Genomic DNA, 66,811 nt, shown 5'->3' on the forward strand with positions numbered 1-66,811 from the left:
AAAATATATTTGGGTATGTTGTTTGATTCAAATTTCTTCCTTTATAATATCTTTTTAATAATCGTTTATATATTATTAGTTTTATTTTGTACAGTAAATTATTTCAAACCCTAGCATGTATAGTTCATTTTAATTTTTTTTATTATTAATGGTTTTTGATTTGTTGCACATTATATTGACTCCTAGTGTCCGTATTGTTCTGTATATTATGTATTGTTTTTTAGTTTTCATTTCATTTCACACATAACTGCTGCATATTGTTTACTCTTCATTTGTATTATCATTTCAATTGTTATTCATCTATATTTGATAATTTGTTGTATTTCCTTCTAATATGTTTCTTTGGTGAATCATATTTTAGTTTCTTATTAATGTTTTAAATATGATATGAACTCATTGCCATGATGTGTTTATTAATTCATTTTTTATGTTTATACTATTACTTTTCGCCAAGTATAGTACTTTATTTGTGCATATTGTCCCATGTTTATAATTTCGCTTTTTGTTTATAAATGTTACTTTGTAATTTGCAACTTTTTGTTTTAAGATTAATTATTTCATTTTATTTCAAGTCAAATTAATGCGGTTTAAGTTAGTTTTACAATTATTCATTTGAAAATTCCTTAAAACGAATGCAATGTTTGATGTTTGGAAATTCAGGGAATCGTGCCCTATCGTGCTGGGTTTCGATTTCCCATTTGTTCAAAATAATCGAATATTCCTTTAGAACACTCGCATTTTCTAAATTCTAAAACAAGGCAATGTTCAATGTTTGGAAATTTGAAGAATCGTGGCCTACCGTGCTGGGTTTCGATTTTTCGTTGGACTAAATAATTAGGCATCCTTTTCTAATTTTCAACATATAAGCTTTTGGAAGTGAAAAATTGATCGTGGTTACGAGGGTTTAAAGGATCACGTCCTACTATATATCTTAGAAACAAAAGAATTTTGACGTCCGATTTGAGTCATTCAAATGTTTTAAAAGAAATCGTATTTCAAAACTTTTTTTTAGACATAAGAACATTATTTAATTAATTTTGTACCAATTTTTGCAGTAACGGGGTGCAAATCCTTCCTCGTACATAACTGACTCCTGAACCCATTTTCTCGAATTTCATAGGCCAAAATTGATTTTTTTAATAAAATGTTTTATTAGGTGATCCGATCACACCTTAAGAAAAAGATTGGTGCTGACTCCATTTTCATTTTTAAATAAGTCGATCCCCGTTTTTTTCAAATAAAAAAATAGTTTCGACAAAGTGTATAGACCTTGATGAGTTCTTATGTTCTAGCAATTAGGGGCTGTCGATCTACTAATAGAAGCATGGATCTGGAGTTTCGAGCTGTCAAATATACAAGTCATGTGAGTCCCTAAATTGACTCTTACAAATGAATTATGCATATTAGAACCTTCTGTGAAAATAAGCTAAGAATGTATGATGTGATGATTCTATGAGAAATGTATGTCTGATGAACTTGCATGAATGATTCGTATGAAAAATAGATATGATCTCTAAGGTCAATGGTTAATATGTCTAAATGACTAAAGTGTGTATATGTGTGTTTTGATGACATGAACAAGTCTGTTGTGAAAGATTTTTTCATGTGTAAGTTAGATGTGAATGAGTGTGTGCCTATATCTAGAGTTGTCTAAATAGGTTCATCGGGACTAAAAACACGAATCTCTAAAAGGAAAAGTACATGGTACTTTGAAGACCATGTAGTGTAAGGCCATGGTCTGGCCGTGGCGTCATATGAAATATGTAAAGTAAGATTGGGTGAGTACCAGCGATAAGGGGCAAACCTTACGACGGTGAGTTTAGGAAAATCCCTATTGCCAAAAACACCAATTTTCGTATAAGTGAGCATTTGTGGTTATTTCTGAAAGAAAGTCTTTATAGTGATCTCTGTTAAAAGAAAGCATTTATGGCGATCTCTGTTAAAAGAAAGCATTTGTGACGATCTCTGTTAAAAGGATCCCTTTGTGGTGATCTAAGATAAATGAATGTTTTGTGGCAAATTGTGTTAAAAGGACGCCTTTTTGGAAAGACTCTAAAAGGAAAGTCTTTGTAACAGCCCGATTTTGGGGCTAGTCAAAATAGTGGTCTCGAGAGCACAAATATAAAGTTAGAGAAATTATTTTATTATTAATATAGAGTCATAGCATGTTTATATTAGTGCATGAAAAATTTGGTGAGCTAATTTTAACGTTTGTGAGCCCAATTGCGAAAAAGGACTAAATCGCATAAAGTGCAAAATTCCTAACTTGAAAGCTAAAGGTGTTATTTTATTAGAGAATTAAATTTGGGGTATTTTAAAGGGCAATTAGACCCTTTTAAAGGAGCATAGCCAGCCATAGAGTCAAAGAGGAGATAAAATTTTAAAATTTGGTGGGTTAGGTGGCTTATTTTGACTAAAATAGAAATAGCTAAAAGAAAGATGATAACATCCTACTTCCCCATTTCTTCTCCACCGATTTTTCATCCATTTTTTAGGGTTTTGAGCTTCAAAACTTTCAGCAACTTATTGCTCTTGCAAGTAAGTGTTTTACATACTTTTTCTTGAAGATTTTTGCATTTTTTGAGACCCTTGAAGCATGAGCTTTCAAATGAGGGGTCTATGTTGCAAAATGATTAAGAGTTTAGGGTTTGACCATGAAAGAATTTAGAGTGTTTTCCAAAATTTTATGGAAGAAAATGAGTCTTGGGTGTCTTATAAACAACTTTTGTGAAGGGTGTCTTATAAACAACTTTTGTGAAAGGTGTTAGCATGAAAACACCTAATAGGACTAATGTGCATAAGTTGTAAAATAGAAAATAAATGTGTGAAATAGTGGGAATTTAGAGTTGCTATAAGAGTCAAAGAGGATCAGCTAGTCTTGATAAATAAGGAAATTCGATAAAAATTGAGTTTTGGGCCGAGGGGTAAAATGGTCATTTTGTAAAAGTCTAGGGGCAAAATGGTCATTTAGCCCAATTATGAATTTTTGAGTGCTTAGGTTGATAAAGTGACTTAATAAGTGCATTTTGCTATTATAGATCAAGAAATATTGAGTCCAAACCTAGACCGGGGGAAAGCCAAGCAAACTGACTAAATCGGTTAGTCGCCACATTTTGTAATCCGAGGTAAGTTGTGTGTAAATAATACAACTACATCACTAATGTATATGTGTTGAATTGCATTTGAATTAATATATCATGAATTGCTTGATTTTGAAACTTGAGAAAGTACGATGATAATAGAGATAGCAGAGTTCCCATTCGAACCTAGGAAATATATCAGATATTCATGCCATGACATATGGGTCATTGTGGGCTAGTGTAAGACATGTTTAGGACATGCATCAGCCACATTATTAGAGCCAGTGTAAGACCATGTCTGGGACATGGCATCGGCATTGAGACAAGGGCTAGTATAAGACATGTCTGGGACATGCATCGGCCTCGAGACGTAAGCCAGTTTCAGACATGTTTGAGACATGCATCGGCTACGAGATTATAGTAAGTGTAAGACTTTGTCTGGGACATGGCATTGATATGAGATATGAGCTAGTGTAAAACCATGTCTGGGACATGGCATCAGCACCTTACCCATATTTAGGGCTTAATGAACATCCGATAGTGTTCTGAATGGTTTAGCTGTGAGTAGTATGACTTTAAGTTAATGAGCATGGTATAACCGTGTTGTGAGTGGTACAGGTACCTATTTAAAATATATGAGACGTAAACTCGATATATGCTATGAGATTTATATGGATAGTGATGAGTAAGTTATACTTGCGCCTACTTTTGTGTTGCGAGCATGTTAATGAATGGTAAAATCGTTTTTGTATATTTATTTATATGCAACTTACTAAGCTTTATGCTTACTCCCTTTCCTTTCCCTTTTTCTTATAGTGCCGCCTATCTAGCTCAATGATCAACAGAAGTCAGAGATATCGATCACACTATCAATCGAAGCATTTGGTATAGTTTGATTTATATTTTTGAATATGGCATGTATAGGGAACTAGTTTATGTTTTGTGTTAATATTGGCTTGGCCAAATTCGTTGGCTTAGGATAAATCCCTCATTTTGTATTCAGCCCTAAATGATGGTTAATGTTCATTTTGATTTGTATGGAATAAAGTTATTTTCATGGTTGAGTAAAATGCGTAAATGGAATGTTATCTATTGTGGATGATGTGATTGCTTGAGATAGTCTTATATTGGGTTTGGTGGTTATTTTGTAGGTTGTGTAAGTAAGGGTGGCAAAGAGGCTTGGTAAATAGCCTTATATTTTCCACACGGGTAGACACACGGGCGTGTTGTCCAGCCGTGTGTCCCTTGCACATAAAAATTTCAAGTCAGTAAGCATGGTAATAAACACACGAGCAAAGACATGGCCATGTGTCTCACCCGTGTGAGGGAGAGGTTGCTGACGTCAGAAACAGAATGTCTATGTTTTTGTACACGGGCTGGGCATGTCATGACTGTGTGAAGGACACGGGCAAGGCACACGAGCGTGTGCCAGGCCATGTGAAAACCCCTGTTAGTGTGCATTTAAAACAAATTCCATACGAGTTGAGGACATGGGTGTGTCCCTATATTGCTTAGGCCATGTGAGCCACATGGGCCATCAACACGACCATGTTGAATTGGCCACACGGGCGTGTGCCCCTTTCACACGGGCGTGTGCCCCTATGTCAAGTGACATTTTTTCTATAGTTGGCAAAAGTACCCAAGTTGTTCCGAGTGATTTACGATGTGTGTTTTGGGCCTCGAAGGCCCATATTAAGGATACGTTGATAAGTTTGAGAAATTTTTAAATTTGTCCAAGTCTTGGAGACTCAAAAACGGTTGTAAGCACGAGTTTAAGTGAGGTAACGCCTTGTATTCTGTCATGTTGTAGGATACGGGTATGGGGTGTTACAGTTTTTATGGCTATCTTTGGAAAGGAATGCCTTCGTGGCAGAATCTGAAGAATGGATATCATGGTAACCATCTGAAGATAACGCCTTTGGGTGGACACCCAATGAGTGGCGAACCTTAAATAGCTACCAAGGATGCATAGAAAGGTTAGTGTGCGCCAAGTACGTGGCAAGAAAATATATGAGTTAAAACTAAGAATCGAGAGTGCACTAAAGTAAGAAAGATATGGGAAAATTCTGAGATAAGTATTGGGAGCAATCTACCCCGCCAGTAGCTAATGATAAGACTAGTGAGTAAAGAATAAGTTATTAAGTCTAATAATAAAGGTAAGTGAAGATGTTAAGGATTATGAAAAGATAAGATTTAAGAAAGGATATAAAAGGTAAAAAGAGGTTAAGTATAGTACGCACAAGAGAAGGAAAATGGTTTTGAAGAAAAAAAGATGGTAGCCTCAATATTGTATTCGCCAAAGAAGGAAGAAAGGTCAAGAAATACTCAAGGATGTGCAAAACAACATATGCAACGTATAATGGATGAAAAAGGTATTCTAAGGTTCAGCTCACTAAGTTCTCTTACACAAAATGTTTCTACTTTCAAGTCTGTAAAGGAATATGCACCGAGAGATGATGTCAAAGCTACGCCAAGGAAGCTATAACACCCCTATCCCGTAACCGTCGCCGGAATAGGTAAAGGGCATTACCGGACTTGTAACTCATGTCAGAACCAAAAAATTTTGAACTTTTTCTTGAAATAAAGATCATTCATTTAAATAAGTACTAAGCACAGCCAGGGATAAAATTTAAACTTCTCTAAGTAAACATTCAAAAGATGCCATTTTCGTATGGCTTATATACATTAACCAAAATATTCTTCCGCCGCTAGTCTATTCTATACATGCCATAAAATAATTCAAAACATAACAGTAACAAGCAGTGGATAGTGATAGTGTGACTAGTTGCTGACGATCCCCGAGCCTGTAGCTTCCAAATGAGATCTATAAAACAGAGGAAACAAAGTAACCGGAGTAAGCATTACAATGCTTAGTAAGTTTTAAGCAGTGTCAACAGATAATAATCAAATTATAACATATTTGTTCGTATCTTTGTTTCACTCTTCCTTCGGGCATACTATCCCTTTACCGAATATGCACATCTCATCATATACAATAGGCAGATAAACTTTCACATAAAAGTGAGCTCATGTGACATAGATATATTGTATAATTTCACATAACCTCTCACACTGATCCGATGTCACATAATCATAAGAATAGTCTCATAGATTGCTCACGTATGCATCACATAACTGCCTTATGATTTAGTTTAAATCAAGCTCACATATAAACTTGGAGTACATACCTGTTTAACCTTTCGCATTGAATATATTTATAAGCAATTCTTATTGCGAAGTCTTATAGCTTTAAACTCTACTCAGATTATCGGCGAAACCTTTAGCTCAGATGAAATCTCCACACGAAGTCAGCGGGTCTTAACCCTGACATAGTCACCACATATGGTCATCTGGTCTTTAATCCCGGGTTTACATCATAGAGTTTCATACATATTTATTCACATGTTATAACATTCACATCGACTATCATATTTGTAATTCATTTACCTTATCAAATATCTAATAAAACACACCTTCCGCCGTTTGTCATTTGGCCACAATATATATATACACATCTCATACATATCTCACATTAGCCATTTGGCTTTACCACATATCCATCTCATACACATTTCGCATTAACCATTCGGCTTTCCCACATATATACACTTCCACGTTCATCACATTGGCCATTCTGCCTTATCACATATATGCATGTTCACATTTATCACATTGGCCATTCTGCCTTATCACATATATGCATGTTCACATTTATCACATTGGTCATTCGGCCTTATCACATATGTGCATGTTCATATTCATCACATTGGCCATTCGGCCTTATCACACATATGCATGTTCACATTCATCACATTGGCCATTCGGCCTTATCACATATGTACATGTTCACATTCATCACATTGGCCATTCGGCCTTATCACACAAATGCATGTTCACATTCATCACATTTGCCATTCGGCCTTAGCTCATATATACACATTCACATCCATCACATAAAATCCTAAATCAAAATATAAATTTCATGTATTCACATCACAATTATCCAAATATACTTCACATACCACATATACTTTCACTTTGTCTTGGCAGAATCTACATCTATCATTTCCCAATGAATAATTCAATTTCAAGCCATACTATCATTTCATATTCGAATACTTATAAATTTACAATTTCACAAATTTTAATATCAAAGATCCATCTAACACTCATATATCTTTTTATAATATCACAATTTAGAATTCACGTATGGGTTTAATCAATAGCTTATGAGCAACTAAAACAAGTTTTATCCATGTTTACAACATAACCACAAATTCTCTACAAGCTGTTTTCCTAAGCAACAGTCGTTAAATTATTTGTAACTGGGGTTACGAAATTCCAAATTATGTGCCGCTAATTTTCCATAAAAATAGACTCGTATATCCTCTATCCACAAAATTTTCAAAATTTTTGGTTTGGCCAATCAATACCAGATTTTTCTCGAAGTTTCCCCTATTTTACTGCTTGACTACTCTGACTACTCTTCACTAAGAATTTAATTTCTCATTGTACAGAATTCATAATGTGTTTTTGTTTATTTTTTTTGAAATTAGACTCATTAAGGAGTCTAAGCATAAAATTTTATATTATAATCATTTTTGTACGATTTATAATGATTTTCCGAATACTGAACAGGGGATTTCGGTGCCATTCTGACTCTGTCTCACACAACTTTGAAAATCTCATTATCGGCAACCCCTTTACTTACACGATTTCTTGTATACGAAACTAGACGCATCAAGCTTTAATTACATAATTTATTCAGTCTTTATCTCAACTCCCACAATTTATGGTAATTTTTCCAAAACACGCTACTGCTGCTGTCCGTAGCAGATTTATACAATTTACTCTGTAAAGTTCTCATTCACATATTTAAAACATAATATCATATATGCCGTCATTTAGAAAAGTCATTGACCTTAACATATATACATAATTCATATTCAACCTGTTTTAAAACTTAAAATTTTCAAAGGAATCAAACTCAATTACTTAAGAACTTACCCCGGATGTTGTCGAACGATTTCAACGGCTATTCGATCACTTTTTTCTTTCCCCCATCCGCCTTTGATCCTCTAAGCTCTTGAGCTAAATCAAACAATTTACTTCCCAAATCAAACATAGTCACACGGCATCCATGTACATTTTAGAACCAATTCACTTGAATTAATTGCCCACTTAAGTCTCTCATCATTTCATTTTCAAATTTGTATATTTGGTAAGTCACATTAGACCATTATACAAATAGCTTTAATACATTTTATACTAGCCAAAATGTACCATCAAGATATACTTTACTCAAATAATTTACCTTGGCCGAACATGTACAATGTTTTGTAGCTTAATAATTATAATATAACATCAAGTACTCATTTTACTCATGTGGCCGATTATATACTTAATACATTCTACAAATATGGTTACTTGTATTGACTAAATACCATTTTGTTTCAAGTTCAAAACTCGGCTAATACACATATATACACTAGTAATCAAATACTAACATTTGCACTTCACCTTAATAGCTAGCTTAGCAAACCTTAATTTAACATATAATTGCTCATAACACAATTAAAGCATCCTCTCCATTCCATCAATTCAAAACACATACATTACTCAATAATATTCAAAATCATATTCGGCCTTAGTACACACTTGTTAGCCGATTTTTCTCCATTTAGCAACTAATGCACATATGTGCTCATTTGCTAGACTCTACTTCACCTAACTACCATTTCTCATCCAAATAACATGAACAACAACCATATTTCTCTTCTACTTCCTACCATGGCCGAATGCTCAAGACACCATACCATTTCAAATTTGGTCATGGGTTAAGCAAAGAGCTTAATGACTAACTCAAAAAAAATGCTAGAAATCCAAGAATCATCCTTGAACTTACCTTGATTTAGCTAACCACCATAGCTGAATTTTTTCCAAGCTTTTTCTCTTCTAGTCACGGCAATGAGGAGCAAAGATGACAACTTTGGTTTCTCCTCCCATTACCACATGTTTTATTATTCTTAATTCCTTATTTTATTTTGTAAACTAATAATGCTAATAGAAAATACATATTTTCATCCATGACCCATACCATGGCCGGCCACTACCTATTATAAATGGAAATTTGACATGCAAACCCCTCATTTTTATAACATGCATTAATAGGTCCTTATAGATTAACCTATCACATTTCAAAAGTGTCACACATAAGTCCTATTAACTAAATTCACATGCAATTAACTAAGTCGAAGCTTAAAACTTTCACACACTCATATTCACATATTTTAGACAATAAATATTATACTCAAATACTTCGGTGACTCGGTTTAGCGGTCCCGAAACCACTTTCCGACTAGGGTCAATTTAGGGCTGTCACAGAAGCGATGTGGTAGGTTGTTATGCATACAAAGGAAAACAAGTGGCGTTTCAAAAACCGTGCCGAAGTTCATTAAGTAGTATCCCAAAGTGTATCATGTAAACTAATATATAAAGTAGGAAAGTCTGAAATTTTATTAAGTCAAAACAATAGCCATACATTTGATTTTTACAAGAAAATTAGTAGTAGCCATAGAGAGTCATTTGTACATAGGCCAAATGTAAATGTAGTCATACAATGTACGCCATAAGAAATTTTGTTATACAAAGATAGATGATACATCAATGAATAATAAGAAAGTTTCAAATTACATCAGTTAAGGCATAACACCTAAGATTTGGATCTGATACACATAAGGTGGCTACTACACCTAGTCGACTTCAATGAATGTGGAAAAATGAGTTGGGGATCAGCTGTGTTAGGCACGTTGTACAGGAAGTTGTGTAGGATGACAGATCCAGATAAGATGTCAATCTGTGGGTGCTTTCTCCTGTTGCAATCATAGGTGTGGTGGCAACTACCATTCTACATCCTGAGTGAACGACCCTTAGACATTCCTATTGGTGACAACGTAAAGTTCATTTGATAATAATACATAGTTGATATAGTAAATGTTGTTTATTTATTATATGTTTGAATTAACATATTGTTTGAGTAGGTGAAACCATGGGTCGAGTTATGTGGGACTATCGGAGCAACTCAAAGATATCCGACTGTTGTTAGATCAACACTCAGAAGCCGATGTTAGTTATTGATTTTTTTAAACCTATAATAATTACACGATGATTTGGAATTTAGAATAAAATTTATAATTTTGTGCTACAATTTGAATGGATGTCATACCCCGATCCAGATATCATAGAATGTATCCCATGTGAATTTTTGGTCATTCGGAGTAAGTGGGATGCAGCAGTTTGAGTGGAGGTAACAAATTCAGCCACCACTACGAGACATGGAAGCACTGCACAAGCTTCATCTACGGGGGAAGACCGACAAAAATTGGTGAACTTTCTACAATGAGTATATCGACATTTGGGATTGTAAGACGAATATCTTAACCATTCACAAACCTTTTTTTTCTCATTAGACATGGCAACCTATTTGGAGTACATGCCTTGGTTTAGAGTTATCGGTAAGCCATATCCACTGTCGATGGAGGCGATGAGTAGGCAACTTCCTCCGAAGAGGGAACGATGACCACCCCAACATCGTAGGTCCGAAACAAGTTCCATGTCTGGTTCATCATCATATCCAACCCAACAAATGTCACCGATGTCTGCACCACATCCCAATCAGTTCCCTTCATATATTCATGTTCCTTTCACTAACCCCATGTTTTTTTTACACAAGCACCACATTATGCACTACACTATGCACCACAACAGCATCTTACATCTACACCACCTGTAGGCATGCATTTCGGGGGACCTCAGTCCCTAGTATACTACGCCTCAATGCCAACATCGATGCCGACACAAATGTTTACACTTGTACCAACACCAATGTCAACACCAATGTCGTCATCAATGTTAATATCAATACCCACATCAATGCTGATATATCCAAGTTTTACGACATCGTACGGTTGTTTGACGATAATGTCACAAGCACCTACAGTATCGTTGTATTATCAAAGTGGTTCATCATCGCAACCACCTTCCCATAGAATGGATGACACACAATGGAAGGCTAGGATGACACCATACTCAAGCATGGAAGAAGATGATAGTGACAAAGACGAAGACAAGGGTAGAGATGAAGATAAGTACGAGTGTTGATGTGAAGAAGAAGAAGATAAGGACAATGATCATGAATAATAGGAGGAGCCAACACCCTAACTTATATGTAAAAATCCTACTCGTAACCTTCAGCCACCGCCTTGTGGCATATGTTGGGCCCGACGACGCCGATGATATATTTCTCAATTACCTTTTGTGATGTAAATATAAATGAAATCAATAAAAAATGAACATTTTTTTTACTTTTTTGTTCCAACTCATAATTGTCTTTGTTAAGTTCTAATTTAAATTGTATATACTTTTTCATATATTGTATTTGATATGAAATACGTAACTGCCTAAAGGTTAGTGGTGCCAAAAAATATTGTTTCGAGACCCCGTTTTCATAAACCCAAGCCATAAACATTTTTACTCAATATTTACAGAGTTATATAGTAGGTGAATTGAATGTTAGATAGGTAGTTTTATTGAATTAGTGATTAATTAAGGTACAGAGACTAAATAGTAAAAATGGTAAAAGTTCAATCGCTAAAGAAATTATAATTGGTAACTGAAGTAACGCTTAAAGTAGCAATTAATCCTCTAAATGAATGTTAGTAGGCAGTGGAAAATACAAATGAAATACAACAAAAATGAATAAACAAATTTCGTACAAAAAAAAACATTGTAATAATTTTGTGTACAAAAAAAAAATATTCTTGACGTTGAGGCCTCAACATATCCCTCAAAACATGTTGCCTTTGTATGCCCTGGTTTTCTACATTAGATGCATAACCTCTATTGATTATCCCTCTCTCAAACATCCATATTGGTGTTTAACTGAGTAGAAGTTGGATTATCTTTTAGGACACAACGCAAATTCATATTTGGGGCCAACTTGAACAGGGCGTCAGACACTAGAGGCCAATACTCTCATCTAGGATGAGTGGGAATTCAAATCTCCATATATTGTGCATGTTTTCTAGTCTGTGCACATCGTTAATATAAGGCAGGTACTCTATTCGTACATTTGTACATGTAATAATTACAAGTGCGCATGGGAATCGAAATGTTTGGAATCTCCCGTAATCGTAAGTCCCTTCTGATAGGTCAACACGGTATGATGCCCCTGACATGTCTTGGTTGGGTCTAGTGTACTCCGTGACCCAAAATCTCAGGTTTGTTCGCAAGTGATGCCCTACATAAATAGTGTTTACTCTTTCTGCATTTTGCCTAATTTCTTTCACGAGATCTTCACATCAAATGTGATCATCCGTTATTTGCCCAGCATATGTTACAACCTGCTTTGGAAATAAGGTTTTCAAGTGAAAGTATATTTCTTTGACAACCAAGGTAATTGGAAAATAGCACGTCCCTTTTAGTACGAAATTGATGCACTCTGCTAGGTTCATTGTCATGTGTCTATATTGTAAACCCTTATCATACGATTGTGTCAACTGTTCGCAGGGTATGCTGGTAAGGTAGTTTGCACCGATACTATTAATGGCGCGCAAGTTATTCAAAATTTCATGGAAATGATGTTGGATGAGCTCGTACTCTATCGAGAAAAGTATATCCATCAATGTAAAAAATGGATGAAATATGATTTAACATGACTATGGAAATAGTAGAGCTGACATATTCTATACAGTACCTATTGTGTGTGCGATCAAAAATGCTACCATGTCATTCAATAACAACCAAGATTTTAGGTTCTCTGTTGGATATGACACATGTTGGATTACTGGCAAATGTGATGACGTCATTGACTAAGGAAGAAATCTCAATCATCTATCTTTTTGAAAGGAGTTATCGCAAACATTATCGGTAGAATCCTTAGATTACCATCTTAGGTAATGACCATCAACAATCGATGCTTATACCTCTTATACAACCAAGTGTCGTCAACTTGTACTAAAGGTTTGCAGTGCCAGAAAAATTCCCTGTATTGATCAGATGTCCAAAAGAATCTATGGAATACTATTTTTCCAGGGACCAAATTATCGCCAAAGCAAACTAGGTACGTTTCTAGATCAGTTACAAAACTTGGTATGTATTGATTCGATACCTTACACCATTACCACAAAATGTTATATGACCTGTCCCAGCCACGATACAACTTATCCATAGCCTTTTGTTTTATGACCCATTCCTTGTAGTACGATGGCGTGTAATCGTACTAGCTACGGATGTTGACAATCAACACCGAGACGGGAACCTTAGGACTTGCTTTCAACATAGGTAGAATTATTTCAAATATCATGTCAGAGTTTAGCCTTGGATGATTCTAACTTACACCTGTAAAGTATGAGTTAAAGTTACGTTATTGGCAAAAATGAAGAACCTAGTTAGGTCACATTATGTCAGATATCGGGTGATCACATTATGCACCAGCTGTAACACAAGTATGTGGACCAGTATACTTCTTTATCATCGAAAAGCCCGTTTTCTTCTGAAAAGATACCATGATTTTCCATTTGCACATTTCGGTACGTATTGTGAGCTTTCCCTCAAATTTCTCCAAACAGGACTTTGAATGTAATAGTTCACACCATTCTTGAAGTTGTGCCGCTTTAGTGCAGCAAGAAAAGCATTTTTGTTGGGATATTCCATGCCAACTTCCAATACCTAAACATTTGACAATGAACCTAAATGGCTAGATGTTTTGTACGGGAACTGCCAGAATTCTAAACCACTTCCGACAGAGAGGTCGATCTTGGTAATGTGGGGCGAAGGTTCATCTATCCTGAATCAAGGGTTTAGATCCGCAGCATATTTCAAATCGTCATTGTCAAAACCACAAGGTTCTAGTTCAGTTGGAATCCACTCTAGTTTAGAAAAAATGTTACTTTCGAGCCATCCGGACAAGACTGCCGAATTGGATTGGGCTTTGATTTTGATCTGTCAACAGCATCCACTGCCCCTTCTTCTTTGGTAGCATCTTCTTCCTTAGCTACTTCTTCATTTTCATCTTCAACCAAAAGGTTCGATGTGCCTTCGTTAAACCCTATCGTACGAAGTAAGTCATTAGTTCTTCTATACCTCATGTTACGGTCCACATCTGCATTGGATTACCAACTAGCGTAGGTTGATGTCCCCCTGTATAAGTTCTTCTACCCCAAGACATCAAACCACCAAAATTGAAATCAAACACACTTGTAACACCCCTTATCCATACCCAAGACTGGGACAAGGTACGAGGTATTACAGAACATAAATAGGGTATTTTCAGAAAATACGGGTCATAAAATTTCATTCCAAATTAAAATCGACCAAACAAAATCATTTTGTCCTTATCATGGACCTACAAGGTCCAAAACATACATTAGAAGTAACCCGGAACTAAACCGAGAACTTAAAAAAATTCTAAGAAAGTTTCTAGGATAAAGCCTCACACGCCCGTGTGGAGGCAATGCACACGCCTGTGTCCCTTACCCGTGTGGAATTTTTAGAATTTATTTTTCATTTCGAACCTGCAGGGATTTTCACACGACCAAGCACACGCCCTTGTCCCTGGTCTGTGTCCCTCACACGGCCTAGACACGCCCGTGTCATCGCCCGTGTCAAAAAATCGAGACATTCTATTTATGACATCATCATTTATTTAGGGCACACGGCCAAGGCACAATCCCGTGCGCTAGGCCGTGTCCTCTACACGGCTAAGACACACGGCCGTGTCTCTGCCCATGTGTTTACTACCATGCATACTGACTTAGAAATTTTCAGTGTAGGGGACACGCGGCCATTCAACACGCCCATGGGGCAAACTGTGTGTCACACACGGCCTAAGCACGTGGCCGTGTGTCTACCCATGTGGACCTTTTTAGAGGTTATTTTCCAAGCCAATGGTCACCCTCAATCACTTATACATTCAAACGCACTATATAACATGCAACATGACATATTTGTGCACTCAAACATTCTACACCATGGCATTCTCACATCTTCATAATGTCATTTTATTGCACACTCATTTGATACACCATGTAGAGGCATTCCACACCAATTTCATGCATTATTAAACTTGTTACCATAACTTCAATTTGTGTATTCATGCACATAGTCATTTTAAGATATTAGGTCATCCCTTATCCTTTAGCACCAGATTTATACTTTACCATACATTCATCGATCAACCACACATCACGTCATTATCATGCATTCACCAAGCAGTAACATGTCCTACCATCAAAACACTATCACATGCATGCATGGGTAATTAGATTACAACCCAATGATCAAGTATGAGCCATATCACATGGTCATTACAAAATGAATCATCATTATTATAGGCCTTCACAATTTGGCCAAGTAGCACGACACATATCACAAAATGACCAAGTTTTCTGTACATGCCATACTCAAAATAATAATTTCACTATACCCAATAGTCTTTTGATATAGTGATCGAGTACTCCGACAACTTCCGATCCCCAAGCTAGCTTGGTGGAACTACGAAGGATGGAAAAGGAGAGGGGAGTAAGAATTAAAGCTTAGTAAGTCCACATGCAAATAATATGCAATAGTGGTAAACAATTAACATGCAAAAACATGATAATATATACATAAAGATTATTCTTTCATTCAAACCTCTTTGCTTACTCATTATATGCACATATATATACTTGCTCATCGTAAACCGATCTTTATTAAAGCATTACTCATAGGTCTAACATACATACCTGTACTCATCATAAGTATCCATAACCATACCTCTTTCATATGTCCTTCTTGGGACTCTCATTACATTTTTTTACAATACCCGTTGAATATTCGGAATACTATTGGATACACGGAAACCTTACACATAAGTGCCTTATATACAAACGTAGCCGAAGCTACCACATAACATGTAACACATCCATAATGAACTCGGACCTCTCAATGAGCTTGAATGTTACATGAATCACATCCACCATGAACTCAGACCTCTCAACGAGCTCAGATGCTTGCATCCATAATGAACTCGGACCTCGTAACGAGCTCGGATGCCACATATCTCACGAATCGAGACCACTCAACGAGTTCGGACTTCTTAGTTCCTAGTGACATGTCACTTGTATCGTAAACTATTCCTAAGGTTCAAACGGGATTTTTTCTCACTTGCATATAGTATCTCCATTGTACTTTCTCTTAACGTCGTAAATCACGACCATAATATCATTCATGCTTTCATAACAATCAATAAGCATATAACTCATAATTACAATAAAACATTTATCACATTATATTAAAGCATTTAAAATATACTACTATACCACATTATTTGCATTTGTACTTACCTCGGTACAAAACGGTGGTAATCGAGCCTAGTCATCGTATACTTTATTCTTTCCTTGATCAAGTCCCGATTCACGTTTTTCTTGATCTATAATGCCAAATTTAACTTATTTATTATTCGCATTATTCAAACAGGTCCATAAGTCGTACTTTTCAAATTTACATTTTGACCCTAGGCTCGTAAAATGAAATGCATGCATTTTCTTGATTACCCAAGCTTAGTCGAACATTTTCTATGCTCATATCAGCCCATATTTTTTTTATTTCACATTATTATTACTCACTTTTTCACTTTTACAAACAAGTCTTTCATTTAGGTGGTTTTACTAAAAATCACCTAATAAAAGATGTTCATCATGCATCAAACATTCATATTCCTCCATTAATCATCAAAATACAAGCATGTCATGCATAGGTAAATTTTCATACATGAAACCTAGCTCAAAATATAGCTAGAAATGGGTAGACCATGTGACTAGGACTTCAAAAATATAAAGAACATTAACGGGGCTAGGGAGCACTTACTATTGAGCTTGGAAATGTTGAACAAAACCCTAGCTATGGTGTTTTGTGATTTTCGGTGGCCAAGGAGGAAGATGGACACATTTTTGGTTTGATTTTCCCTTTTTATTCTTTTAATTACCTAATGACCAAAATTCCCTTAGGGTTTCTCTTTCCAATTTTTCCTATGCATGTCCATTTTTGTCCAAAATTATAAAAATTGGTAAAATTCCTAATTAGGACCCCCTAATTCATAATCTAAAGCAATTTCATGCTAAAAGCTTCTAGAATGCAAGTTTTGCACTTTATTCAATTTGGTCCCTAAAATGCAATTGAACATTTTATGCTTAGAATTTCTTCATGAAACTTTCACACAAGCATGCATTCATAACATAAACCTCGTAAGAATCATATAAAATTATTTCTATCTCAAATTTTTTGTCTCAAACTACTGTTCTGACTAGGCCCTAATTCGGGATGTTACAGCATTGACTGAATATCGTGCCCAGGTGTCGAGGCTCGAGTTATGCTCAAACCCTAACTGATAATGACCATAAAAGTTGAAATTGATGCCTAAAATTGAAGAATGTCTACCCATTGATACTTTGGGGACATCATAATAGGAGCATTGTAACAAATCAGTGAACTCATCGCACAACCGTGTTGTAGGACTTTCTACTTTTGCTTCAATTACCACATTAGCCGAAACGATGGTTGAATATGGATCAACTCCATCAACCTCGACAAACTTGACATATAATTCCATTATAACATTTCCATTTAAGCAGTGCAATGATATGGCTGCCTTTAGCTCAAGCTCTCTTTTCACATCAAATAGCTTATACTTAAAAGGGTAGACCAATGCCAGATATCTACATTGTAAGCTAGAAATTTTTCCTCAACTCAAACCCTTAAATTTTCTCCTGATTCTAGTTCGTAGCTCACGTAATTGAATGGTATGATTGAAAGTCAATTCCATGGTCTGGGCTCCTACAAATACGACCCCGATGTATGTATTACAAAATTGACCATTGTAATAAATTACAGATTTCACTCGTCAATTTATCTCAATTTAAAACGAATTAGATATTTAGAACAAAAAAAATTATATGGTTACCCAAAGAAATGTAGACGACATTTGAAGTGCAAATCTTCAAAAAAGAATGAATTTGTTTTGTGTCTAAGTTCTAAATATTTTTGTAGTTTAATACAAAAAAAGAACGGGGAGAACTGGAAGGCGTGCTTCAAAATGTGTTTCAGAAGACGTGCTTTCATTGAATAATAATAATGAAAGGCTCTTCTTTGCTCAATAACGTGTTTTAGAGGTCAACTAATTTCATCAAATGCATGCTTCAAAGGGTCTTCAATGCTTCAAAACGTACCCAGGATTCCCGGGGGTAATGCACTTCTGGCAGGATTTTAGTGGAAATGGTAAGAAAGTCCATCTAGGTGGGCAAGCTTTCCTACTGAGATGGCAAGAAAGCGCACCTAGTTGTGCGTGCTTTCCTTGTATTTAATGGAAACTGCATCCAACTAGGCGTGCTTTCCTACCATGTCAGCAAGAAAGGTCACCCAGCTAGACGAGCTTTCTTACCACCACCACTCAAAGCTTGCAAAAAGTGCCATAATCCCGGGAATCTTGGGTAAGAATTCAAGCTCATTCTTTAGATATTCAATGAAAACGCCTCTCTTGTGACGTATTTTCAACCACGAGGTTTTTCTCTTTCCAATTTCACCATTCCCTTACGTCTATAAAAAGGGGGCTCTCCCACCATACTCCATCATCCTTAAACACATCATCTCTCCCAGCCTTCATCCCTCTACTTAATAATATTTCTCTCTCGGTTCTTTTTCCCCACTTCAATGTTAAAAAATTTTGTCGCTAATAAAATTTTCTATTTGAGGTATTCTTGAGTCGCCAATGATCACTCTGAGACACACATGTCATATATCCTGTCAAGATGGGACCATTATCTTGGAAACCTATCCTATAGAAGCTGGGTTCCGGGGTGATTTTTCTTTATACGGTCACAGGCGAAAGTCTACGTAGAGCTCTCGATTGACTACCATTATGAGGTCATGGATTGGAGTATAACGAGGGAGCCAGTTTACGGTTATTATATGGACACCAGCTCAAACTTTTCAAATACCCAGAGATATTGCCTTATAAATACCATACAGAAGTTTGAGGGCATAATCATAGGAAAAAACTATAGAGCTTTCTGTTATAATCAACGTAACTTTTTTCTCCATTTCAAAGTAGCTAGTATATTTAACCTTAGTTCTTATTCAAAGGTTGGCACTACCGTGGACGTAAGAGGACTTTCAAGTAGGCAACAATGATTGCAGTATAGTAAAGGTGATGCCCTTTTTAGCGTGACAATGGTTGTTGTTATTAAACAACCCATTAATAACTACAACCGTTGTTGCGCCGACTCTAGTTTAACCTCTACTGTGCCAGAACATCCGCTCTCTTCCTGAGAGTCCTCTTGTGTTCACCTCGTTGTCAGCCTTCAGATAAGAATGAAAGGTTAAAGATAATGGCTGCCTAGAAATAGAAAAAAAATTATGTTGATTACACTAAAAATACATTTATTTTTTCCTATGATTATGGCTTCAATCTTATGCATGGTATTGTAAGGCATCATTTGCGGGTATCCAAAAAGCTTGAACTTGTGACCGCATAATGATCGTCAATTGGCCCCTAGATATACTCAAACCCGTGATCGCATCACAGCCGCCGACTGGGACCTCCACTTAGACTTCGACCCATGATCGTATCAAGCACTGTCACCCCAAAACCTGACTTTAATAAGATGAGTTTCTGAGGTAATGGTTCTATCCCAGCACGACATATGAAATGTATGTGTTATGAGACACATTATCGCATCACTAACCCCTCAAATTTATATATAAACTTTCACGGTTTCACCCTTAAAACCTTAAACCCTAATTCCTAACAAAAAACCCTACTCTAACCCTAAAAAAACTTAAAATTTTGAACAACTCAATTCGAATAACTCGAAATTTGAATTTCTTTCAGTTTTTTCGACTTGATTCGAGTTTTGCACACCTCTAGTTTAAATCAATACCAAGTAGTTTATGTTCTTCTTCAATCAAAATTTTAATGTGTCTTAACTATTTCAATGTGTTTCGGTCCATTTCAGTCAATATTAGCTTGTATCGGTGCATACAGGCTCCTATTCATTTGTGCAAAATTTTTAAATTTTTTATTTTAACCACTTTAAATTTTATATAATTATATTTAAAATTAAAAGCTATCAAATTAAATTATTGAACTTAATCAATAATTTTAAACTTATATTTACATATAAATATATTTATATGAATGTACTTGAGATGTTTTTGTATCTATATGTAATATATAATTTTTTAACAAAATAGTATATAATTTATTAAGAAACTAAAAAATTATAATATAAATATATGTGAAAAGTATTTAAATGCATATATAATTTATCAAAAAACTAAAAATGAGTATATATGTAAAAAATATAAAAAAAAACGATAAATCCAAAACGGTACATTAAAACATATCAATACGGGTACGTACTAGTGTCACGGGGCTAGACCTTTCGTCTCGCACTCCGTGCGGCCTTAGGCAATTTTTACGTCCAAACTCGCCGTCGAATTAAGAGACATCTTTACATAGTCTCTGGTCTGTTCCTTCCAGTTGTCTATGTGACCCTTGAACCCATCGAGTGCCTCCTTTACGTCCTTCATGGATCCCTCGAGTTTACCCACACGTTCCTCTACTGCCGACAGCATCTCTCTCAAACTTTTTCTTGCCCTCCTTTGTTCGCACTCTTCTTTCAACATCCCAACAGTGCCTTCGAACCAACAGCTCGGATACCACTTGCCACGGGGCTAGACCTTTCGTCTCGCACTCCGTGCGGCCTTAGCGATTTGCTCGTCCAAACTCGCCCAAGTCAGCCTTTACTCGAATGAGGATTCCTTAAGAACTCCTCCAAGGCACCAACTCGTACAGCGGAAGCAAACTTGTGCCAAAAGAAGCTTAAAAAGAACAACAGAAAAGGATGCTCGCAAAGTGTTTGAGTAAATGCTCTCTATTCTCTTATTCACAAAGAATAATGAAACAATGAATGGAGTGAGTACAAATGAGGGGGAGGCTCTCTATTTATACTTGAGCTCCCTCAAAACCGACGGTCAAGATACAATTATATCGACGGACGAGATTAACCAATCCCCTAATTTAAGGGATTTTACAAGATATTCCCATATCAAATCCTATCTAATCTTTACAAGATATGATTCCCTCTATCTTTAAAGAATAGTTACCATAGTTGCCTAAGTTGCCATATCTTCTCTATCGGGCCAACCAGGCTTCAATCTGACAAGCTTCTCCAACAATTCCTTGAATCGGGCCAGCTCTCGTGGGCCAAATGATCCCCATCTAAGTAATAGACCTCCATCGGATGCATTTAGTTCAATTGTCACGGGCTTTGAACTTTGGCCCGTGACATTCTCCCCCACCCATTCTCACAACGTCCTCGTTGCGACTCCCAAATGGCACTGACTTGATTCGCCTTGTATCCCACTCGTTGCCTTAGCTCTTCCCTTCCTTCGGGACTTTGCCTCAGCTTCCATCGCTTCTTAACTCGAGCCGTCCTACTCATTTGTACATCTCGACGACAAGGAGTTATGTCACTCCCTTACCCACATTCTAACTTCCCTCGAATAGAATCCTCGTGATTCACAACACTTGGCTTCGCTTTGCCCACAGTCTCTCGGCCTCCTTGCTCAAAAACTTCGAAAGGGCCCCTACGTTCTCGCCAAGTACACAAGTTAGAATGCAAAACACTAACAGAGTGTTCCAAATGTACCTTTGCATTTACCCGGGTCAACTGTCCCACATGCATCACTTCTTTTTCATTAAAGTCCGATGCACCACCCACCTCTCCCATAGGTGGAAGCCTTGTCGATGACTCGGCCAACTCCGATGCTTCACTCGATTCGAGCCTCATTGGTCCCAGCTTCACTGTTTTCATCAAAACTTCTTCCTCTAAGTCCGTTGACAAACTCACCTCTTCCTTGGGTGGAAGCCCCTGCGACGACTCACCATGCTCGGGCGTTGCCATTTCTTTGACTACGGCTTGCTTTGGGTAATTCCGCAACTCATGCAGACCACGGCACAAGAAGCACTTTACTCGCTTCTTTTTGCTCCTCTTAGCCCTCCTGGCTTCAGCTTTACCCTTGCTCAAACCAAGCTTCTTGAGCTCCTTGTCTACTCCATCGTTCCCTTCGATGACAGACTTGCTCCTCTTTACCCTCTTGGCTTTGGCTTTTCCCTTGCTCGAACCAAGCTTCCTGGGCTCCGTATCTGCTCGATTATTCCCATCGATAACAGACTTCCTCAGACACTTTCGTAACCTATGCGGATCATGACATAAGAAGCACTCGACTGGCTTCTTCTCGCTTTCGGCCTCCTTGGCTTCGACACCCCTTGCGCTCGAACCAAGTCCCAAGGCCTTACCCACCGGCTTCTTCCTAAGCGCGAATTTCATCAGACATTTCTTTAACATGTGTGGACCGTCGCAGAGAAAGCATTTCAGCTTGTCCCTTTTTCTCTTGGGTTTCTTCTTCCCAACTCGTAGTTTCCCATTACCACTATTGTTGCCGTTGCCATTGTCATACTCATCCGTATCTTCCTTGTGATTCCCTTCACATACGCCCCTTTCCTCGGACTTGGAAGATCCAAGCTTGTCTTTCCCTAGACCAAGCTTAACCACGGATACTGCTACCGTCATGGCTTCCGATAGCTTTTGGACACCTCTTTGTTCCACCTCCTGTCTAACCCACGGCTTCAATCCCTATTGAAAAGCAAGCATTGCTTCTCTCTCGGTCACATCCAAAACTTGGAGCATGAGTTCCTTGAACTCACGAACATACTCCCCCACTGTGCCCCGTTGCGTTATCCCTTGCAACTTTGCCCGAGCTTCTTCCTCTGCAAACTCCGGTTAAAACTATAATAGCCCTAATTTGACCCTAGTCGAGAAGTGGTTTCGGGACCACAAAACCGAGTCATGAAAATAATTAAATGTTAAATTTCTTGTCTATTATATGAGATAATTCATGTGTGAAAAATTGATGCAATGATTTTTATCATTTGAATGTGAAATCATTAAATAGGACTTAAGTTGGAAACTTAGAAAATGTGCTTGGTTAAATTTTTTTAAATGGCCAAACATTATATGATTTAATAGATGAGGATTTGCATGTCAATTTTTCCATTTCCAAATTAGTGGCCGACCATGCTGATTGCTTGAGTTAAATATATGTATTTTATATATATACATTATTAAATAAAAGGAAAAAGGGTGACAAAAAAAACAATGTTTTCCATATTCCTTCTTCCATTGCCGTAAGTGAAAGAAAGGTTGAAGCTAAGCATTCGGTCCTTTAGATATCTTGAATTAAGGTATGTTCCATGAGTTTTCTTTTAAAATTTTAGTGAATTTGAGATAGTTGCTAAGTCTTTTACTTAGCCCAATTTTAAGTTTGGTGTTGTCATGTATATTCGGCCATGGAAGTTTTCTACTTCATGGATAGTGTGTTAATGTTTTGAAATAGATATGGTAGAAGGATAAGGTTTGAGCTTGTTAATTCTTGAATTGGTTGAGTTTGGTAAAATTTAATATTTGTGGCTTAATTGTTTAATGACAATCGGCTATGTTGAAATGCTAAATTAGTGCTAAATTGTAAGTATTTAATTGAGTGTTAGCCGAAATTGAGCTTATGATAGTAATTAGAATTTGTGAAATTTATGCATTTTGTGGTCCAAGTGTGATAAGAACCATACGGTTATGGCATGTAAGCATGAAGATTAGATGATGGATAATTTTAAATGTGAGATGGTTAGAAGTTGATTTAAAGGCTTAATAAGTTAGTTTAAGGTGAAGTCATTAGCTTATGATATTCGGTTTTGGCTACTATGTGTTGGATCTTGAATATTTTAATGTTTTGAATTAGTAATGGATGAAAGATAATGTTTGAGTTTGCTAAATATTGAAATTAAAAGTTAATTATTTATTTGTTGTGTAAGAGCCGAAAGTGAACTTAGGAGATGAATTGAGGAAAATTGTTGTTATATGTTAAATGGTTGAGGTTTTGTTGTCATGTAGTGAAGGAGGGTTAAAATATTTAATATGTCAATTGAGTGAAATGTTAATGTACGAAATCTCATATTAGTTGATAGAAGAGGATGCTTAAATTGTTAAAAATTTATTTTGACATAGCCGAATGTGTTCATGAATGAAAGAATTATATTGGTTTTGAAATGTATATGCTGCCGAATGCATTTTTAAGTAATAGTTGAAATTCTTGTTATGAGTGAATTATAATATAACCGAATAAAAGGCATGATTAATGAATTAGTGACAAGTGAATTTGTTTAATCTAGCTCAAGAGCTTAAGGAGCCTAATTCGGATAAGGGAAAAAGCTAAACTAACCGAATAGCATATCCATAGTCATTCGATGACAGTCAAGGTAAGTCTTTGAGTAATGAAACTTAGCTTATGATTTGATAAAATCATGGTATATAAGCATAATAAATAAATTGTGACCTATTGGTTCTACTTGAATTATGTAGTGGGATAAATAATTTGTGCATATGACTTGTAGCCGAATGGTTATAGAAATCATGTTGGATAGCGAAACAAAATCGTGTTCTTTGTATGTGGCTATTGAGCCGAAAGTGGAATGGTTGATAAGCATGTTGTGCTTGTGTTCAAGTAATGTAAATGAAATGCTAATGTGTTATGATATATATATATGTGCATGATAATGGAGAATTATATCCGGGCTAAGTCCCGAAGGCATTCGTGCTGGTGTTATATCCGGGCTAGGTCCCGAAGGCATTCGTGCTGGTGTTATATCCGGGCTAAAGTCCCGCAGGCTTTGTGCTGGTATTATATCCGGGCTTAAAGTCCCGCATGCTTTGTGGTGGTGATTGGATTTGGGTTTTAAACCTAGCAGACTTAATGCCGATGATGGGAGTAAGATTATGATTTCGAATGTTCGTAGTAAACTACCATTGAATATGTTCAATACATTAAGTTGGTCAGGTATGTATTATATACTTTTATATGTTAGATTGATCGGAATTGAATCATGAATGCGAAATGAGAAGTATATGTGAAAATCTCATATGCGTATGTGTGTATTCGGTTATGGTGAAAGGTTATATGAGATTGATTTGGTGATATACATGTTAAATAATATGAATGCAAAGAATGGGTAATAAATCTGCTTGGGACAGCAGCAGTAACGTGATTTCGGAAAATCACCATAAATTGTGAGAGTTGAGTTAGAGGCTGAATAAATTATGTCATGAAATCATAATGAGTCTAGTTTCTTATAAAAGAAACCGTGTAAGCAAAAGAATTTCCAATAATGAGATATTTGAAGTGGCGTGGAACAGAGTCAAAATGACTTCAAGGTCCCCTGTTCTGTTTTCAGAAAATCATTATAAATGGTAAAAAAATGGTTATAAGATAAAATTTATATTCTTAGACTCCTTAATGAGTCTAGTTTCAAATGAAATAAACGATAACATATTTCGAATTTTGTATAATGAGAAATTTTATTCGTAGTGAAGAGTGGTCAGAATAGTCAAACAGTGAAACAGGAGTAACTTCAATAAAAATCTGGTATTGATTGGTTAAACCAAAAATTATGAAAATTTAATGTATGGAAGATATATGAGTCTATTTTCAGGGAAAATTAACGTCACTTGATTTGGAGTTTCTTAGATCCAGTTATAAATAATTTAGTGACTATTGCTCAGAAAGATAGCTTATAGTGAATTTGTGATTTTGTTGCAAACATGGTTAAAACTTGTTAATGAGATGCTTTTCAAGTTCTTATGATCTTATTTGTGATTTCAATATTTGGTTTTAATTGAGTTCAAATTCAAGTGAGATGAATTTGCTAAATATGCATTATGTTCATGGATACTTGGCCAAAATGGCAATTATCTAGGAATGATTTCTTGAAAATTTGAATAATCGATCTATAAGTAAATTAATTGTTTGCATTGCTTAAAACTTACTAAGCATTGAAGCTTACTCCGTGTTCTCTTTTCCATTTCTTATAGGTTTATACTTTAGCTCAAGTTGGAAGGGCCGGAGATATCATCACACTATCGAGTCATTATGTGAGTTGAGAAGATTGTATATCATCATGGTTTAAGGCATGTATAAGATAGACTATAGGTAGAATGATATTTCGACTTTGTATACATTATAGCCATGCGAAGATGGCTTGCTCATTTTGTTTAGAGAAGCCTTATAATTGAACTAATGTGGTGAAATGTTTTAGTTATAACTTGATAGTAGTTAATTTGTTATTAGATATTCGGTTATGTTTTGATAGTGAGTCATTTTGAAAATTTATAAGAGCTCTTATGGAAAATCAATGAGACATGTTTGCATTGTTGATAATTTATGTCTAGTAAGTATCTTTGACCTTATAGAAGTTTTGTTCAGTCAAGTAATACCTCATAACCTTATTCCGGCAATGGATACGGGTTAGGAGTGTTACAAAAACTGTCCCTTCAACTTGCATTGGAACTTCTCCCATGTTCCAATCTCACCTTGCCTTTTATCTGTGCTCCTACCTCGCCACCATAAAAGCGCAATATCAGTAAGAAATAATGAAGCAGTTTGTACCTTACCCGCATCATCCACGATGCCTTTGGCACGGAAGTAGTTTTCCATTCTCCACAAGAAATTGTCCACATCACATGCAGACCTTGTCCCCACAAACTCTTTCGGCTTCGGGACATACTCGCTACTGAGTGCTGCACTTGACACTCCTTCCCCCACTGCTGCTCGACACAAGGCCAGCTCTCCCTCGAGCTCCTCTATTCTTGTGCTTAAAGCCAGCATCGTGGCCATTGTTTCCTCCTTCAAAGCCATCAACGTGGCCTCAAGAGCATCGTTCCTATCCGACAGTTTATCTTTATTTGAATCAAATAACTCATTTACCTTATCCATGGTCGAATTAAGAGACATCTTTACATAGTCTTTGGTCTGTTCCTTCCAGTTGTCTATGTGACCCTCGAACCCATCGAGTGCCTCCTTTACGTCCTCCATGGATCCCTCGAGTTTACCCACACGTTCCTCTACTGCCGACAGCATCTCCCTCAAACCTTTTCTTGCCCTCCTTTGTCCGCACTCTTCTTTCGACATCCCAACAGTGCCTTCTAACCAACAGCTCGGATACCACTTGTCACGGGGCTAGACCTTTCGTCTCGCACTCCTGCGGCCTTAACGATTTGCTCGTCCAAACGCGCCCAAGTCAGCCTTTACTCGAATGAGGATTCCTTAAGAACTCCTCCAAAGCACCAACTCGTACAGCGGAAGCAAACTTGTGCCAAAAGAAGCTTAAAAAGAACAACAGAAAGGGACGCTCGCAAAGTGTTTGAGTAAATGCTCTCTATTCTCTTATTCACAAAGAATAATGAAACAATGAATGGAGTGAGTACAAATGAGGGGGAGGCTCTCTATTTATACTTGAGCTCCCCCAAAACCGACGGTCAAGATACAATTATATCGACGGACGAGATTAACCAATCCCCTAATTTAAGGGATTTTACAAGATATTTCCATATCAAATCCTATCTAATCTTTACAAGATATGATTCCCTCTATCTTTAAAGATTAGTTACCATAGTTGCCTAAGTTGCCATATCTTCGCTATCGGGCCAACCAGGCTTCAATCTGATAGGCTTCTCCAAGAATTCCTTGAATCGGGCCAACTTTCGTGGGCCAAATGATCTCCATCTAAGTAATAGACCTCCATCGGATACATTCGGTTCGATGGTCACGGGCTTTGAACTCTGGCCCGTGACACTAGTACCCAAACAAAAAATGATTAATCTACTGGTATAGTACTGACTATCTTGCTTGTGACACTAATTTAGTCAATAATTTAATTATAGTAAAGATGTTTATTAAATAATAACATTTAAATCTTCACAAATTTAATTTATAATTAACTTATTACACCAACTCAAATAAAAATATTATAATAATATAGAAACAACATCTATCATATTTGAAAGTTGAGAACTTCTAATTAGGATCAAACCAATTCATAAATATGAAAATATAAACGCTTAATGTTGCTCTCTTAGCAAAACAAGCTTGGCGATTGTTAGCTAATCTGAACTCGTTTGTTGCATGTTTGTTAAAGGCTAAATACTAATATTGTGAAAACCAAACCAGACCGGCCGGTCGAACTAAAAACCGGAAAAGTACCGGTCCGTTCAACAGAAAAAATCCTTTTGAACCGAGTATCAGGAAAAACAGGTCGAACTGGCTTTTGGAAATTTTGAACTCCCTGGGTTCGGTCAAGCTGGAAAAACGACCCAATAATAAAAAAAAGTCTGGTTCTTTTCAACTATGAGACCAAAGCAGAAAAAACTAAATGAAAATAAATTTAAAATTTCGAAAACTAAAAGCTAATGTCCTAAATCTACCCGTGACCCTCACCCCCCACAGTCCCACACCCATCAGGCCATCAGATTCTTCAGCCCCAGAATAGCACCGTCTGCTCTGCCTCACCCACCCTCAATCTAGAAGGGTTTAAAGTTTAAATAGTAGAGTAATGAAGAAGAAAAGTTAAGGAAAAAGAAAAAAATATGAAGAATTGAAAAAAAGAAAGAGAAGCTAGAGTGAAGAAGCCAAAGTAATCTCATCAGAAAAGAAAAGAAAAGAAAGAACAGTGAAGGTCACCCACTTATAGTATTCACGAATAAGAAGAAAAAAATAAATCCAATATTAAAATAAGTAGAAAGTATGGTGTTACACGCCTTGAACTAGCTAATGGTTGGATTCGATGTCTACTCAGTGAAGAACGGAAATGTTTGGCTGAAGCTTTGTGACTTTGATTACCCAGACTTTTCATTTCTTCGATAGTTTTGATTTTTCAACCTGCTGTTTTGCGTTATCTCTTCCGAGTTTCAAGACTTTGTATTTCCCCCTAATTTATTATTATTATCAGCTGGCATTTTCCTCAAAAAGAAATATTTTGAAATCGAATTTCCTCACCTCCATTTTTAAGACAATAATCTCAATTTTTTTAAAAGAAAAATACGTGCACTAGAATTAGAATGGCGTAAAAAATCAAGTTGAGCAAAAACTTAAGATCGAAAGACAGGGATGTATAGTATTAGCTATTTTGAACATAACATGATTGTGTTACATGTACAGTTTATTAAGTTGGTAAATTTAATTTCAATGCCATATTCTTCTCACAAGAACAAACCATAAATTAAGAAATGGCTAAGGGTAGATGTCACTAATATCCACGCGGGCGGTTCAAGTTTTTCTCAACGACGGCAGTTTCCTCAGAGCCATGGCTGCATTAACAAAAAATACTTGGAGTCAGATTAATCTGAAAGGAAATCTGGCTTAGTTATATTAATGATTAGGGCACATTATCACCTGAGGTAGCTTAGAGCGGACATTCGGTATAGACAAGTAAACACTAGGATATGCAAACCAATTGTGTAGAAAAATGCAAACGTTCGAGCATACCTGCACTTACAAACCAAGTATTTCATTAGCAAATCAACAAATTTTCTAAGCAAGCAGGTATTATTGCGTCCACATGTCACGGAGAGAATTGCTCCAGACTCCCTTATACAATGGTGACCACATTAATTTAACCACGGCCCAACAAAAATGTGCTACTACTATTCTTATTTGATATATACAAGGGCTATAACACCCAAAAGAATGTAAAGGTACATGCACATAGAAATTCTGCTCATTTACAAATGCACATTTGTAGACAGGGAACGACTCTCGGACCAAAGTTGACCTATAATAAGCATTTGAATGAAGTCAACGACCTTACACAATCATCCTGCCTTAAATGATCCAAACCCCAGATCCAATTACCATTCGGTTTGCTGTTTGCAAAGTAAAACGAGAAAAAAAGTTGAGCCTACTAAAGACATACCCAACCTACGTGAAACCTATATTCACCCACTTAAGAGTGACTATCCTCAAGAAAAAAAAATGAAGTGGAAAGAAGACAGAGACCTAAACTCCTCACAATGCTAGACACCCCAAATCTACCAGCGTGATTGCCACCTTTACAAATGTGTATATACACTCTGAAAAGAAAAATGCAAGAAATGGGACAAGAGATCCTACCAAATAAAGAATACTATACACTGTATATGCAATAGATGATGAAACAAAACCATACTTGTTTCCCAGAAGAAAACGTCCGCTGCTGAGTGTGATTCTGTCTCTGAAGCCCAGCTCCTTGTATCTTTGATCCCTCTCCTATGTAATAAATGAAACTGATTATTCTATTATGCCCAACAAACAGCATGAATAAAAATGTGACCTGAACTTGAAGATTCCATGAATGTAAATGTTAACTGGATTATTTCGATGTTCTCATATGAGTTGGCATGGATGGTAAAAAGCTGAGAGTTTGCATTTCTTGGCTGTTCAACTTTGTTCCCAACTAAAATAAGCTTTACAAGGACAATTCTTCTTCATTTATATTTGCTTGATAAAAAAATGTCTCATAGCAACGTACAAGGGTGTGTATCGACATCTTATTTTGAATCAGTCTTGATACTTGCAAAGAGAGAATATTTGAGCATTGTTCCAAAAGAAACCAGAATTATCAGATCATTCATTGCATGTATGATGGAATGTATGGCACAAATATAAAATCTGATTTATGCTTGAAGATATGTAACTAAGAAAATTAAGCTGATTTAGTTCATATAATAAAAAAAAGCCTGTGAACACCCACAGTTTCTTCTCTTCTAAAATATTGTAAATTTGTGATGAATCAAACAACAAAGGGAACTCTACATGCCTAAGTTCAAAACCAAACTAGATCGCAAGATATATGTGAACCTGACAGAGCTACATATTTCATGAATGGAGCTCAAGTTTACCAACCTTTTTTGAGAATGCTGCAAAGGGATTAATATCATCCTCATATATCTTCTTGTACTTGGATTCAACATCTGAGGTGAAACCACTTTCAAGATCCTCGGCATACTGAAAGGTGATCAGATACAAGAAGACAGCTTCAAGATATGATACTATAGGCACTAACGAGAATCATGAAATGTACTAAAAGCAACAAGTACCTTCTTTGATCCTCTAGAAATTACTTTCTCCTGGTTATAATCCTGGACATAACGAATCTTTCCATAAAGTTTAACATTATCAGCTTTTGTTTTCTCCAGTTCTGTTGTTAGCTCCCCTATCTTCTCCTTTAATTGCCTTATTTCCTATAAGATATGGAACACTCAACAACGTTATTTTGCAGAAACCATAAAATTAATGCATATAATAAGAATTCCATTAAATAAAAATTGAAACAAATGCAAGTATGTGCAGAAAGGTGGACGGCATACTTCTTCAGTTTCCCGCAAACGTGCCCTAAATCGATCACGCTGATTGCAGATCACCTTCAGCATTGAGCTTTGGTCTTGATCTGCGGAAACTTGTTTCTGATCTGTGTTCTGCTCCATAATAGGAAATGAAATAATAAATCAGAGTTCATTGTGAAAATTGAGTTACTTCACTTGCAAAACATTTCCTGTCAATAAATATTTACTATGGTCCATGATATCAAGAATTTAAATGCAAAACTGAACGTTCCTAGTCAGAAACATGATTCTTTCAACAATACCTCCATATGTGGCCCAACAGTCTCAAAAGGTAATGCTGCACTCAATGAATACATAGGACATATGACACTAAATACTTTCCTAACCTAACATTTAAAATGAAGAAACTCTGTAAGTGTTGTTGACACAGATTCTGTACACGCATCTAATTTTTCAGTTTAAGTTGGACAATCTGACTTCTTGACAGAGGACCCTTTATCTGAGTAATTATCCCCTTGTTCCCACGCACGCGCACAAAAAATGGAAAAGGGAAAGGGAAAGAAAAGGAAAAGATAAAGATAATAAATGAATAAGTAAAAGATTAAGAAAGAATCTAATAAATTTCCCAGAACCGCACACTTTGAGGTATCAAGTTCCCAGGTAATTATACTTCATGCTGGCAAGAATAGCTAAAAATTACATGAAGCAAGACAGGATTAAGCAGTGAAGCTTAAATAGGAAATATGACCGAGTACAATGTGCAAGTATAAAAGTACAAACACCATGTTAATTAAATTCCTATTTTCTTTGATACAAAAATTCTATCTTAAAGGATATATTTTCTGGTAAGTTATACATGTAGAGTAACAAACAGAAGCAAAAATACCTCGGAAAGTTCATTCCCTCCACTCTCTGAAAGATCCCAATCATCAAAAAGAGTTCCTTTCTTTTCTTTGGAACTATAACCCTGCATTGAAGATAAAAAGATGCGGATGAAAAAGAAAGGCTGCAGTATGCGGATCTTGCATAATCAAAGAATTGTTTCAGATAGTCCAATATCATTATATCCATGGATGGAACAAAATAGAGAGGCTGATAGTTTCAGTCTTTCACTATGAAAGAGAATTCACATATATGCAGCAGCCAGGAAGTCATTTAAGGAAAATGCTGTAAGAACATAATGCAGCTGATTAAAATTGCCATTTTCAGAATCTTGGAAGAAATTAATCCAAACCTTCAATATATCATCTTCTAATTTCTGTATCAGCTTTTGTTGTTCATTAACCTTTTCCGCGAGTTCTACTATTTTGCCTTCAGCTGTTTCCAGCAAAGATGTTCTCTCGGAAAGTTTGACCTGAAAACCAGTAAAAGATACATGACCACAACTAGTACATGATAATTAAAACAGATCAAAAGCATCAAAATCTAACTAATATCCAAATTTCTCCATATATGTAAATGAAATATGATAACTGCAGATATCCACAAGATATCGACTTCTGTATAGTTTCCTCTGGACAAGATCTAATTTATATTTATCTTTGTTGGAGAAAATTGGGAAAAAGAAAAACTAGGAAGCAAAGCACCAAAACATACCTTCAGCTGTGTAAGTTCATGTTCCATTTTCTTATTTTTGTCGAGAAGAAGAGATTCCATTTTACTCATCTCTTCCCCACTGGTAGCTGCTTCCCAATCTTCAGCCTCAATTGAATTATAACCCACTGCCTATACAGCCAATGATGAGAAATACATTAAACTGCAACAACCAGAGCAAGACAGACAACAATTTTTTCTTTTTTCGTTTTAAATATAAAAATGTAAAGCAACATAAACAGACTTTTGATGTAAAGTATACAAGTTTGAGTACAAATTAAACACCAATTCATCCTCAACATACTTATTATCCTTAATTGGCAATTATATACCCTCTTCAACAAAAAGATACTAAAATGGCTACAAGTCACCGGCACCGGTAAAAAGATGCTTAAGTGAAACATCAACTATTCCCACATGCTAAAAAACATATACTCCTCAAGAGTCGAGCAACTATGGGGATTAATGAAAGCCACTTGCTTCTTGCTTCTTGCTTCTTGCTTCCTAAAGTTACTAAAAGCTATGTTACTCGGACTTGGGTGTGTGTGTGATGCGGGTAAGTGTCTGACATGGCTATGGTCAGATCTTTCTTAGTTTTTCCATGTATTTGGAGGATTATTGGAGATCATATCCATCATACCCATTTATTGACGTAAGTGTTGCACATAAGCACTTAAAAAAAAAATTGAAGAGTCAAGAAACATAGACTAAAAGGTAAAAGTGAAGAGTAAAAGGCAATATCATATGTAACTGAAAAGAGAGATAGAGGGAGAGGGAGGGAGGGAAAAAAAGAGCCAATGGCTACAATTTAGAGGAAAGTTATTTATATAAAAGTAGAACAGTACATTATGCTATTAAGAAGATTTAAGATTTTAACTTCAAATCTTTAAAAATTTCATTTCTTTTTGTCTAAAAAATTAAAGCACATCTACTTTTGCTTCAAAAGTAAAATGCGAGCCAGTAAAAGCAACAATCAAAGGGAGTTTCTTGTAATTCTTGTATGATTGGAAGTTAGCATCACTAGGTACAGTACAAGCAAAACAACTAAGAGAATTAGTTACCTAAAGGAATTGGTAAAAACTTGAGAACTTAGAACCATCTTTATTTCAGAAACTTGATTACACAAAATTCTTAAAAATTGGTACCTACTGAAAATTAATTTGCCCAAGGAGATCAACGTAAACAAGAAACCCTTAAAAGGATGGTTTTACCTGCAAAATTTTCACTTTCTTACACAAATCATCAACCAACTTTTCTGTTGGCCTTGCTTTAAGTTCTTTCTTCATCTCCTCAAGAGCAACATCCTGATTTGCATAGAAGATAAAAAGGGAAATATAAGGGGAAAAAGTCCTTTCTTACAAACAAAAGAACATTCATTTCAACAAATATAAAACCAATGCGGAAATAAAGATAAGAAACACAATAACGTCAACTCTAATCAGAGCCCTATTTCCAACACATTGAATAAAGCACCATAGATGAATATTCTCCAAGCTCAGTAAAAGTTTATATAAACTAATAATTATATTTTGGTTACCATAAGAATAAGTAAAATATGTTAAGTAGCAAATTATAAAAATTATTTGTAAATGTAAAATTCCAAAGTTAATCCCAACACTTCAAGGATTAGTTTCTCTAGTTTCCTTGCTTGAATAAAGAGATTAAGAAAGTTTTTCCTAGAATCTCTCTTGTTTTATTATTTATTTTTTGTTTCTGGATTTAATTTGATTGCATCTCCTTTAGGGATTTGATTACTACTAGAATTGAGGAGTAAGTAGTGACAAACATGTTATTTTTTCTCCTATAAATTCCACCAGCTTCATCTTTTTGAAATAAGGATAAATGATAAAATTTTCCTCTCTGAAAATATTCATTTCAATTCTATTTTCATCTCTGAAATTCTATAATTTATTAATCTCTCAATTGTAATTTCATCTCTAAAATTCAACATGGTATCAGCGATTGAACATTGATTCTTTTATGACAAAAAAAGGCCCAGCCTTCGTAATAGCTATCGACAATATCATTGGAAGATGCTCCATTGCTAAAATAGGTAATTTCCCTATGGCTTTGAGCACACCAAAAAAACAGGTGCATTAGATCATATAATTAGTAAAGCTACATTATTTACTACTAACAGACCAAACTCTGAAAGGTTTGTACTGCTGATGGTACATTGTCCAAAGTGGCAAGGATAGGATCAATAGTTATCACTGACAGAATGATTTTAAAATTTGTGCTATCAGTTCCCAATTTGACTTGTAATTTGCTGTCCATTAGCAGACTCGCCAAATATATGAATTGTGTTACCAACTCTTTGTGAATTTGAGGACTAGGAATCAAGGAGAATGATTGGCAATGCTAAGGAACCTTCCGGGCTCTATATTCTTATTAGTCCTAATACTCCTGGAGAACAAACTCAAACTACAAGTAGTGTGTCATTCCCAATTTATTCAATTCTTCCAATAATGATAGTGCAATCATGTTGTGGCACTATAGGTTAGGTCACGCCAATTTCCGGTATTTAAAAACATTATTCCTGACACTTTTCAATGAAAACAATCTTGAGACTTTCCAATGTGAAGCTTGTCAATTATCCAAACATGTGAGAAACAACTATTCAATCCAAGGGTATAAAACATCCCATCCTTTTGCAATGATCCAAAGTGCTACATATAGGGACCCTTTAGAGTCAACAACACCTCAGGAGATTGGTGGTTTGTTTCATTTGTTGATTATCACAGACAAATAACTTGGGTATACTCAACAAAAGAAAAAACAAAGGCAGGCAACATCTTTAAAATTTTCAATAACATGATCCAGACACAATTCCAAACAAAAATAAAGGTATTTCTATTTGATAATGCCAAATACTATTTCAATTCCATACTTGAAGAATATCTTATAGATCAAATGAATTGTGCATCAAAGTTTGTGTGTTGACACAACCCAACAAAATGGGACAACAAAAAGAAAGAACACACACTTCCCAAAAGTAGCCAGATCCATTATGTTCAACATGAGAGCTCCCAAGCATTTTTGGGGTGAGGCCATTCTTACAGCCACTCATTAATAGGAGACTTTCAAGAGTTCTAAAATTTCAAACGCCTTGCCAATCTCTTCTTCTCTCCTGCCCAAATATTTGACTCATCTCATCCTTACCATTAGAAGTGTTTGGGTACATAGCGTTTGTTCATATACATCAACAACATCAAAGCAAACTATATCCAAAGGCCATAAAATGTCTTTTTCTTGGTTACTCTCCCACCCAAAAGGTTACAAGTGTTACATGTAACTAGGAAATTCTATACTTTTACAAATATTAAGTTTTTGAAAATCAACTATATTGTCCAAAAACTTCCATTTAGGGAGAGAACAATTCTAAAATACAAGAATGTAGTTTTTAGCCTGCCACATCTATCCCACCTAAAATCAAGTCAACCATTCCTCCCACAACCTCCATTCCCCAACAACCATCCTCAATCCAACAACCATGAATCCTCCAAAAGCTAAGCCAGACACTAACACACATATTCCCATCCCGCAGACAATCTGCAATTGACAAAGAACTAATTGTTTATTCCATGTAGAAAAAGGCTCAAGAGGAAACAAAATTACACACTTCCTGAGCAAAACCATGAATCCAATTCAAGTCCAAATGTTCTAGGTAAAACATCTCAGACTAATATTTTTTATGATCTTAATATTCCTATTGGTTTGAGAAAAGGTGTAAGACGATGTACCAATCATCTAACCTAAAACTTTATTCCCTATTATATAATCTTTCATCAAAATATTGACCATTTGCTACTAATTTATCCAATGTAGAAATTCCAAAGAATATTCATGATGCTTTAAAAAAAACAAAATGGAGGGCTGCCATCCAAGAAGAAATGAATGCTCCTATGAAGAATGGTACTTGGGAACTCTTAGACTTGGCAAAAAGGAAGCAACCAGTGGGATAACAGATTTTCACTGTCAAACATAATCTAGATGGGAGTGTAAGTCGCTACAAAACAAGGGTTTTCCCCAAGGATTTACTTAAACCTATGGTATTGACTATCAAGAAACCTTTGCTCCTATTGCAAAGCTTAATATTGTTTGTGTTTAGCTATCTCTAGCAATTTATCCCAATGGTCCTCTTCACTAGTTAAACATAAAAATTGCTTTTCTTGAAGGTGATTGTAAGAAGTTTACATGGAATTCCACCATGCTTTGAGACAGGAGCCAAAACAAACGAAGTCTATAAGCTTCAAAAGTCTCTCTATAGTCTCAAGCCTCTCTCGAAAAACACCATGCTTTTCTCAAAGGTAACTTAGAGCATGGTTTGACAGGTTTACAAAGGTAACCAAGAATTATGGGTATTCCCATGGTCAAGCTAATATATCCTATTTACAAAATTCTCTCATAATTGAGAAGTTTCTATTTTCATTATTTATGTTGACAATATCATGGGATAAAAATGAAGAAATGGGCTACTTGAAAGAAGTACTTGCTAAGAAGTTTGAGATAAAAGACCTAGGACCATTAAAATATTTCCAAGGCATGGAGGTTGTCGGTTCAAAAAATAAGTATTGTAGTCTCACAACGAAAGTACAACTTACTAAAAGAAATTGGAATGTCAAATTGCAAACTTGCTGACACTCCAATGGAATCAAATTATAAAAAAGGTTTCAAAGAAGGTACTCCACCATTTGACGTAGGAAGATATTGACTTTTAGGAATGCTTATAAACATGTCCCACACAAGGCCAGACATAAGCTTCCCTATTAGTGTTGTAAGTCAATTTATGAACAAACCAAATGAAGAACATCTTGAAGCAATTTATCAGATTCTTAGATACTTGAAAATGACTCATGGTAAAAGAACATTCTTTTAGAAAGGAACAACTAAAGGAGTTGAAGTCCACTTGGATGCTAATTGGCAAGATCCATTATAGATCAAAGATCAATTACAAGCTACTGCACCTTTGTATGGGGAAACTTGGTAACTTGCTGTAGCAAGAAACAGTCTGTTGTCTCTAGGATTAGTGCCAAGGTAGAGTGTAAAGCTTTAGCTCAAAGTATATGTGACGGATTATAGTTGAAAAGGTTACTTGAAGAGTTAAGGATCTCAACAAGAGAGCTGATAAAGGTGTTTTTTGATAATTTTGCAGCAAGAGGTATTGCTAGAAATCCTATTCATAATGATAGAACCAAAACTAGATCACCATTTTATAAAAGAAAAGGTTGAAGCTGGAATATTGAACCTGATTTACACACCTACTCATCACCAAGGGACAAATGTTCTAACAAAAGCTCTTTCAAGAATAAAGTTTGAGGAATTGAATTCCAAGCTTGGAATGATCAACATATATTCTCTAACTTGAAAGGAGGTTAGAATTCCATGGTTAATCCCTACACTTTAGGAATCAATTTTTCTAGTTTCATCGTTTGAAAAAAGAGATTATGAAGGATTTTCCTAGAATCCCTCTTGTTTTATTTTATTTTATTTCAAGATTTAATTTGATTGTATCTCAATTTAAGGGATTTGATTAATACTAGAATTATCGAAAAACTAGTGGTAAACATGTCATTTTTCTCCTATAAATTCTAGCAGCTTCATGTTTATGAAAGAAGAGAAAATAACAGTGTTCCTCTCTAAAATTATTCATCTGAATTATGTTTTCATCTTTGAAATTCAACGGTAAAGGAACAGACTATAGACTTTGAAAGGGTAAATTGTGCTTATACTCTACGTGATTTTGTTCTTAACATTTAACACCCATGGTTTCACTCTGTTATCAAAGGTAGTGTGTTGAGTGTGAAGGAAAATATTAATTACCAAAACACTTAGAAAAGGAAAAAATTGAATACCATAACACAATATGTTAAGTACCAAATCATGGAATTTTTTGTGAATGAATAACTACTGAATTTTAAAGGGCAAATTGCACTTACACCCCCTTTGGCTATGTTTTTAACATTAACACCTATGATTTCATTCTGTTATCATGAGGACAATTCTAAAAAAGCTCCTTTATATGAGCCTTCCATCAGCTTCAATGTTAATCAGCTTCAATGTTGCATTAAACATTACAAAAGTTGTAATCGTTCATGCAATTGGATAATGTTTTGTGCAATTTGTGTTACACAAAACTTTATTAGATTTGTAACAATTTGTGTAATAAGGCAATGTTGTGTAATTACACAAAACTTTATGAGATCTGTAATAATTTGTGTAATTAGGCAATGTTTTGTGTAATTACACAATACATTACGAATATTTGTAACAATTTGTGCAATTAGGTAATGTTTTGTGTAATTATACAAAACATTACCATAGTTGTAATAATTTGTATAATTGAGTATGTTTTGTTTAATAGTGCAATTATATAAAACATTACAAAAGTTATACTAATTTGTGTAATTGGGTAATGTTTTGTGTAGTTGAAGTTGATGGAATGCTAATTCTAGAAGGCTCAACCTAGAACTTCTAGTTATCATAGGTAGTTACAATGTATAGGTGAAGGCAAATATGATGTTTCACATGATGAGAAGTATTACATGGTGTTTCATAACTAAAGTGAAACATAAATGGCATAATTACCCAATTTTTTAAGACTAGAAAAAAGTACAGTTAGTACACATTGCACTAATTGGGTAAGGAAAAAATAGCAATAAGGTTTTCTACCTTTTCATTGAGCAACGAATTCAACTTCTTGATCTCGTTGACATGTTGCACTCGTTCATTGGAAAAGGTAGTTTCAATATTGTGAAGTTCCATGTTCAGCTCAGAGATTATCTTTTCTTTGGAACTTAGGGAGTTTTCAAGTATGGCATTTGAATCTACATCACTGTGTCGAAGAAATGATCAATTGAGAAAAACACATTGCAAATATAACATGGGAACTGTAGAAAAATGGATATAAACACGAATGAACAAAAGAGCTACTATAATTGTTCACATACCACATATAGAACAATATTTGACCAGCATAGAAGGCAATGATATGATGTAGAGACAAGAAAACAATTGCTAAGAAGTTATACCTCATTAAACATGCAACATATTTACTTCACATCAAATGATGTTTTTAAAAGGAACCTTGACATTTCAAATTCCATTAACAATGTCTATATGGCCTTTACTTCGAATAAAATGATGTTTTTAACAGGAAACTTGACATTTCAAATTTCAGAAACAATGTTTATACAGCCAACTGTCAAAGATAAACCCAAGAGATTCAAGCATGCGTAGCTATATATGAACCGAAGAAAGGAAGAAATTTAAGGACGTGAAGGAACATGTGATTAGAGAAGAGCCAAAATAAAAGCTTATCAGCAACAAATTATATATACCGAGAAATTAAAGAGTGGGCGTCCTAGACCAAAAAGGTTTTTGTATTTATGACCTTCTGCAAATGCACAGAAAATTGACCCCAATGACAATCAAAACTACACACTTTCACATGACATGTAAAAACCTTGTAAAATAAAACATGAAAACAGTTATCAAGTATCAGATATTCAAGCCTATAATAATAGACACAAGTACCTTTTTCACTCATTTCGTTTGGAAAATATAATAGCTAGAAAGGATAGCACTTTTCACAGTTAATGGTACTGGAGAACTTTACCTTCTCTTGTTTTCTGACTCTTCATTTGCTGACTGCAATTGTGAGCGTAGAAGCCCCTGCAAAGCATCCAATTACCAACATGGAACATCAAACTTATATATACCAACTAAACAAATAAAAATAATAATGCTTGCAAAATCTTAATATGCTGCAATCACTATGTCAGCAGAACCCACTACAGTGCATATCAGAATAAAAATTGCAAGCATGATCTGCTTAACTAAACTAACTAGGTTCAAGGATTTATTTATAAGTAGCACAATGCAGAAATTGAAGCCTTTAATTAAATAATTATTACAGAGATTAATAGGCAACCAAATAGTTCCAAGTTGAAGAAAGGCCGCAGCAGTCCTTTTTATTAACTAGGTCAGTATCAATTGCCATATGCAACTATACTCCATCTGCTCTCGTATTGGTAAATCAAGATCTTAAATGGATGACATGTTTATTGTGTCAGAATAAGCTAAAAATTATATTTTTAATCTACCTTCTCTCTCTCCAGACTAAAAAGCCGAGTTTGGGCTCGCTCTACTTCATCCATCAAAAGGTTGACCTCAGATTGCTTTGCTGCCCTATCTTCCTCTGCATGGTTAAAGACAGTGTAAGACACTAGAAGCAAGGGCACATAATCCCAGAGAGTGGAAAACATAACAAAACAAATGAAAAAAAAAAAAACTTCTTTTGACGATTAATGGAGTCAAATAACAGATTTGTAGAACAGAACAGTCAGGTCAGCCTTTCACCTGACTGAGCACGAAGTTCAAACAGCTGGCTCTGTGCAAGTTCATGCAGTTTTTGCATGTTTGATACACTTTCTTTAGCTTGCCGTAATTGATCTTGCAAAGATTGCTCCCTGCATGAAGTATATAATTTATATACATCAGGGAACATAATACTAGAAGTTAAAGAATCATTAAGAGAGCTATTTACACACCAACTATTATAATGGAATTCTGGTGCAATTTGAGTTACATTCTAATACTTTTGCATGAAGAAAGGAATATGTCTGACAACAGACAGGAATATCTAACACCTAAACCACTAGGAGCAAAAGATACCTGTCTTTTAAGACTTCTAGAGTTTTCTGGTTTTCTTCTGCTAAACTGCGCTGCTTCATCTCCACAATTTCTTTCACTTTTTCCTCCATCTGAATGCAAGGCCAAGATTAACCATTCAGCTGTATACTTCAAAAATAAAATAATTTAACTGAAGGGGTGAAAACATAAAGATAAGGAAAATGGCAAGGGAAAACTTGAAGGCAATGATGCTTAACTTGCCAGAACTGTGTAGATAAGAATTATGGAACATTGCCAAAACATTTCGCTAGATTTTCATCACAACAAATTTCTAACATGAACCCAATCATTGAACCAGCAAGAAAAAGTAAGCATTAGGTTCTTTGACATGCATCTTAAATCGAAAAAAAGAATTAAGCATTAGATTCTTTGACATACATCTTAAACCACATTTATAACAAAATAAAAAAAGTTAATTGTCCTATAATTATGATTAACATAATCATAATTCTCCTGTGTAAGATTATATCTCAAGGCAAATTAACTAAATCAATGGTTGAACCTAGATGTAGATAATAAAAGGCAACATCCTAAGTCAGCCCTCTATTTTTCTTCTTTTAAAAGCAAGGCAAGCCAAAATGCAATAAACATGACATGCCACTATTGTATTTCAAAAAGAAATTAGAGAGAACTTCAATCAGGTGGGCTATTTCTATGCCTATTGCCTTGCAGACAAGCATGCCTAGGCACATCAGGTGTGCACCTGATCAAATTAGCTTCAACCAGAACGGTCCAAGGCACTTTTGTTGCCTAACACTAAGGAACAAGGCATAGGCACGCCTAGGAACACGCCCTGACGATCCTGCCTTGAAGAAGATTTTCTTATTCATATGTCTGGATTCCTTCCTAGTATTCAAAAAGGTAAGGGTTATTTGAAAACTCAAGATCACTACATCTTGGAGTTAAGGAATGACTCTTGATCTCATGCGTGTTATATGCTTAGCACATTAAAGTTGACAAATATGAACTTCGGAGATTTGGCTGCTTCTTTACTTCCTTTATGTTTTATGTTCCGTATAGTTCATGTGCTTTAATTTGTTTTAGATTCAGCATGAGGCCAAATCTTGCAACATCGACAGATAGACTGTAGAACACAGAATACATACACCTAGAAATGAATATCAACTGGAATAACAAAAGCCACTCTCTTAGCTTCATTGTCCATAGAAAAACAAACAAAATGTAAAAAGAAGTGAAAAAACATAAGAAGATAGAGATTCAACTAGATAAAGGAAAGACTAATCCATGACATGCATCACTTATCAATTTTATGTTGCAAGTCTCTAACATTAGTTTCAAAGTGATGACAAGTAATTTCTTGATGCCAACAACTGAAACAAAGATGCCTACTTCTAGAATGAAGAAAAGAAGTAAATATAAAAGAAAATAACCAGAGATTGGGTATTGGGCTAAAATTCAGATTTTATAACAAATTCTATGGAAAAGGTCAGGTTTAAGACAACAAGCCAACGCTTTCTATGAATACAAAAATAGATTCAACCAAGCATTATTTTTAATTACTTGAGGAATTGATGTTATATGTTTGTTTATTAATATATACTATAATAACATTTGTTTACTAATATATACTACAAGTCTTTCCTTTATTTATTTTTTGAATTTCTGGCCATGTTCTTGGAGTCACTTTATCATCATGGTCACTTTATCACCAGTTCAAAAGACCAGTTTAAGTAAGATCACAAAACATAAAAACACAACACTGCATTACTGAAAGTACATTTATTAGCACTGCTAACCTGCTGCTCTAATTGTCTATTCCGCTCTTCAAGTCTTCTTATCGTTGCCTGCTGATTTTTTAAGTGCATTGATTCTGTTCTGAACTCTTCAAGCTCAACTTTCACCTTCCGGTTCTCAGATTCCAATTCAGAGATTTTTAGATCTTGCTCCTGAAGAAGTATGTGAATCCAATGAAACAAACTCGCATGTAGTACATTAAAAAGTACATAAAAAGAGAGAATTTTGCTTGGAAGACCTGAAGCTACATACATAGAGGGGAGTAAAGGATAGAAAATGTAATGATAATTTTTTTCTGTCAACATTTTTACAGTTTTCAACTACAACATGGTATATGCATGCATACTTTTATTTTAGGAATGATAACATTCTTCCCAGTTAAATTTTAAAAAATGTCAAAAAGAAATATGTTAATTTTTTTTTATTTTTTTGTGCTATATTCCATAAAGATTGTTGTTTGATGTAACCCAAGTGAAATTGCTTCTATGCATTTCAAAGCTAGAATTAGATACACTAGCGTAAGATTTTGCATAAAAAAGTTATGTTGTTTGATGTAACCCAAGTGAAATTGCTTCTATGCATTTCAAAGCTAGAATTAGATACACTAGCGTAAAATTTTGCATAAAAAAGTTATTATAGAAATTCATTTGGTAGTTTTACTCTTTCCCCTCTAATGGAAAAAAAAATGGTAATATTTGAGACCATTTGCACACAGTTAAATAATTAGTGTCACCAAAATACTACCCCTAAGCATTGTTTAATTTGAATCCAAAAATGTATGTCTGAACCTTAGTGTTACCTAACATCTCAAACAAATAATTCATTGGTCGACATTAAAGAATTCCAGTCAATTAAAAACTGAATTTAGGGAGGCATTCAACTAATAGAATGCAAATTTTAGTGGGATCTCATTATAAGTACCATATATCAGAGATAACACTTACAGAAATTGAAGCAAGAGCAGGATAAGGATCAGGAGCCTCATAAAGCTTTTGATAGATGTTCAGAAAAGCATTCTCGCCAAATTTTGCCCTCTTGGTAAGATTATCAACTTCTTCTTGGTAGCCCTTAAGTAATGAATTAAATAAACTTAATTTTTCCTCTGGCGCAGCTTTCTTGAAATCTGTTATGATGAGAAACAATGAATTTGACTAAGGCATTTCTCTATACAGAGTAAACCTATAGCAAAAGGAAATCAATGAGCATGGATGCTAAGAAAAAGGGAAAATTTTCAACTCGTCTAACTTTCACAGTAATAAGTAACTGATATTAAGTTTTTCTCTATAAATAGCATTCTCTCAACCTTCTGTTCTTACTTTGCTTCCCAGTAACTGAACCAAAAAATGGAAATTATTAGCAGTTTTGCATTTGATAGAGTTCTTTGATTTGAAGAATAATAATAATAATAATAATAATAATAATAATAATAATGATCATGATCATGATAATAACAATATTAATATTTTTAAAGAAAAATAAAAAGGATGAGACACTTGAGGATTTGGCACTCATGTCTACTTTTGATCAACATGCACCTAGAAAATAGTATGTTAACTCAACAGTATAATGTTAGAAAACATAGCATCATTAGGCTACCCTGCATCCTTGTAAAGAATGCTGCAGAGTCTTTTTATGATTACAGCACAAACATGCCATACATATAGGAGAAAACAATACCTCTTGTACTCTCAGCAAGCTTCCGCCTATTTTTCTGGCTGTTTTCCTGATTTTCAGCTATTCTGAGTCCTTGTTCATCAAGCACACTTTTCTCTTTTTCCAGATCAAATTCTGCAAAAGAGAAAAAAAGACATAAAGGAAATTAATACTCATCCCAAGAACAATTAGTTTCCTATTTGATTATACCAGAACATAGTCATGCATATTGCACAAGAATAAATGTTATTACTAATATATTTTTTACATTATACTTCTGAAGTATAAATACATATTTTTTTTTATAAATGATTTAATATAAAAAAGGAAATAAACATAAGGTGAAACTAAAAATACCATATATTGTAGAATTCACTAAGAATTCAAATCTCATCAATCACTAATTAGATGTTACTGATTCTATTTATAATTCTATCATAAATAAGAATTATATAAGCGCAATTTAATAATACAAAACAGTCTAAACCGATAAAAATTCTTTTCCTAATTATTTTTGTTGGAACCATCACAGATGCAGACGGAAAAAATTGGAGAATATTGAAAATTTGCAGTACTTGACTCATCTTTCACACTTTCTCCTTCCAAAACTATCCAATTTTCTGGAAGATTGATTTTTTTTTTTTGAACATGGATAGAAATGGCAACCTCTTCTGATTTCGTGTCTCATTTTTCTCTCCCACCCTCAGAAAAAGAGTAAAAAATCAAACTAAAAGCAGTTAAGATTTTCAACAAAAAATGCAGCCTGATTAGTTAACATCTAAATATAACTCCAATGGAAATGGTTGAACAAAACAAAATTAACACTTAAAGAAGAATAATTCCGAATGAAGCTAAACTTGATGATACCTTTCCAGAAATTGGAGACAACGGAGACAGGAGAAGAGGAAGGATTGGTTTTGTCGCCGTCGGATCCGCCTTGCGGAGCATCCATTTTTTGGGAATTCGGATCTCGCCAAATGCTAGGGTTTTAGGTTGGTTGAAAATGGATTGTAAGGATTTGAATTAATTCCAATATTTCAAGTAGCGGTAAGGAGAGTAATAAGATCGAGAATGAGTTAGGATATATTTGGATGATTCGTAGATCTGTAAAAGCCTTGAACCGAATTGGTGGATCTTTAAAGTTTCTTTCAGAACAAAACTTAAATAAAATAAAAATAAATAGCTTTCTCCTTTCAGTTTTCGGTTGAGTTGCGGTTTCAAGCTTACTAGATTTGGTTAAACGCTTAGGGTTAATTTGATCGGTTCCGGTAAAATTGAAAATAGTAATGGTGATGAGATCGCTTAATTTATAAGATCACTTAATTTGCTAGTGATGGGATTGAATATTTTAAGGATAAAATTAAATTTTATGTTTCAATGTGTGTTTATATTTAAGGATTTAGGGCGTAAATGAGATTTGGTATTTGGTCGATATTTGAATTTGATTTATAACTACTGAGTTGAATTTGAGCTATTAATTGAGTCAAATTCGAGATTAGTAATCCTTAAACTCGAACGGTTTGCAAGTTTCATCAAGTTTTTTTATTTTTTTATATTATTAAATTACATTACTATCATTAATATATATTATTAACCGTAAACTTAATTATTGAGTCGGGCTTGAGTTTGAGCTTGAATACAAAAATTAATAAACAAGTTTAATCAATTATATATCTAAGCTTAACTCAAGCCCAAAAGTAGATGTTCAATCGAGCTCGAGCCAATTATCGAGCTCTAAATTTCGAGTTGAACTCAAGCTCAAGCTTGACAGTATTTGTGCTTAGCTCAGGTCAATTACACCCTTATAGAGTACAAAATGACTTTTATAAGGTGAGAATATAAAATTAGGGCTTAACTCAAAAATTGATACCTAAATTATACTTTTTTATCTTGTTATTTAAATTTCTTAAGTAAATTACATAAATGATCTTCCAACTATTAGTAAGTTTATAGCTAGACCATCTAACTTTTAAAAATTACAAAATGATCACTCAAATTATCACTTTTGTTTTTATGAGTCCAATTTGGTTAAATCACTAAGAGTTTGATGACGTGGCTATTAATGAATGACGTGGAATTTTTATCATTAATTCTTTTACACATAATATCCATGTCATTTTAAAGGTTATATAAATCAACAAGAAAAATATTAAAACCCAAAACTAACTGTTTTGGGTGCTTTAAAATCCTAAAAAATTGAAGCAGCAGCTTCAAATTCTTCCATTGTAAAGAAAGATGGTTTATGGTGGAAATTATAAGAAAAAAGATCCAGAATTGAAAACGGAATGAATGACTTTTTACCTATTTTCGTAATAACTCTATTTTAGTTGTGTCAAAAAATATGGTTTTAAAATCTCATTTTCGTAAATTGGGTCTGTAAGGGCGAAATATAAAGATTTATAAAGTTAGTATGAAAATATATTAAACTTTGGTTAACTTAGAAAACAGTTAATTAAAGCTCAGGGACTAAATTGTAATAGTCTAATCACTATTGAATTTTATTTTCAAAAAAGGTTAAGATCCTAGATAATAATTATCCAAAGGGCAAAATGTAACACCCCTTACACATGTCCAAGGCCGGGACAGGATACGAGGCATTACCGAACTTAAACATACACAATCACATAAAATCAGGCCATAAAATTTCATTCAAATCAAAGACATCCATACATATGTATAACGTCCCTTAAACGAGCTTACGACGCCCTAAACACGCATTGGAGATGATTCGGGATTAAACCGGAAACTTTGAAAACTTCTGGGAAAACTTAGAAAATTTCATCATGAAACAGGGTCACACGCCCATGTGGGTAGGCCGTGTGGTCACTGACGCCCGTGTGGCTTGAGACACGCCCATGTCCTCAGCCCGTGTAACTCTCTATTTATGACGTCATCACCAAAGTAGGGGCACAGGCCAAAGTACACGCCCATGGGGCAGGCCGTGTGTGCCTGTGTGTCTATTCGTGTGGACAAATGCTTGGCTATTTTCCAAGTCATTTTGCCACCCTCACAACACATGCACACTTACATATCTCAATTGCATCCAACATGGCATAAATGAACACTTAATAATCGTAAATATGGCTTATGCTTGACATTCTCATAACAACTTATGCATACACAAGGCATCATACTTTATCAAGATTAATCATAACAACTTTCATACTGAGATTATCATTAATACATTTTCACGTTTCACGCTTATGCTATAATCTATCCATATGCCAATTATGAAAAAATCATCATCGAGTACTTAATTCGTATGCACACATTCATCCATATCAAACAACAAGATCACACCATAAAACATTGGCAAATACACATGAATAATCATATGATCAGCATAAGCCATCATTCATGGCTATATATAAATTAGACTATAACCATTATAGGCCAACACATTTGGCCACATTAGCATTGACATAATTACAAAGATAGAGCCCCTATACATGCCATAGACTTAAGTATTTGAATACTTATACCCCAAATGATAGCTTGATAGTGTGATTGAATCTCAGGCGATCTCCAACCCGAGCTAGCTATATAAACCTATAAGAGATGAAAAGGGAGGGGGTAAGCTATAAAGCTTAGTAAGTTCATATGAGAATAATAAGCAATTTATTAATATGCTTTTACCAAATTCTTACAGCATGTTCTCAAGGTATCACAATTATAATTGCATATTATTCCACTATTTCTTCAAATTCCAGTCAAGCTGTCTACTCGAGTCATAGTCGCTAAATTATTTATTTCTAGAGCTATGGAGCTCCAAATTAAGATCCGTTAATTTTACCTGAAACTAGACTCACATATACTCTTACCATACAATTTACATAAATTTTGGTTTATCTAATAAGAACAGTTTATTCTTCAAAGTTACCCATTTTTCGCTGTTTGACAGTTCCGACCCCTCTTCACTAAAAATTAATTATATCCTCATACAACATTTGAATAATGTTCTCATTTGTTTCTTTAGAAAATAAACTCAACAAAGGTTCTAAGAATATAAACTAAAACCCCTAATTATTTTTGTACAATTTTTAATGATTTTCCAAAATCAGAATAGGGGATTCTGAGATCATTCTAACCCTATCTCACGAAAATTCAAATATCTCATAATCTGAAATTCTTTTACGTACACCGTTTCTTCTATGTAAAAATAGACTCAATAAGCTCTAATTTCATATTTTATTCATCCTCTAATCAATTTCCACAATGTTTTGTGAATTTTCAAGGTTGGACTACAGCTACTGTCAAAAACAGTTTTAGTACAAAAATGATGATAACTAAGCTCATCACACCTTCACTAATCATTTCAACCATCAGGGTATAAATACATATTTATACAACATAAGCATGAACCCATAATCACAAGGTCATCACAAAATCATTCTCATAAACATGACTTACTTATTTACTTCGTTACAAAGATGCATCATAACTCATGTACATACCTATATCGATCCTTACCATTTCATACACACATGTAATGCCGTTGCATCTTCGATGTCTCGCACACTAAGTGGCATACTCAATATCTCGCACACCAAGTGCCATTCTTAATTTTTTGCACGCTAAGTTCCATATACATATATAGCCGAAGCTATCTCCAATCGCACACCAAGTGCCACATTTAGCCGAAGCTATTTTGAACCGCACACTAAGTGCCATTTTTTTAGCCAATATGTCGTTAAACATAACAATAGTCACGTATACAAAATTTTTATAATATCAAAGTATTAAAAGCATAAATTTAACAATGCTTATTACATACAAACTTACCTCGATCGTTAAAACGATGAAACGGATCAATTAATCCGGTACTTTATTTTTCCCCCGTTCTAGATCCAATTCTCGATTATCTCAATCTATTAATATCAAATTTTACTTATTTAATCAAAATTTCATTCAATTTAACACAATTTACACATTTTGGCAAAATTACATTTTTGCCCCTATTATTTTACATTTTTGCAATTTAGTCATTATCACTTAAAATCACCATTTCATGAAATTAAACACAAACCCAAGCTAGCCAAATTTTCCATATATTACTTCAGCCCATATTTTCAATTTATTTCATATTTTAACCACTAAATTTCCACCTTATATAATTTGGTCCAAAATTGACATTTTTACTCAAAATCACTTTATAAAACTTGTTAATCTAACACCAATGATTTATTTTCCATCATCAACACTCAAAAACATCAAGCTATCATCAATGGCAACTCACAAATTCATCAGCAAATTCAAAAATTAGGGTACGGGCTAGCTAGAACACGAAGCAACGATCACAAAAACATAAAAATAATAAAAAACCGAGCTCAAAACACTTACAAATTGAGCCATGAAGATGCCGAACCCTAAAACACAACCATGGCTATTTATTTTCTCTATATTCGGTGGAAGATGAAGAAATATAACATGGTTTTGGCTTTTATTTTATTTATTATTAACTTTAATTACCTATTTACCTCTTTACCCTTTAAAAATATTACTAAATACACCGAATGCCACCCCACTAACCTCCACTATCTCATAAATGGGCTATTTACCACATAAGGACCTTCTCTATTTAATTCCATAGCCATTTATTACTTTTAACTTATAGAATTTAACTTTTACACTTTACGCGACTTAGTCCTTTTTACCGAATTAACCACTCAAACGGTAAAATTTCTTTACAAAGTTTTCACACGAACATTATATCATACTATAAACCTTATCAAAATAATAAAATAAACATTTTTGACTTCAAATTTGTGGTCCCAAAACCACTATTCCGATCTGACCTAAAAACGGGTTGTTACAACTCTCCCTTCCTTTAGGGATTTTGTCCCCGAAAATCTTACCAGAAGAAGTTGCATCCATATCTTATGAACCACTTCACTAATTTCTCAGGGTTACAAATCGATTTCAACCTCGTATACCTTTTTCCTATAGCCTTTGAACTTTAACCCACAGTGCTGGAGCATATTGTTAAAATTTTGAATTACTCACTCAGAACACATAGCTCAGCTGATCTGTCAAATAGGAACTTTGTATATACTATATCAATCATGCGGATTTTTGGCCAAATGATTATCCACAATACAAATAACATCTCTTTTATTGGTGATAATGACAACCCCAATACGAAGTATATAGTGACTCTATCTCTTTATCACACCTTTACCATCACTGACTGTATTAGACCTGAATACACTTGATCTTCAGATTAAACCTTTTGACAATTCAACATCTGAGCATAGAATTAGAAATATCGGGTTTCATACCCGTACACCAAAACATTTACTTCATATAACTGTACATTTTGTTACTCTCAGATGAATAGACGAGCTACTATTGAGCCTCATACAAAAACTTCTGAAATTTGGAATCGAAAGTCGTTTCACATTGTACCGGATTAGCTTGCAATTCACTGACATGTTTCTGAGTTTTTCAAACTCGCAAGGAAAACATCACTTTAGCATTTTATTTAGCTAACATCATACCATCATCAAATAAGATCAATGAAGTAATCACTCGCACAAAATAAGTAAAGATCTTTCCATTCGGCATCTATAAATATCTGTTTTCTTAGAGATTAATCAACAACTATTTAGAGTCTTTCAATATCTCAAATCATTGATACTATCTTAATTTTAGATCTTTTTCAGTAACATTAGATACTTTAATCCATTAAGATTCAGGAAGCATATGACATTTTTCGATCGAACACATGATATCATCGAATTCACAACACAGACATAAAAGTGGTCGTCTTTAAATTACTAATTGAACAATTCTCTTTTATTGTGACTTTAACCATCTAGAAGTACAAATTGCTTCTTTAGATTCTCATAATGAAACATATTCCAATCAGTTCAATAGTACATTACTAAAAATCATAAATTCTTTACTTAATCCAAACTGAACTCAGCACTAAAGCTTTAATTAATAATACTTTCAACTATTTCCAACTTTGCTAACTTGCATCGATCATTCAACTTTCACGAACATGATAATCTCATTAACTAGAACAACTTTAACTCATAACAACATCATTCTGTTAGAACAATCCAATAAGCATAGTTCTGTATCATACTCTCGAGAATATAATTTCTTTATTCAGATTATCCGTCTATTTATATACTCGTGATTACACAAAAATTCATACACAAAAATTCATTACCATACCAGAGAATCCTTTAAATACACATAACTCAATTCACATCTCAACAAATCAGTTCACGTCAATATAAACAACTGAGTTGATTTCTACTATCAAATAATAACATATCAAGGTACTTTTTTTTTCATTCTGCTACTACAACCCAAGTACATGCACTCGTTCATAATTCCCTTATCATGCAAATCAAAGATCTCACAACCATATTAGCTCAAGGAAACGAAAATATTTTGATTAAACTCACTAACCTTAGTCAAGCTTACCCGAGAAAAGAAAACCACTACACATTTCAAGCTTGGGTTTCCATCATTTATGCCTTTGCCAATGATAATTCTTTACATTGAAAATCAGAGAAATCCAGATACTAGAATTTTCCACATCCCTAATATCGAATCCAGAAATACCATCACAATAAACATAATCATCACAGATAAAAAATGTAACACCACAGTATTCTAGTCATTAATGAAAACCAATTCGGAGGAAATTTCAGCAAACATATCTTTAGACCCCATACTTGATTGAGTCAAATAGCCGAGACTAATTTTCTTTTTTACCCATAACATTACATAATCCGTATAATCCTTAAAACATTCTGATATTTCACCCAAACTATTTTTAGTTTCCAAATTATTCTCATCTCTATATGCATTACTAATTATTTCACCACCGAACTCTTTAGTTTTCACACTTATGAACTTATTCGACATAATTCTCGTAAATTTTTCGTCACAAAAGGAACACTGGTAATGGGGATTTGTAAAGCCTCTAACTTGACTCTCATAAATACACATATATGACTCAACATTCTTCTCAATATAATATCATCATAATCACATAATTCACCCCAAGCAAATTAACATACTTATTTATTTTACAAATGTTTTTGTCATCCACAATTTCAAACAGCAAATTTACTTACTTGACTATCTAATTAAATTTCAACATTTAACTTCAATTTTACTTACCAACATTTGTCAAATTAGAGAATGTCTTACGGGTTTGAGTACATCGTTTACTTGATACCATAGTCCAACTATGGTCTTACACAGAGTCTCACATCGATACCATGTCCCAGACATGGTCTTATAGAAATTACATATCGATGCCGCAGCCCAGACACGGTCTTACATGAAATCTCATACCGAAGCCTTATCCCAGATATGGTCTTACATATAATCTCATACCGATGCCGATGCCGTATCCCAGATATGGTCTTACACAAGATCTCATATCGATGCTGATGCCATATCCCAAATATGGTCTTACACAGGATCTCATATCAATGCCATGTCCCAGGCATGGTCTTACATGTATCACAATGCCATAGCCCAGCTATGGTCTTACATGTCATCATGATGCCATAGCCCAGCTATGGTTTTACACGTATCACAATGCCATAGCCCAGCTATGGTCTTACATGTCATCACGATGCCATAGTCCAACTATGGTATTACACGTATCACAATGCCATAGCCCAGCTATGGTTTTACATGTCATCACGATACCAAAGCCCAGCATCACGATACCAAAGCCCAGCTATGGTCTTACACGCTATTACGATGCCATAGCCCAGCAATGGTCTTACACATACCACATGTATTACCATGGTCCAACCATAGTCTTATCCGTCAATTCATCATCGAACGATCGTACTCATTTCCTGCGTTCTACTCAATTTGATCTTCCAACTCAATTTCATATTATCATATTATTTATGATTCCATATCAAAACCATAAAACATAACATTATAATACCTTTAATTTAGCAATTTAAACATAAGAGTCAACCATATGAACATACTGATTATACATTATTCGATAAGTGTAAATAAACACATATTCCGTCAATTTGACTAAATTAGCTTATCATATTCACTTAATCAGATAGGTTGGGCACATAACATCATATGAATACCAACACACATAGATAAGCTTATCACAACATAAACTTCCATTTCATTCCACGTTTCCACATTTCTCAACTTATAGTTATCTCATTTCGTATATTAACACATACATATCATGAACTTATATGCATACCTTTCTAAATTTCGACACATTATAGGCACATTTCAATCATCTCAATATCATTTTCAGCATTATCGAAAAATAGCTCGGTTGGAGGTCATCTCTGTCTTACAAAACAACTTCGTTAGAGCCTGGAGATGCCACGCTATCAATAGTAGTAATATGACATGTATAGCTAGACTCACATATGCTAGGTTATTCCGAGAATCGACTAAACCATAGCTTTAATACCACTAAATGTAACACCCCTTACCCATGTCCGAGACCAAGACAGGATACGAGGCATTACCGGACTTAAACATACATAATCACATAAAATCGGGCCATAAAATTTCATTCAAATCAAAAACATCCATACATATGTATAACGTTCCTCAAACGGGCTTACGAGGCCCTAAACAGGCATTGAAGATGATTTGAGACTAAACCAAACACTTTGAAAACTTTTGGGAAAACTTAGAAAATTTCATCATGAAATAGGGTCACACGCCCGTGTGGGTAGGCCGTGTGGTCACAGACGCCCATGTGGCTTGAGACACGCCCATGTCCTCAGCCCGTGTAACTCTTTATTTATGACGTCATCACCAAAGTAGGGGCACAGGCCAAAGTACACGCCCATGGGGCAGGCCGTGTGTGCCCGTGTGTCTACTCGTGTGGACAAACGCTAGGCTATTTCCCAAGCTATTTTGCCACCCTCACAACATATGCACACTCACAAATCTCAATGGCATCCAACATGGCATAAATGAACACTTAATAATCGTAAATATCGCTTATGCTTGACATTCTCATAAAAACTTACGCATACACAAGGCATCATACTTTATCAAGATTAATCATAACAACTTTCATACCGAGATTATCATTAATACATTTTCACATTTCACACTTATGCTATAATCTATCCATATGCCAATTATGCCAAAATCATCATCGAGTACTTAAGTCGTATACACACATTCATCCATATCAAACAACATGATCACACCATAAAACATTGGCAAATACACATGAATAATCATATGATCAGCATAAGCCATCATTCATGGCTATATATAAATTAGACTATAACCATTATAGGCCAACACATTTGGACACATTAGCATTGACATAATTACAAAGATAGAGCCCCTATACATGCCATAGACTTAAGTATTTGAATCCTTATACCCCAAATGATAGCTTGATAGTGTGATTGAATCTCTGGTGATCTCCAACCCGAGCTAGCTATATAAACCTATAAGAGATGAAAATGGAGGGGGTATGCTATAAAGCTTAGTAAGTTCATATGAGAATAATAAGCAATTTATTAATATGATTTTACCAAATTCTTACAACATGTTCTCAAGGTATCACAATTATAATTGCATATTATTCCACTATTTGTTCAAATTCTAGTCAAGCTGTCTACTCGAGTCATAGTCACTAAATTATTTATTTCTAGAGAAATGGAGCTCCAAATTAAGATCCGTTAATTTTACCTGAAACTAGACTCATATATCTTCTTACCATAAAATTTATATAATTTTTGGTTTAGCTAATAACTACAGTTTATTCTTCAAAGTTACCCCTTTTTCACTGTTTGACAGTTCTGACCCCTCTTCACTAAAAATTAATTATATCCTCATATAGAATTTTAATGATGTTATAATTTATTTATTTAGAAAATAGACTCATCAAAAGTTCTAATAATATAAACTATAACCCCTAATTATTTTTGTACAATTTTTAATGATTTTCCAAAATCAGAACAGGGGATTTCGAGATCATTCTGACCCTATCTCACAAAAATTCAAATATCTCATAATCTGAATTTCTTTTACGTACACCGTTTCTTCTATGTAAAAATAAACTCAATAAGATCTAATTTCATATTTATTCATCCTCTAAATCAATTTCCACAATTTTTTGTCAATTTTCAAAGTTGGACTACAGCTACTGTTAAAAACAATTTTAGTACAAAAATGATGATAACTAAGCTCATCACACCTTCACTAATCATTTCAACCATCATGGTATAAATAAATATTTATACAACATAAGCATGAACCCAAAATCACAAGGTCATCACAAAATCATTCTCATAAACGTGACTTACTTATTTACTTCGTTACAAAGATGCATCATAACTCATGTACATACCTGTATCGATCCTTACCATTTCATACATACATGTAATGCTGTTGCATCTTTGATGTCTCGCACACTAAGTGTCATACTCAATATCTCGCACACCAAGTGCCATTCTTAATGTTTTGCACACTAAGTGCCATATACATATATAGCTGAAGCTATCTCCAATCGCACACCAAGTGCCACATTTAGCCGAAGCTATTTCGAACCGCACACTAAGTACCATTTTTTTTAGCCGATATGTCATTAAACATAACAATAGTCACGTATATACAATTTGTATAATATCAAAGTATTAAAGGCATAAATTTAACAACACTTATTACATACAAACTTACCTCGATCGATTAAATGACGGAACGGATCAATTAGTCCGGTACTTTGTTTTTCCCCCGTTCTAGATCCAATTCTCGATTATCTCAATCTATATAATATCAAAATTTATATAATATCAAAATTTACTTATTTAATCAACATTTCATTCAATTTAACACAATTTACACATTTTGGCAAAATTATATTTCTGCCCCTATTATTTCACATTTTTGCAATTTAGTCATTATCACTTGAAATCATAATTTCATGAAATTAAACACAAACCCAAGCTAGTCGAATTTTCCATATATTACTATCAGCCCATATTTTCAATTTATTTCTTATTTTAACCACTAAATTTCCACCCTATATAATTTGGTCCAAAATTGACATTTTTACTCAAAATCACTTTATAAAACTTGTTAATCTAACAACAATGATTTATTTTCCATCATCAACACTCAAAAACATCAAGCTATCATCAATGGCAACTCACAAATTCATTAACAAATTCAGAAATTAGGGTACGGGCTAGCTAGAACACGAAGCAACGATCACAAAAACACAAAAATCATCAAAAACCGAGCTCAAAACACTTACAAATTAAGCCATGAAGATGCCGAACCCTAAAACACAACCATGGCTATTTCTTTTCTCTATATTCGGTGGAATATGAAGAAATATAACATGGTTTTGGCTTTTATTTTATTTATTATTAACTTTAATTACCTATTTACCTTTTTACCCTTTAAAAATATTACTAAATACACCAAATGCCACTCCACTAACCTCCACTATCTCATAAATGGGATATTTACCACATAAGGACCTTTTCTATTTACTTTCATAGCCATTTAATACTTTTAACTTATAGAATTCAACTTTTACACTTTACGCGATTTTATCCTTTTTACCGAATTAACAACTCAAATGGTAAAATTTCTTTACAAAATTTTCACACGAACGTGATATCATACTGTAAACCTTATCAAAATAATAAAATAAATATTTTTGACTTTGGATTTGTGGTCCCGAAACCACTGTTCCGATCTGACTCAAAAACGGGCTGTTATACAAAATGATTATTTAATCTTTATTCAACATAGGTTAGTGGATGATGATGCTTGTTTTCACTTAATTAATCTTATAGCTAATTAGTATAATAAAACCTTAATTAAGTTAACCGAACAAACTTAATTATTAACTAAGTATGATATATATATTAGCATAGTAGAATTCGACCGAACTTTGAAGAATGAAGAAAGAAAAAAGAAAAAAGAAAAAGCCTTAAGCTTTCAACAACATTCAGCCACAAATTTGCAAAGGTAACCAAGCCTTTTTCTTATAATTTTTATATATTTATGATCATTGAAGGTTGATTTAGCTAGCCTTTGTATCAATTTGTTCAATTGCTAAGTTTTTAGCAAGTTGACATTATAGAGAAATTGATGAATTAGGCTTGAATTTGATAGTTATTAAGCTTAGATCATGATAAGGAACAAATTGTAAGGTTAATTAAGCTTGTTAACTTTGTAACATTAGAGACTAAATTGAATAAATTGAAACACATGTCATAAGATTATGCGATAAATAAAAAATATAGAGTTCCTAATGAAAGAATATGAAATCAGATTTTGATCTAATGTTAGATATCGAAAAATATGCATATTTCGAGTATAGGGACTATATTGAATAAGATGAAAAATATGAGTGGCTATGTATTTGAATGTGAATTGAGTATAAACTTGTAACAACATGGTCTCTAGTAGTGTTAGAAATGACAGTTTTGAGACCCTATTTCTATAAACTGAGCTCGTAAATATTTAATGAATATATTTAGGAACTTATTATATAGATAAACTGAATCTTGGATAAATAATTTAGTTGAAATTGTGTTTAATTAGGGCTCAGGGACTAAATTGTAAAGTTTAATTACTATAGAATTTTAATTAGAAAATCAATTGAGGACTTAAGTTGCAATTAACCAAAAGATTAAAATAGCAATTAGACCATGATAATTATATGCTAATGGATGGTTGGATTAAAGGGACCGTTAGTTTAGTTAAATTAACATTTGTTAAACTAAACCATGTTTAATTAATCTGAATTGTATATATAAGTTAGTGGAAGAAAGATGAATAGCTTCATCTTCTTCCTCGTTTGCACAAAACAAAAGAAAAAAAAACACCTAAGGGAGTTGAAGCTTTCGGCCAAAAATTTATAAGTGCAATTTAATTATTTTCTTATAATTTTTATGTTTTTGAAGTCATGGGAGCTTGATTTAGCTAGCCCATGTACCAATTTGTAAAATTGTTAAAGTTTTAAGAAGTTTCTATTATTGATTTCGTAAAGTTTTAGGTGTTAAATTGATATATTTTAAGCTTAGTTTGAGAAAATGACTAAATTGTAAAGCTTTATTGATAGTTTCATACATTAGGGACCAAACTGACTAAATTGAAAAATTGACTATATAAATAAGAAATAGGGGCTCGCTAATGAGTAATAGTGAAATCAAAATTCAATTTGAAGCTTTAAATTGGAAGTTAGGTTAGTCCCGGTTATAGAGACTAAATTGAATAAATTGTAAAATTTGCATAAATTTATAATTGATTGTGAATTGGCTTAATATTGATAGTGTTGTATGCTTATGTTAATCTATAGTTAACATCGACCTGGATTCGTCAAAAGGGAAAGGAAAATCCAAAGCTATCGACGAATAGCTCGAAATTTTTGGTTTGTAATTCTATGATTCGGGAACCATTTATTTTCTGCATATTTATACATTCTGCATTATGTGGAGTTAGAGGTGATTTCTTGATGATTGCTTGAGCTGAATTGATATGATTTAGATTGAATATCAAAGTAGGGACTAATTTGTATAAAATAAAAAAACTTTATGACTTACTTGATATGTGGAATTGGTATGAATTTGAGTTGAAATATGTTATATTATGTGTTGAATTGATGATTTGACGATGAAATTAGTATGATAAAGCATGAATCGAATAATATAATGAAGTTGAACTTGGTTACCTTGTTAGCTGTTCGAACTGAGTCAGATATAGTTGGCATGCCATAAGGTCAAAGTACTAAGTAAAACCATCATTTCCGGGCAATCTACGATGGTAAATATTATGCATTGAGTCATCGTTGTTAGGCAATACGGGGTGACAGGTTAATCGAGTTGAGAAAACCATTATTGTTGGATAATCCGGGATGGTATTATATATCATTATAACATCATCATTACGAAGCAACCAGGGATGATAGATCCTTGTATCCGTACAGAGTCCGTGTTTGGTTAATAGGGTTAAAAATACAAGAATTGGTTAAATGGTAATGAAATGTAATGGAAATATGAGTTGTGATACTATTTGATTTGAGTTGAAAACAAGTCTTGAGGGCCAAATATGTATGAAAGAGCTATTAGGCTCCAAAATTATTAAATTATTTAAGTGAAATGGGACTTATAAACTTAAAATTGATCCTAATGTATGAATAAGTGTCATTATACATGAACAAATGTAGAAATGAACTAAATGCTAATAATTTGAGTATTATATGAGAAGTTAATATGTAGGTACAAAGAATTGGTATAATGTTATGAATAAAAGCATAAATATATCAAAGTGAAAGTATTTTTCATGTGTTGGCATAAGTTAGACTATAAATTGAACATATGCATTTGCATGAATTTTTAGACTATAAATTGAACATATGCATTTGCATGAATTTGTTTATATTGATTTGAATTGTAGAAATTACCACTAAATGATTTGTTAAATGTACGGTTTTTTTTCATGCGTAGGATAGGTTCAGTTCGAGTTTCTTGAGCATCAACTTCAACATTCAATTAACAATCCTGGACTCAACAACGTTTGTTCGACTATGGCTTTTGTTATTAGTTGGCATGCACCTAATAGGTTAAGTCATGTTGGTTTGGTACTTTAAGAATGATATATGCTTACTTTGAATGTATATATATACTCTTTTGATTTCAAATGTTGATGTATGTATTGGTTTACCTTATTAGTAGTTACAAATGGTTAATAATTTTAGTTGAAATGATATAATGCTAGATATGTTAATGATTCTAATGATATTGGTGTGAATGCTTGAGTTAGATTAAATTGCACTAGGGATTAGTTTTATTGAAATGGAACATTTTCATATTAAGAGTAGAGTGTATATATATAATTACGTCATGAAGTGATGTTAAAAAAGTGCATATGATAGTTGAATGTCATTTAAATATGTTTTGTTTTGGTTTGGAATAGATTGCAGGTCAAGACCCTTAGAAATTGCAGAAACAGTATGTGACGTCACGACGTCAAATCTACCACATCACGACGAGAAATGACCTATAATGTCACAACGAGACGAGGAATCCTTTTGTCTCGATAAGGCCAAAGCAGTAAGTGGCGTTGTGACGTCAAGTGGCCTGACGTTATGACTTGACAAACTGTTTGATGACGCCACGATGTCAAAGTGACGACGTCATGATGTGAACCTTAAATTTTGATTTTTTTATGATTCAGTCCTAATTCGATCTTGAGTTAACTATAAAGCTTTTGTAAGCTTATATAAGACCCGCGAATGATTATTTATTGTATTTTTTACGTATAATTCTTATGGTTGTATGCTTTATGATGTGAGTTCTTGTAACACCCTTACCCAACCCGAATGCCTAGTCTGAATGTGGAGTGCTAAAAATGAACCGATTTGGTCCTAACCACTAATTTAAAATTTAACTATTTTAAAGTTCAAAAGCTTGTCAAAAGATTTTTTTGGTTTTCAGGCCGCATATAACCTTAGCAACAAAAACCTGAAGCTTACACAACTTATGAAGGAATTCCAATCCTATGAGTTGATGTCGAACAACGGTCAGCAGGTCCGAAGAGCAGAAGCGAATATAGTCATTGCTTCTTCCTTAAAAGGGAAGGGAAAATGCATTAAGAAAGGTAAGGCTAAGGTCTCTGGGCCACCACAATTGGAAAGGAAGATAAGCAAAAAGCCTAAAGATTGTGTTTATTATTTAACTGTCAAATTAAATTAATTCAATAATTAATATAATTCTCATGACAGTTAAATTTAATACCAACTGTGTTTAGACTCTGTTCGTTTCAATCATAAGGTGTGACCTGTAGGCTCATGTAACATTGGAAGTAATACTAGAACACTTCTAACATTACAAGAAATGAGTGAAATCTAGCAATGCATCATCGCTACCCAAGTTACAAGAAGTTGTGGTTCGACATAACCTTTCTGTGATAAATTTTCATGTATTATATCCGTTTGTCCTTTATATCTAGATTGGACAGAAGTCATGGAATAGTCATAGTTGCAAAGTCCAATCTCATGTTTCTTGATACCTAAAGTAGACTACAATAAACAAATAAGTGTAATATCTTATATTAACTTATTTGAGCATGGTCATTGTAACAACCCATTTTTTAGTGAAATCGGAACAGTGGTTTCGGGACCACAAATCTGACCCAAAAATAAAGTTTATTTTTATTTTATTATATGGTTCGTATTATGATAGACATGTCGTGTGAAAATTTTGATACGAAAATTTTATCGATTAAGTGTTTAATTACGGGAAGGACCAAATCACATAAAATGAAAAAGTTGAATTCTAGTAGCTAGAAGGATCAAATAGCTATGGAATTTAAAACTTAAGGTCCTTATATGGTAATTAGACCATTAATAAAAAGTTAGTAGATATTTTTGGATGATTCATCCATGGAAAATTAGAAAAAGGCTAGGGACTAAATTGTAAACCAAAATTGTAACGCCCCGAATTTTGGGCCAAGAAGTTTTGGGTTTTGTGGTTAGGGATAGAGAGATCGAGGTGCAATTATGTTTGGTAGCGCTGTTAAATGACAAAATAGGCCTACTAGGCTGGTGGTTGAGTGAGTGTTAGTGAACCTCAAGGTTGTGGATTCGAGTCTTATGAGTGAATTTTAGAAACATTTTATTTTGCATGGCTTAAAGAAAGTATTCTAGCTATTCATTTATTTAATATATAGGCTTTTTATTTTATTTTATTTATTGCGAATTGCTATTTTGCTTTGCATGTTCTTTTCCTCTGCCTTTTCTAGGCTTTCCTTCTTTTGTTCGTCTCTGTTTTAGAATACAATTTTAACTGCGGATTTTGGAACTTTGCTCCCCAGTCATCTTCTTCACCGTTGAAACAAGTGTGGGATTAGAAACATTTTCTTCTCATTATCTTTTTTACAAAATTTCTATTTTTCATATTTTTTTTATGTGTTAACCTGAAGATTTTGGGTTCTAGATATTAGAAGTGAGGAGAAACTGCCACTTTCTGATATATGTTGATAGGGCAAAGGTTAGGGAAGGTTCTGGTGGCTGAAATGGAAATTTTGAGGCTGTGGCAGGGTGGTTTCATGATCACCCCGGCACATGCCCGTGTGGATTTGGGAACTAGGGTTTCCGAGCCAAATTGGGTGCCATACGGCCTAGCCACACTGTCGTGTGGTTGATTTAGGGATTTTGTCAGAATTCACACGGCCGTGTCCCTTGGGCACATGGAAGTGTGAGTTTGGGAATTACGGATTTGAGATTTGGAGTCACATGGCCTGCCACACAACCGTGTGGCTGATTTAGGGATTTAGGGATCCCACAGAGGTGGGTGTTTCGAAACACACGGCCATGTCAGGTGGGCACACGGGCGTGTAAGACCTTCACATGGCTGTGTCTCCCCTCTACCTTATTTTAGCAAATTTGGACAGTGAGTTACACGGCCTGTTCACATGGCCGTGTCCCTGCTTCACACGAGCGTGTGCCTCTGTCACACGGCCGTGTGCTACCATTCACAAGGGTGTTTTGGACCCCCACACGGTCTGGATTGCTCCACATGGCTAGAGCACATGGGCATGTTGCCTTATCTTGCCAAATAATGATTTTAAATAAAAAATTTAAGTGTAATCGCAACTCTGTGTGTTCCACCCCTCGACTGAGCTTTACTGAGGTTAATTATGGCTCTGATCTGGGCTTGATGTGTGTGTTATTTGTGATTGGTTGTGTGATAAGCTTGATACTAAGCTTGAGTTATGAGTGTGTACAAGTTTAATTCTGGAACTGATTGATTGAAGGTGAGTGTCTGCTTCTGATTAACTATTTGAAACTGGTATTCTGATCATGTACATCTGACTACATACATACATATGTATATACTATTTTTGGGTGGGATTTTAAAGAGAAGGGAGATTTATGAAACTGGCAGCTGATCTGCTGGTTACTGATATCCCCTAATACCCAGAGGGTCGAGGGCAGTCCCAAATACCTAGAGGGTCGTGGACTTTACTGATAACAGTATAGCAGATTACCGCATTGCACTGTACCACATGTATGTTAGCTACGCTACGTACCATTGACTGGACTGGCAATTTTACTGCAACCTATTAGTATAGCAGATTACCACATTGCACTGTACCGCATGTACGTTAGCCACACTACGTACCACTATCTGATCTGGCAGTTTATACTACATGTCTGTACCGCAGATTACCGTATTGCACAGTACAGCTTAGATGCTTGCTTTGCTGCGTAATATATGTGACTGGCAGTTTATCTGCATACTATTAGCCCCAATACCTAGAGGGTCGTGGGTAGTCCCAATTCCCTGAGTGTAACACCCCGAACCCGAGACCGTCGCCGGAGTCGAACACGAGGTGTTAACAGACTTCAAACCACTTATTAAAATTTTTCCAGACAAGCTGTCAATCTGCGTACTAGTCGCTTTAAAAATCATATCTTGAGCTCTGGAACTCAAAATCCAGTTCCATGAATTTTCCCTAAAACTAGACTCATATTCCCATCTACATATTTTTTTCTAGAATTTTTGGTCAGGCCAATTAGTACAGTTTATTAGTCAAAGTCTCCCATGTTACTGGGGTTGACTACACTGACCTTTGCGCATTACGACCTGGATATCTCCCTGTACAGAACTTCCATACTGATGCCGTTTGTTTCTATAGAAACTAGACTCAGAGAGGAATCTATACATATATGGTATGACTCCTAATTATCTCTGGTTAATTTATAATGAATTTCCAAAGTCGGAGCAGGGAATCCAGAAACCGTTCTGGCCCTGTCCCACGAGAACCTGATTATCTCTTAACATACTGTCCATATGATCTTTTCGTTACTTCTATATGAAAATAGACTCATCGAACTTCGATTACATAATTTATTCATCAATTAATTCCACTCCTACTATTTTTAGTGATTTTTCAATCTCATGTCACTGCTGCTGCCAGCATCTGTTACGAAAGCAACTATGCCCACTCCGTGTTTACTCCTTGATCTAACTAATAATTCATCATGCATATCACAAATTATGATCATGACTAACCATGCCAAAGGCTAATCATTGTCAAACTTCCCCCTACTACACTATTGCCATATCATGAATTTTAACACCAAAATAATCAACCATGACGTATGGCATAAAAAGGTCGAATTATCAAGATTTGTGACCTAACGTTATGAATCCAAACCCAACCGAACATTTATGCCATTTTCGCATGGCTAAAAGATTACATACCAAAGTTCAAACACAACATAATAGCCTATACATGCCGAAATGTTCTCCTAAGCCAACTAAGAAGAAAGTACCAAAACTTGCTATCCGGTGTGATGACTTCGATGACGGCCCGACCACGCAAAAAGAGACGAGTCCAAGAAACCTAGAATAGGTGACAAGGAAACACCGAGTGAGTTTATAACTCAGTAAGTCATAAGCAATACACTACCATCCATTAATAACATTATCACAAGAGGAAACAAAATGGAACGAGGCTAGTTACTCCATCCATACCGAACCATACCATAGTTCCTCCGACCTATCGGTTCAATCTCATACCAAATCATGCATTCACATTCCATATACTCATCAATAGAATATTCGAGGCATTTTCATAAATCATTTTATTTTCGTTACAATCATACAACTAAACGGCCTTTCACCCATTCCACGATAAATCTTATGTATGTGACTTCAAGTATATTTGTCACATAGGTTCAACTTACCAAGCTCAACTCCAAATATAAACATAGCACCTATTAGCCATGAACTCAAGATACTTACCCGATCCGCTGTCCGTGATCGACTCAATAGTGTCGCACACTTAGTGTCCATAATGATTCAAGAATATATATTAAGTCCGCACACTCAGTGCTATATAATCAACTCGCACACTTAGTGCTACATAATCAAACTCGCACACTTAGTGCTACATAGTCAACTCGCACACTTAGTGCTACATAGTCAAACTCGCACACTTAGTGCTACATAGTCAATTCGCACACTTAGTGCTGCACAATTTAAACCCGCACACTTAGCGCCAATCTCATGGTCATAAATGTTTATACCCGCACATTTAGTGCCGAGATCAACAACTCAATACATCTCACCTCTTTTCTTTTCATTCCACACTTTCATCATCACATACGTACATGCATATATATATTTATTCATTCCATTCAGCATCATTACATAAACGTTATGACCATTTGAATTAACCAACTATATGCTTAATGACTTACTTTATGTTGGGTAAGACGGTTCCAACTCGGCTACTCGATGATCTTTTCTTTGCCTTTGCTTGATTCTCTCCCTTTGATGTCTTGATCTATAATAAACACATTTAGTAGTTTAATTTTCTTGCTGGATACTTATGTATAATTTAACGGTTTTCACTCCATTTCACAATTATCCTTGTTCAAAATATCAAAACCTTAACCATATTCGATTAATGCTTCAAGGCCGAATGCATTATCGCTATTATGGTAACCTAGTCTTGAGTATTTTTGATTCTAATATACAACATCATGAATCAACTCAACCTTATAACCCAATATTACTCCTTTAATCGGTTATCAAGAGTTAACAAAAATAGCATCACAAACATATACACCTATATGGCCGAATATACCAAATTAAATTTGACCTTACGTATGTGATTACCTATAGTTAATATACATCAAATTTCATACATTTAACCCTTAATTTCCACCACATAACAAGCATAAATCAGGTTTATGGATATACCATG

The 66,811-nt window shown here is 34.6% G+C and overlaps 1 protein-coding gene across 1 annotated transcript; it reads right to left on the reverse strand.

Moving 5' to 3' along the window:
* Positions 1-29,149: 29,149 nt before the first annotated feature.
* On the reverse strand, positions 29,150-46,429 carry LOC107888846 (protein CASP). Its single transcript, XM_016813097.2, has 19 exons — positions 45,944-46,429; positions 45,101-45,211; positions 44,368-44,546; positions 43,426-43,575; positions 41,651-41,739; positions 41,336-41,445; positions 41,080-41,174; positions 40,593-40,648; positions 39,647-39,809; positions 34,186-34,278; positions 32,978-33,106; positions 32,616-32,735; positions 32,268-32,348; positions 31,406-31,513; positions 31,136-31,279; positions 30,942-31,043; positions 30,226-30,305; positions 29,454-29,546; positions 29,150-29,368 (listed from the first exon to the last, which is right to left on the reverse strand). Exons 1-19 carry the CDS (start codon positions 46,026-46,028, stop codon positions 29,308-29,310), a joined length of 2,049 nt encoding a protein of 682 aa, XP_016668586.1. The 5' UTR covers positions 46,029-46,429; the 3' UTR covers positions 29,150-29,307.
* Positions 46,430-66,811: the final 20,382 nt, after the last annotated feature.

Source organism: Gossypium hirsutum, chromosome A09 (genome assembly GCF_007990345.1).
Source record: "Gossypium hirsutum isolate 1008001.06 chromosome A09, Gossypium_hirsutum_v2.1, whole genome shotgun sequence".
Taxonomy (NCBI): Eukaryota; Viridiplantae; Streptophyta; class Magnoliopsida; order Malvales; family Malvaceae; genus Gossypium; species Gossypium hirsutum.

Excerpts from the sequence above, each read along its gene's own strand:
- LOC107888846 (XM_016813097.2), bottom strand. The coding sequence starts at position 46,028 with ATGGATGCTCCGCAAGGCGGATCCGACGGCGACAAAACCAATCCTTCC. Across the intron at positions 41,175-41,335 it reads TGAACTTCGTGCTCAGTCAG|AGGAAGATAGGGCAGCAAAG; the intron begins GTGAAAGGCTGA and ends TTAACCATGCAG. Across the intron at positions 31,514-32,267 it reads GAGGGAATGAACTTTCCGAG|AACACAGATCAGAAACAAGT; the intron begins GTATTTTTGCTT and ends ATTATGGAGCAG.